The sequence below is a fragment of the Pongo pygmaeus genome, chromosome 5, assembly GCF_028885625.2.
Source record: "Pongo pygmaeus isolate AG05252 chromosome 5, NHGRI_mPonPyg2-v2.0_pri, whole genome shotgun sequence".
Classification (NCBI taxonomy): Eukaryota; Metazoa; Chordata; class Mammalia; order Primates; family Hominidae; genus Pongo; species Pongo pygmaeus.
This window is the reverse complement of record NC_072378.2, coordinates 79,301,255-79,373,343: the sequence shown is the minus strand read 5'-3', so window position 1 is coordinate 79,373,343 and position 72,089 is coordinate 79,301,255. Positions and strand designations below refer to the sequence as shown.

General features: G+C 38.1%; 1 long non-coding RNA gene across 2 annotated transcripts; it reads left to right on the top strand.

Moving 5' to 3' along the window:
• Positions 1 to 23,059: 23,059 nt before the first annotated feature.
• LOC134739654 (uncharacterized) lies at positions 23,060 to 53,042 on the top strand. 2 transcript variants are annotated; one of them, XR_010126523.1, is made up of 4 exons: positions 23,060 to 23,365; positions 49,276 to 49,398; positions 50,554 to 51,908; positions 52,702 to 53,042. It is a non-coding gene; the product is annotated as an uncharacterized LOC134739654 (long non-coding RNA). The 2 variants fall into 2 exon arrangements; XR_010126522.1 differs by lacking the exon at positions 23,060 to 23,365 and adding an exon at positions 45,050 to 45,077.
• The last annotated feature ends 19,047 nt before the right edge of the window (positions 53,043 to 72,089 follow it).

Below are 72,089 nucleotides of genomic sequence, written 5' to 3'. Positions count from 1 at the left end.
GAGAAAAGACAAGAAAGTTAAATGTTACACTCTAGTGGAGCTGATACATATTCCCTCTCCCAAATCATACATTGACTCCCAAAATAAAAAATACTACAGCCTATTCAGTTTTAATTTGTGTATTGAGATTTTCAATTAAAAGGTATTATGGTCAGAAATCATTGAGAAGAATGCACGTTCATTAAATATATTCATTATAAGTAAATAAGTCTTAGGAAGGCCGAGCATTTCTTCTACAGCCAAAGACTTGTTCTTGATTAAAGTGTAGGTAAAATATACATGCAGGCTGACATTTTGATTCATTAAGATTCCTTTGCTTGGTTTTGGAAGTTTCAGAGAGTAAAGTTTGTTACCATTGACAACATAGTATTTTCAGTAAAAGGAACTAGAAAGCAATGAAAAATCAGAAGCGAGGGGGCTTAGAGAGACGTATACCCTCTAAATATACACAAATTTCTACCCTATATTTATTTTCAAAAGAAATAAATTTTAAGTAATGCTAATTTAACCAATGGGGAAAAACTTTCAAAAAATATACATTCTCCGTTACAAACTAGAAGGTAAATATTAAAATACAATTGTAAGCCAGTAAGTTTGCTTACACGGATGAGTCATTATCCCTTTGAAACACAAAGCATCAAATAAGGTCTTATAAAAAGATCAGTCTGTGATCTTTTTAATTTGTATGTTCTGGTAAATTCCTAAATCTTGAGTTTCAGCCTTTAAATCAAGGTATACCCATGTTTCTTAATCCAAATTAAGAAAAAGAAAAAGAACTGTAAGCAAACTGGTCTATGCAAATGAGATTTGTGATAGCTGAGTTCTAATCCTGTTCCATCTGATTCTGAACATTTTGTTCTAGACAAATTACATCACATTTGGTATGAAAGTCTTTAATTTTAGCAAATATGTCAACTATCAAGCAAAATTTATGGCAAAGTTTTGAACTAGCACACAATTCAAAACTGTACAAAAACTGCTACAACCTGGTCCCACCACTTCCCAGCCTCAGTCATACACTTATATGCTTAAGGTACTGGTCTATTACTCTGTAAGAAATGGTGACAGCTAACTGTAGTGCCCTCTGGCTGCATCTGTGCTTATCTTCTCTGAATTACAGTTTCATTTTATTTTCATTTCATTGGCAGCCTAGTTTCTGCTCTTCATCTGATGGGCCAAATCTCAGATTCTGTAGAAAGTCCTTTGCATTAAACATGGTTATTAAAGAGGTAGTATCTGCTGGACTTACGATAATGGGTGTTTGAGATTGTTTCTTCTGGTTTAGGGGAAGTCCTGCTTGGGAAACTGATCTCAGTACTGGCTATCCTGTAGGGGTCTATGTTTTATAGGCAGATGCACCCTCTATTAGAGATTTCTGTGCCCTACCAAGCTAAGTGCTGCAGTGTCAAGTTTCAAGCCTTGTTTCTTTTCCTTTGAATCTACCCTGGTCATGTCTGTTGTGTTCAGCTGGGATAGGTTTTTTGGTACCATATAATATGGGATCCATTTCAGTCAGTGACTGTACATGTATATACCCTTCTTCTCTGGTCCTTGCAGACTGAAAAACTGCAAAAATATTCTTGGAAATATTTTACTGTGCTTCTGATTCCCCACATATACTGTCTCTGCTCACAATATCTTGGGTCATATCTATCTCAGCATCCATAAAGCTCCTTTATTTCAGGTCAGTTATATAATCATCTAAATTAGTCTTTTAAAATTTTTTTTAATTTTTAATTTTTGTAGGTGTATATATTTTTGAGGTACATGAGATATTTTGGTATGGGCATGCAATGTGAAATAAGCACATTATGGAAAATTGGGTATCCACCCCAGCAAGCATTTATCCTTTGTGTTAAATGTACAATTAAATTATTATTGACCATAGTCCTGCTGTTTTGCTATCAAGTACTATATCTTATCTATTCTTTCTATTGTTTTTAACCCATTAACCATCCTCACCTCCCTCCCACTCCATGACTACCCTTCTCATCTTCTGGCAACCATCCTTCTATTCTCTATCTCCATGAGTTCAATTGTTTTAATTTTTACATCCCACAAATAAGTAAGAACATGCAATGGTTGTCTTTCTGTGCCTGTCTTATTTCACTTAACATAATGACCTCTAGTTCAATCTATGTTGTTGCAAATGGCAGAATCTCATTCTTTTTTGTGGCTGAATAGTACTCCATTGTGGATAAGTACCACATTTTCTTTATAGGTTCATCTGTTGATGGACACTTAGGTTGCTTCAAAATCTTGGCTGCTGTGAACAGTGCTGCAACAATTATGGGAGTGCAGATATCTCTTTGATATAATGATTTCATTTCTTTTGGGTATATATACAGCAGTGGGATTGCCAGATGGTATGGTAGCTCTATTTTTAGTTTTTTTTTGAGGAAGTTCCAAACTATTCTCTATTGTGGTTGTACTAATTTGTATGACCAACAGTGTATGAGAGTTCCTATTTCTCCACATACTCACCAGCATTTATTATTGCTTGACTTTTGGATAAAATCCATTTTAACTGGGCTGAAATGACATCACATTGTAGTTTTGATTTGCATTTATCTGATGATCAGTGATGTTGAACACCTTTTTATATGCCTGTTTGACATTTATATGTCTTCTTTTAAGAAATGTGTATTAAATTCTTTTGCTTATTTTTTGATCAGATTATGAGATTTTTCTCTGTAGAGTTTGAGCTTCTTATATATTCTGGTTATTAATCCTTGCCATATGGGTAGTTTGCAAGTATTTTCCTCCATTCTGCGGGTTGTCTCTTCACTTTGTTGATTGTTTCATTTCTTGTGCAGAAGGCTTTTTAACTTGATGTGACCCCATCTGTCCATTTTTGCTTTGGTTGCCAGTGCTTGTGGGGTATTGCTCAAGAAATTTTTGCCCAGGGCAATGCCCTGGAGAGTTTCCCAAATGTTTTCCTATAGTAGTTTCACAGTTTGAGGACTTAGGTTTAAGTCTTTAATCCATTTTTATTTGATTTTTGTACATGGCAAGAGATACGGGTCTAGTTTCTTTCTTCTGCATATGGATATCTTCTAGTCTCCCCAGTGATATGGTTTGGCTCTGTGTCCCCACCCAAATCTCATGTCAAATTGTAATTATCAGTGTTGGAGGAGGGGCCTGATGGGAGGTGATTGAATCATGGGGGCAGACTTACCCCTTGCTATTCTTGTGATAGTGAATTCTCACAAGGTCTTGTTGTTTAAGTGTGTAGCACTTTCCTCTTTTCTCTCTCTTCCTCCTTCTCTGGCCAGGTAAGATGTGTCTTCTTCCCACTCACCTTCCACCATGATTGTAAGTTTCCTGAGGCCTCCCCAACCATGATTTCTGGACAGCCTGTGGAACTGTAAGTCAATTAAAGCTCTTTGCTTTATAAAATACCCAGTCTCAGGTAGTTCTGTATAGCAATACAAAAACTGACTAATACACCCAGCACTGTTTATTGAAAAGACTGTATTTATTGAAGAAATTGGGGTCAAGTTTCATTCTTCTGCAGAGATATTTAGTTTTCCCAATTTGTTGAAGAGACTGTATTTCCCCAATGTATGTTCTTGGTACCTTTGTCAAAAATGAGTTCACTGTAGGTGTATGGATTTGTTTCTGGGTTCTGTATACTGTTGCATTGTTCTATGTGTCTGTTTTTATGCCAGTACCATGCTGTTTTGGTGACTATAGCTCTGTGGTGTAACTTGAAGTCAGGTAATATAATTCCCTCAGTTTTGCTCTTTTTGCTCAGGATAGTTTTGAGTGTTCTGGGTCTTTGTAATTCTATATAAATTTTAGAATTATTTTTTCTATTTCCATGAAGAATGTCATTGGCATTTAAATAGATTGCATTAAATCTGTAGATTGCTTTGTATAGTATGAACTTTTAAAAATATTCATTCTTCCAATCCATGAACATGGAGTCTCTTTCTATTTTTTGTGTCTTCTTTAATTTCTTGAGTCAATTTCTTATAGTTATCATCATAGAGATCTTTCACTTTTTTGGTTTAGTTAATTCGTAGGTATTTTATTTTATTTGTAGCTATTGTAAATGGGATTACATTTTTGATTTATTTTTCAGATTGTTCACTGTCGGCATATAGAAATGTTACTGATTTTTGTGTGTTGATTTTGTATGATGCAACTTGACTGAATTTGCTTATCAGTTCTAATAGTTTTTTGGTAGGGAGTCTAGATTTTTCCGAACATAAGAGCATGTCATTTGCAAACAAGGATAATTTGCCTTATTCCTTTCCAATTTCGATGTCCTGTATTTCTTTCTCTTATCAGATTGCTAGGACTTCCAGTAGTACGTTGAAAACAGTGGTGAAAGTGGGCATTCTTTTCATGTTCCAGATCTTAGAGGAAAGGCTTTCAGTTTTTCACTATTCAGTATGATACTTGCTGTGGGTCTACCATATACGGCTTTTATTATGTTGAGGTATGTTCCTTCTATACTCAGTTTTTGAGGGTTTTGATTATTATGGGATGCTGAACTTTATCAAATGTTTTTCAGCATCAGTTGAAACAATAATGTGGATTTTATTCTGTAATACATCATTCTGTTGATATGATGTATTATGTTGATTGATTTGTATATGTTGAACCATGCTTGAATGCCTGGTATAAATTCCACTTGGTCATGATGAATGATCTTAATGTATTGTTTAATTCAGTTTGCTAGTATTTTGTTGAGGATTTTTGCGTCAATATTCCTTGGAGATATTGGCCTGTAGTTTTCTTTTTTTAATGTGTCTTTGTCTGGTTTTGGTATCGGAGAAATATTGGCCTATAGAATGAGCTTGGAATTATTCCCTTTTTCTCTATTTTTCAGAAGAGTTTGAGTGGGATTAGTATTAGTTTTTCTTTAAATGTTTAGTAGAATTCAGCAGTGAAGCCATCAGGCCCTGGGCTTTTCCTTACTGGGAGACTTTTCATTATGGTTTCAATCTTGTTACTGGTATGGTCAGGTTTTATATTTCTTCATGGTTCAATCTTCGTATATTTTATGTGTCTAGGGATTTATCCATTTCCTCTAGATTTTCCAATTTATTGGCCTACAGTTGCTCATATTAGCCACTAATGATCCTTTGAATTTCTCTGGTATCAGTTGTAATGTCTCCTTTTTCATCTCTGATTTTATTTATTTGGGTCTTTTCCCTTTATTTCTTCATTGGTCTGGTTTAAGGTTGACAACTTTATCTTTTTAAAAATAACACATTTTTGTTTCACTGATTGTTTGTATTTTATTCTACTGATTCGGGGTTCAACCTGTTCTTGCTTTTCTAGTTCTTTAAGATGCATTGTTTGGAATTTATTTATGTTTTTTCTCTTTTTTATTTGATGTTTTTTCTCTTTTTTGATATAGGCAGTTATAGCTGTAAATTTCCCTCTTTGTCTCTTCCTATAGTACTCCTTTCACTATATCCCATAGGTTTTGGTATGTTGTGTTTCCATTATCATTTGTTTCAAGAATTTTTTTCAATTTCCTTTTTAATTTCTTCATTGACTCACTGGTCACTCAGGAGCACGTTGTTTAATTTCCATGTGTTTGTATAGTTTCCAAAATTCCTCGTTAGTTATTTCTAGTTTTATTCCATGTGGTCAGAGAAAACGCTTGATATTATTTCAAATTTTTTGAATGTTTTAACATTTGTTTTCTGACCTAATACATGGCCTATCATTGAGAATTATCCATGAGCTGGGGAGAAGAATGTGTATTCTGCAGCCTTTGGATAAAATGTTATGTAAATATCTATAAGGTCCATTTATTCTATAGTGCAGATTAAGTCCAGTGTTTCTTTGTTACTTTTCTGTCTGGGATATCTGACCAATGCTGAAAATGGAGTGTTGAAGTCTCCAGCTATTATTGTGTTGGAGGTCTATTTCTCTAACTCTAATAATATTTGCTTTATATATCTGAGTGTTCCAGTGTTGGGGGCATATATACTTACAATCATTATATCCTCTTGATCGACCCTTTTATCATTATATAATAACCTTCCTTGTCTCTTCTTACAGTTTTTGTCTTGAAATCTGTTTTGTCTGATATACTGTAGTACAGCTACTCCTCTTCTTTTTTGGTTTCCATTGGCATAGAATATCATTTTTCATCCCTTCATTTTCAGTCTCTGTGTATTTTTATAAGGAAAAATGTGTTTCTTGTCAGCAACAGATCTTGGGGGTCCTGTTTTTTCATCCATTCAGCCACTCTGTTTTTTTATTGAAGGGTTTAGTCCATTTACATTCAATGTTTTTATTGATAAGTAAGGACTTACTTCTGCCACTTTGTTATTTGTTTTCTGGTTGTTTTGTGGTCTTCTCTTCCTTCTTTTCATCCTGTCTTCCTTTTAGTGAAGGTAATTTTCTCTGGTGGTATAATTTCTTACTTTTTATATTTTGTGTATTTGTTGTATGTTTTTCAATTTGAAGTTACTGTGGGGATTGCAAATACTATCTTATGACCCATTATTTTAAGTTGATGACAAGTTAACATTGATTCTGCAAATAAACACACAAAAGGAAAACTAATAACTTTAACTTAGTCCCCCTACTTTTTAGCTTTTTGTTGTTTATGTCTTATTTTACTGTTTATGTCTTGAAAGGAGGTGGTTATTATTTTTGATTGGTTCATCATTTAGTCTTTCTACTGAAGTCAAGAGTAGTTTGCACACCACCATTACAGTGTTATACTATCTTATGTTTTCCCTGTGCTTACTATGACCAGTGAATTTTGTACCTTCAAATGATTTCTTTTTGCTTATTAACATCCTTTTCTTTCAGACTGAAGAACTCTCTTTAGCATTTCTTGTAGGACATGTCTGATATTGATGAAATCCCTCAGCTTTTGTTTGTCTTGGAAGGTCTTTATTTCTCCCTCATGCTTGAAGGGTATTTATACTGAATATACTGTTCTAGGGGGATTTTTTTTCCTTCAGAACTTCAAATATGTCATGCCAGTCTCTCCTGGCTCTTTTTAGATTTCCACTGAAAAGTCTCCAGCCAGAGGTATTAGAGCTCTATTGTGTTTTATGTGTTCATTTTCTCTTGCTGCTTTTTGGAGCCTTTTTTTATCCTTGACCTTTGGGAGTCTGAGTAGTAGATGCCTTGATAGTCTTCTTTTGGGTTAACTCTGCTTGGCATTTTATAATTTTCTTGTACTTGAATGTTGACATCTTTCTCTAGCTTTGGAAATTCTCTGATATTATTCTTTTGAATAAACTTTCCATCCGTATCTCTTTTTCTACCTCTTTAAGGCCAATAACTCTTAGATTTGCCTTTTTGAGGCTATTTTCTAGATATTGTAGGCATGCTTCATTATTTTTTATTCTTTTTTATTTTGTCTCCTCTGACTGTATTTTCAAAAACAGCCTGTATTCAAACTCACTAATTCTTTCTTCTGCTTGATCAATTCTGCTATTAAGCGACTTTGATGTATTCCTCAGCATGTCAGTTGCATTTTTCAACTCCAGAATTTCTGCTTGATTCTTTTTCATTATTTCAATTTCTGTTAAATTTATCGGATAGAATTCTGAATTCCTTCTTTGTGTTATCTTAAATTTATTTGAGTTTCCTCAAAACAGCTATTTTGAATTCTCTGTCTGAAAGGTCATAGATCTCTGTTTCTGAAGAATTGGTCCTTAGTGCCTCATTTAGTTCATTTGGTGAGGTCATGTTTCCTGGATGGTGTTGATGCTTATTGATGTTCATCAGTGTCTCAGCATTGAAGAGTTAGGTATGTACTACAGTCTTCACAGTCTGGGCTTGTTTGTACCTGTCCTCAGGAAGGCTTTCCAGGTATTTGAGGCACTTGGGCCCATGCCAAATGGTGTTGTGGTTTTTGCAGACTTGTAGTCTTCTCTCCTCTTTCCATAAGTAGAGGAGCCTCTCCCTGTGGTCACCACCAGCACTGGTCCACAGAGGGGCTCTGTCAGGCTGCCACCAATGTTCACTTAAAGCCCATGGGCTCTTCTGTTAGCTCATGGTGATGCCTTGGTGGTCTTGCACAAAATTCAGAGGAATTCTCTGAATTACCAGGCAGAGGCTCTTGTTCTTTTCCCTTACTTTCTCCCAAAGAAATGGAATCTGTCTCTGTGCTCAGCCACCTGGAACTAGGGATGTGGTGATGCAAGCACCTCTGTGGCTACCACTGGGACCTGAAGCCAGCATAGCACTGGGTCTGATCCAGGGCCCTTCCCTTCATGCCAGTGAGTTTCTCCAGACCCTGGACATGTCCAGGGGGCCAAGGATTAGAGTGAAAAACCTTAGCAATTTACCTGATATTCTATTCTACTGCAGCTAATCTGGCACTCAAACCACAACACAAAGTCCCTCCTGCTCTTCTTTCCCCTTTCCACAGACAGAGTACATATTTGTTGAATGAACAGCTAAATGGGAAAAGTGGAACTTAAGACAAATGTCTTTGTTTCCCTGTTTTTTCCCAAGGTCAGTTTTGCCAAGGGTAAGGACAAATCAGTATACAAATAATGTGGGCATCCATGACCAGAAATACAGAGCAATTTTAACTCAAGTCCTGTGGCATCTCTTTGTGGCTCCTTATTGACAGTGGAAATAAAATTTCATAATGGTCTGCCCAATGAAACTTAAAACTCAGTTCTACCTGAATTATTTTCCCCCAGTGTTTCTGTGTAAACCATCCAGCTCTGATCACAGCAGAAGTTCTGCAGATAACTTACTGAAATGGCATGTGTGTCCAACCTGGGTCAGTGCAGGAACATCAATATCATATTTGCTAAATTATATTGCTAATGAGGACATTTCCAGGAAGTTTCATTGACAGCCCTCTCATTTACATCCCAAGATGCATGCACAATTCCAATAGACCTTGAGACATGCTTGAGAAATCAGTCCATAAATCATTCTTCTAATGAGCAAAGAAAATATATCACATCTTATATTCACCACATGTCATAGCAAATAAAGGGGTATGTTTATTATTTACTTACTTTGGTTACATCAGCTTTTTAAGTCATTGTGGTTAAATTATAAAACTCTATTAAATGTCTTAGACTGTCTTCTATGCAGAGTAGAGAAACTTGTAGTGGGAATTAGAGCACTTAGGTTTGTTTTTATCACACATGTACACATGTGGAAGCAGTTTACATGCCATCTGCCCCTTGTTATAGTAGAGAATACTGCAATTGAAATTTTCCACAAAAAATACATTTTCAGGAAACAACAATGATAATCTTCTCCTTTACAGGAAAGAAAATGGACAACTTAAAATATATAGAGAAGGGGTTAGGAACAGTGGCTCATGCCTGTAATCCCAGCACTTTGGGAGCCAAGACAGAAGTATTACTGGAGGCCAGGAGTTCAAGACCAACCTGGGCAACATGGAGAGACCATGTCTCTACAAAAAAAAAAAAAAAAAATTAAATTAGCGGAACACAGTGGCGCATGCCTATGGTCCTAGCTCCTCAAGAGGCTGAGGCAGGAAGATTGCTTGAGCCCAAGAGTTTGAGGTTTCATTAAGCTATGATTGTGCCACTGCATTCCAGCCAGGGTAACAGAATGAGGCTCTGTCTCTAAATAAATAAATAAATATAAATAAATGAAATATGTATGTATAGAAGACATATTTGTGGAACAAAATCTGGCTTTCTACAAATGAATGTATAGAATGAGGGAGTTTCTTTAAACTCTGAATTTTTTTCTTTTTTGTACTTCCAAGTTGCTTACATTCCTTCATATGTTCATTTCACAAATATTTATTGAGCATCTACTAAGTTTTATGCACTTTCTAAGTAGAGTTAGGGATATGCAATGTAGCTGATAGACATGAATGTAAACATGCATTGCTCTTATAATTAAGTTAAAAGAATATAATCTCTCTGATCAAAATAATCTTGGCTTCTATAAAAGTTTGAGGAGAAAAACAGGGGAAGGAATTTTTGAAATTTCAAGAAAAACTTGTAAACCAGAAACTCAAATGAATGGAAGTCAGATTGCATCTACGTGGACATAGAAGAATTGGATTGACAGAAGTTCAGAAAATACTTGAAACTTTTGAAAGTAGTCTCTGATACTCCTAATATTATTATTTTAGTTCTTTGTTTCTTTAAAATTCTCTTCCATGAAGTTTTATAAACCTAGTGGCCTCCCCTTCATTAATTCACAGGCCCTCTGGAGGCCAAAGCAGGGACTGGCAACCTTGTGTGGTGAGGCTGGAACACTCAGGCCTTCTAGAGGAAATGCTCACTGCACATTTCTGGAAGCAGTTTGGCAATATGCACTCTTCATTTCACATGATTATTGTGGAAAAATTTTCCTCAGATCTGGCTTTAGAAAAAATTGAAGAAGAAACTGATAATGGAGCCCCAGATCCATCCTTCCTTCCCTCCCCTCCTTCCTTCCTTCCTTCCTTCCTTCCTTCCTTCCTTCCTCCCCCCCTTCCTCTCTCTCTCTCTCTCTCCCCCCTCTCCCTCTCTTCCTTTTTTGAAGCAGGATCTTTCTGTGTCACCCAGGCTGGAGTGCAGTGGTGCGATCACAGCTCACTGCAGCCTCTACTTCCCAGGCTGAAGCAATCCTCCCACCTCACCCTCCCAAATTGCTGAGATTACAGGCATCAGTGACCACACCCAGTCCCAGATTCCCTTTCTATACCTTTCCCCCTTCTTAAAGAGCCTCCTTCACCTCTAGTTGCTAGTGCCTCATGTTCTCTGTCCACAGACAGACTAATCTTAGGAGAGTCATTCACACCATAGTTCACATGGGGGATGCATCTTTTCCTTTTTCCATTGGCATTTGCACTAGGCAAGGGTCAACCTCTCAAACAAGAGGAATCACTTCTAAATTTCTTATTTTATCGTCTGAGAGTTGGAGATGTGGAGTGACTTTCAGCTCTGACATTCTGTGGTTCTAAATGTGTAGCATCATGTTTGGCCACATTTTACTAGGTATTATGGGGTTGTGGGGGGAGCAGAGAAAAGCAGGAGGGTAAAACTCTTTGTGGAAGAGCCTTCTATCAGTTAGGGCGATTTTTCTTACAAGTAACAAAGAAAAACTAACTGTAGTTTAGCCAAGAATGTTACTTACTTACTCACATAACAGCAACTCTAGATGTGGGCATTTTTGGGTGAGGGTCAGTAGCTCAGCACTGCCAGGTCACCTGGTCTGTCTCTGTGACAGGCTTCTCTTCCCATCGTGATTTCCTGAAGGTCTGCTGAAGCGCCAAGCATCAGATTCTCACATAACAGTGTTCAGGAAAAGAAAGGAAAGGCAAAAGGCTGGACTCATGGGCCTTTCCTGCTTTGTCTGGGAGGAAATTCTTTCCCAGAGCCCTCAGCAAACTGCTTACATCGCATTGTCCTGAACTTGGTCAATTCTGCCATCTCTAGCAGTAAGGAGTTGACGGAGACCAACCATGATTTACCCTCTAGGGTTGGACACATTGAGACTTGAGAAAAGTGGAGGTTTTGCTAGCAAGGGAAAGCCAATAGCATCCTGCCACAACCTTGAAACCACATCACTTAAGTAGCTTCTCTGAATAGGTCTACAACCAGGCTTGAAAATGGATGAGGTCAAGCTAGGTACAGTGGCTCGCGTCTGCAGTCCCAGCACTTTGGGGGGCTGAGGTGGGAGGTCACTTGAGCTGAGGAGTTCAACACCAGGCTAGACAACATAGTGAGGCTCCATCTTTTAAAAGAAAGTAGCCAGGCATGGTGGTGTGCACCTGTAGTCCCAGCTACTCAGGAGGCTGATGTCGGAGAATCACTTGAGCCCAGGAGGTTGAGGTTACAGTGAGCTGTGATTGTGCCACTACACTCCAGCCTGGGCAACAGAGAAAGACCCTGTCTCAAAAGAAAAAAGAAAGAAAGAAAATGTTTGAGGTCAAACACCTGGACTCATTCAGATCCCCTCTACCTTTCAGGTCCTGCCTTGCAACTGTTTGAGTTAAGAAGGGAAGAGGGTGTATGAAGAGAATAGATGATGATGTTCTAAGTTGAAAGAGGAAACTGGATGGTGTAGCACTATGTCCAACTTTCCTATTCTCATAATTTGTCTTATATTTTTATACTTTAACTTAAGTGTATTCTGCTGAACATCTTCACTTACATCTACAAATTGATAGAAAAAGTAATATAATTTCTGGTTAGGCTATTCTCTCATGGAAGTGGTCTGCAGATGATTGTATTCGGTTTTATTTATTAATTCAAAATCTCCACTTATCAAATATTAGCAAGCTAAGAAAACAAATAATTTGATCTGAGGCTTCTTTCATTGTATGCAGGATAATGGTGTTTTTTTGTTTTTTTGTTTGTTTTTTGTTTGTTTGTTTTTTGAGACAGAGTTTCACTCTTGTTGCCCAGGCTGGAGTGCAATGTGCAATCTCAGCTCACTGCAACCTCCGCCTCCCGAGTTTAAGGGATTCTCCTGCCTCAGCCTCCTGAGTAGCTGGGATTACAGGCACCCGCCACCATGCCCAGCTAATTTTTTGTATTCTTAGTACAGACGGGGTTTCACCATGTTGGCCAGGCTAATCTTGAACTCCTGACTTCAGGTGATCCACCTGCCTTGGCCTCCCAAAGTGCTGGGATTACAGGTGTGAACCTAGCAGCGGGCTAATGTTTTAAACATTATGCAAATATTTCATTTGTAATTTTAGTGTTTTAAATAGTTTTTTTTTCTTATTTTCTTTTTTTGTTTATGTTTTTTAGAGACTGGGTCTTACTCTGTTCAGGCTGGAATGCAGTGGTGCAATTATGGCTTACTGAGGCCTTTAAACTCCTGGCTCAAGAAATTCTCCTGCCTCAGCCTCCTGAGTAGCTAGGACCACAGGTGCATTCTACCATGCTTGACTAATTTTTTAAAAAACTTTGTAGAGACAGGGTCTTGTTGCATTGCCTAGCCTGATATTGGTAATTTTAAAATTGCTGTTTTCCCAGACTAGCCTTAGAGTAAGATCAAAATTCTCAGACTTCATAAGGGGTAAGCAAAACTTTTGTATGAGGGCTGATGCAGGAAAAAAATAAGAATGTTTAAATGACACATTTTAAAAATCAAAATAAAAATAGTTTTATTGATTCCAAAGTAGAAAAAAGTCTCTATTTTTAGGATATATAGGCCTGTTGCATTCAATGGAGGAAAGAGAGTTTTAAAATTTTCATTTCTTTTTTAGCCATTAAAATGTTGATATCTTGGCACTTTTGAAAAGAAGCAAATTTAGATGCAAATTAATGATTTATCTTTTATAGTTGAGTAGAATTTTACAGTTCATGAAATTTGTTCATGTGGATTACCTTATGTTATCTTTCCATTAATGTGTCAAAAAATTACTGTTATTCTGATTTACAGATGAAGAAATAGGTTCAAAAAGAATAAAATCACTTGCCTAAGAAGACAGAATGTTAGCTATAAAGTTAGGGCTAAAATTAGATTGGTGTATGCACTGTAACACTTACTAGTGCCTAATCTGTGTCAAGCACCATTATGACACTGGAAATAATAAAAATCAGACCTAACAGTTATTGAAGAGTGGGTGCCAGGCACTGTCTTAAATATTTCACTTAATCCCCTCAACAAACCTATGAAATAGGAACTATTAAAATTCTCATTTTACAGGTGTAGAAACTGAAGTCTATAGAGTTGCATAAGGTCATACTTCTAGATATGGGGAATTACTGGCTCTTAATCATTTAACAAGCACATGTCTCTCTCATTTAATCATTTAACCCAAGCCACACCTGGGTTGTAGTTAGTCCCTCTCTGATTGAGCTGCTCATGAGTTTCATCTGTGCAAGGTGGAGCCACATTGGGAAGCACTGGCTGCAATAATTCATGGTTGCCTTTTCCATTGCTCTGCATTTTTTCATGACTCTTAAGTTGCTGTGATGGAATTCAAGGGGGGGGTGCTAAACAACAAAAACACTCATCTGCTAGAAGAGCAAGGTTGCTGCTAGTCTCAGGTGCCACTGAAATCAGAAACTTCAGTGCTGACTAAATTCTGATCTCTTGCTTTTCCTTTTTTGTTTATGTTGGTTTCATTTTTTTCTCATTACACATGGCTTTTTTTCAAAACTGTAGGAAACTCAGTCACCAGTAGCTCATGCATTCATCTTCATCATTTTGGCTTTCACCAGTTAGAGATGGTCCGACTCTCTTGGTCTAGTTGGAAACAGTTATACAAAAGGGTGGCTTATATAAGAAGCCACCACTGGGTCAATCTAATGTAGTTAAGGAGATACATCATGTAAGACTATGTAAGAGCTGACATGTATAATTGTGCAATTTGTGCACTTCTCAAAGATGCCCAGCAGGAGGGCATGTGAAGATTGAAACCAAGCACGTTGTCTGCTCACCACACCATGCAGCATGGAGTAGGGATTTTCCCAAAGGAAGGGATTCCCTTTGCCTCTTTCTGACACTGGGTTTTCCAAGCTGGGCACTCATGGAGCTGAGCCATTTTTTCACATCGATTAAGCTAGTGGTAGCCGTGTGTAAAATATGACAGCTTCTGAGGAAATCATATATTTTTAGATTGAGGAAGAAAAGGGAAGTATTCATTTCAGAAGAAGGAGAAATACTCACCAGAACACTGAGAGGGAACTTAAGCTATTGGCTGTGCTTTAAGTTGCCTAGAAGTATTGATGCTCTCTCTTTAGAAAACCATAAAATATTTTGAACAGTTTCACAATCAAGTTATGAAGAAAAAGATAAATAGAGGCTGTATGGTGTGAGTAACAACCACTGCCACAGCAAGGTCTAAGCAGCACCTTGGAGAGCAGCTTGCTACTTTCCCTGGCGTGCACCATCACTGTGGGTGACTCAGGTCTCTTGCACTGGAGTTCAAAAACAATTTCATAATTTTTATGGAAAAATAGTCTGACATTTAATAGAGATGCCTGTTATTTTCCACTATCAAAGTGCCACTGAAAACATCTCAGCTTACATTAAAATGATACATTTAGCACCTGGCTTGTGGAGCTGTAAAGACATTAAAACAAACAAACAAACAAACAAAAAAAACTTAACTGATTTCTCATAGGTCAAAGTAAGTTTTCTCTGGAATACAGTTATGCTACCTCTACCCAGCAGGCCTGGCATATCCTCCAAAGCTGTGGCTGTGTGGAACTGGTGACACTCAACATGTCTAAAGATGGGTGGAAAGAGGCAGACTCAGGGACTTGACCTGCTGGCCCCATTTCAATACAGTCCATCCAGCACACAAGTCAAGATGTAAAGTCCCCAGTGTAGTTATTCTGGGACAACCAGTTGCCTTCTTCCCTGGGACACACATAAAAATCTTCAGACTGTGAACTTTGCAAACTTCATCAGGCAGAATGCAGTGAGGGGGGAAATCTGATATTTCAAAGGCTGGAACAACAAATTCACTGTTTCATGTTGCTGCAGTATCTTCCCAAGCTTAAGAAGTTTTTGAATTTTAGACTCTCTGTGGGTGGGTTCCACTTTCCTTCCCTCCTCATTGATCCTTGTTCCTTTCCTGCAGTTGCCTTTCTTTGATGGCCCCAATTGATGTGTGTGATTTAACCTCTTTCTACTCTTCTGCTTCCTCTTTCCTGGAGGTTTCTCTTTGTTCAGTGAAATAGGTCCTAGAGAAATGAGCAACACTGGAGACTCAGAGGAGCAGAAAAGTGGTAACAAAGCCATTCAGGGCGAGGATGGGCACTTTTCGTAGTCAGTCTTCTCCCTCTCTCCTTTATTTCTCTTCTTTCATTATTTTCTTCTTATATGTCACTCATCATCCGTTCTTCACTTCTTCTTTTGTCTCCCTCTCCTCATCTTCCCTACCTATGACTAAGCCCTCCTTACAGAATTTCTCTTGTCAAGAATGCTAATAGTGTGTTCAGTTCATTTTAAATTTGGTGATAGTTTATTGAATTGAAACAATGTACTCTTCAGTAAGGGACTCAAGGGACTTCATGGGAAATGTGTGGTGTGTAAAGGAATCAACAGACTGTACACGAACATCCTAACTGCCTTGCCTTTCCCCATGTGTGAAACTTGTTTTTGGTAAGTAGAAGTCGCTTGTATCACTCCTGGGTGGAAGTTTTAAGGGCCAGTGCAGGAGCTGATGATAACAAGGCTGACAGAATGACATTTTTCCTGTTGAGAAACCTTTGTGGAAAATTGCACCATGAAACTGCAGCTCGAAACTCACCGAAATCAAAAAGATATGTCAGTAATAGAATATTTCTGGTCCTCAGCATCTTAGTTTTACTTATGTTTCAGGCAGAAAAGAGGGATGCCAAATCAATTACAGTGCTGCCCTGTAAACTCTTCTTCCTACTCCCTGTTCTCTGACATAGAGCTGGGCCTGCTGGTTCTTTGCCGGTAACCTCCGGGGATAGGGACACTGCTGTCTCCTTTACTGGTGTGTTAGAAGCAAGGGCAAGTCTTTCCCTGATTTCCTGCAGCACAGCAGAAACCAAGCTGTACTTCAAAGTAGACTTTATTGAAGATTTGAGGAAAATGGAAGAGAAATGCAACACTGAGAACACTTTACAGTTATTGGCTAGGCACAAGCCTGTCGCCTGGCTCTCTCCCTCTCTCCTGCCCAGATGGAGACTTTCTCCCCAAATACCCTCCATCCCTTACATTCATCCCAATGTCAGAAATGCTCTAGAAATCTGCCTGCCTTAGACCTCTGGCCCCAAAGAGAAGGAAAATGTTCTCTCTCCCAAGTTTTCTATAAAATCCTTATTTCTTATTCCAGGCCTGATCATTTCCCAGGATGACTGATTCTGGGATCAACTACTCCTTTAGAATAAACTGCATCTTCATCTTCATGTACCATGATCTTACCCTATGGCTCCAACAAGACAATCACGTAACTGTACCAGAAAGTGGAAAATAGGCTCTGCTCTGGCAACAAACACTCCAACAACAAAATTGTCAAAAGCAATCAACACAAACATTCATTTCTCATTTATGTGAAGCCCGATCTACACTGAGTAGTCCTACCACATTACGTACATACACCATCTGGTAGCCTCTGGGACAGCTATGGCAGGAAAAGGAAATTCAGAGGGTTGAGGGGAGTATGGTGGCCTACATCACTTCCACCCAGATAGCCAGAACTGAGCCTCAGGGGTGCAGCCAACCCCAGGGGAGCCTGGGAAGCCAACACTCTCTATGAGTCCAACAGGAAGAAGTGCATTAGTAAACGCATAGCAGCATCTTTGCCACAGTACCTTTCCCAAGGTTTTAGGTAATCAATCAACAATTACACCCAAGTGAGGGATATTAACAGTCCAGCCCAGATGGAGTTGTACCAAGCTCAGCCTCAACACTTTTCTGATTCTTCTTATCAAGGCCTTTAAAAAAGTTCTAGAATGTTATCTCATCCAGGATCACCTTTTTACTTTAATACTGTAGAAACATAGGTCAAAATGGAGGCTCTTGAACCAAAGAGTAGTTCAGTCACTTCTCATGTAGAGTACACTAAGTGGCATCAGGAAATGAGTGAAATATAAAATATATTGGATGAAAAACATGTCTCTACAGGTACCCAAGAGAGAAAAATCTGTAGAGAATTTGAAATATTTATTCTCAAATTGTAAGAAAAACTTACTATATCCCATCAAAAAGTAGATAATATAAGAAGTCACTGGCCTAAAACTCCTAGAGCACAATTTGAGGGAACATAAAAGAATGCAGTAACTAATGGAATAACTCTGCTAGTGAATTAGGAACTGCAGAAAATATGGTAGAAATGATCTCTTTTCTCAAGGGCAGAAATTTTAAAAATAATGTCTCAAGGATAGCTTCTTGTTCAGAAGGGTCTTTTACGTAGTCTGTGTACTGTATTCAAGAATTTTTTTCGTGGTGTTTCTATAGTATTTATTTTTTAGAATGACTTGAAATTTATTAATTCCAGACCTTTCCTTCTTCCTTGCCTGGCAAAATCCTGTTCCTTTGTCAGTTTCTCTGTGAAGTTTCCTCTCATTCTGGGAAGGGTGAATACTTCGATTCTGGGTAATTCTGTTGCATTATTCTCCACACCTGTTTCACAAGATTTTTTACCTTAATATATTGTGATTTGTCTTTTTTATGTCTTTAGATAGTAGTAAGACCTTCCCAAGGACAGGAGGTAGGTATTTTCATGTGTCTATCCCAGTGACTAGCACAGTACTTGGCACATAGGAGCCATGTGATCTATGTCAACTGCATGGATGAGTGGCATCTAAAGGTACCATTATTTCCCCCACCATACTTGGTCATATGTGTGTGTTTCGTGTGTTGTGGGGGTATGAATTATATCTGTGTAGCATCACATATGAAGGGATGTATCTAAAATTATATTGAATCTATCAAAATAGTTCACTGATTAAAATATAGAAAAGGTTTGAGAACTATTTATATACTCAATTCCACCACAAGAAGAAAGTCTGAGGTTCTTATTTGCCAAATAAAACTTGTCATACTCCACAGTGGTAACCCATATTTACCTCTGAGCCATTTCTTTCATAGTTAAAATCAGAAAATTAAAAAACTTTTTTTTTTTTTCTTAAAGGCATGTGAGACACTGTTGTAACCTCAGGTGGGTAGTTTATAATACTTTTAGTGTGAAATGAAGAAAATTATTGAAATTTTTTCTCAGTATAAACTTTTAAGCCCACATGATAAATCAGCATTTACAACAAATTTCTTCATGTGAGTTCTGGTCTTCTGATTTACCTTATATTTTCTGAGATGTAAGCATGATAAACCTTGCTGAAAAACAAAAAGAGAGAGTGGTAGATTTTAATTGAATTATCACAGAACTGCATTGCTACATTTTCCCATTTATTGTAGGCAATGGTATTTTGTTATTTGTCAACCCTCCCTGCAAATTTTTTTTTTTCTTTCTGTAAGTCAAAAAAGTCTTCTTCAGGGCATTTAGGATAAGTTGTAATAACATATGTAATAAATAATTCTCTTCTATCAATGTACACAGTGAATATTATTAATGGGAAACTTTTTGCATGGTCCCTGAAAATAGCCAATAACTCAACTTGTCAGCATTTTGATAACTACAGGCTTCAATTCAGCATGAAGAAATATAGGATTCTATTTAGCAGTTTCAAAAGCAATGAATACAGACGATGAACTCTCTCCTTTCAAGCAAAGAGATGCAAATTATTATACCTAGACACTTATTTCTAATAATGTCATTTCAATTTCCTTCTCAGTTACCTGATATTACAAGTATTTGTCTAGGTGTTGGATCAGAATTTAATCACTATTTCAGAGTTCCAGGCCTAGTCTGAAGCACCAGCTGAAAATCTTATCAGCAAATGAGTGACAGTGTTTCTCATCCTTTCCCTATACTATCTTATCTCCTTTCTTTTCTACCTTTCAAGTTTATTTCTAAACATCCCAGAAATAGCTCTTTGAATGAAAATTAATCATGAAATCAAGATAGTTGTTACCTGGGCACAGCTTTTGTCTTGATCCTCCTTCCATCTTTACTCACTTCAAGACACAGATTACACCTCCTTATTTTTTAATACACTTCCTTCCTCTTTGCCCGGACACCCTCAGTCTGGTTGAACGAAAAGGAACAGATGTCCTCAGATAGCCTAGCATCAAGCTGTTCCCAGGAAGAACTGCACAGTGGCCAACTGAAATGGGCAAACTACCAATACCAGGATGCTCATCTCACTAGTAAGGCCATTCCTCAGACTGCAAAGCCTCCTGGCTCTCATTGTCTTGCCATTGGTAGGTGCCACCTGTTCCTCTCAACTTCATCCAGCTGCAGAGGTATGGAAATCTTTCTCCTAGAGTATAACCCATCCTTCTCCAAAGCATGTTAAGAGTTGAAGGACCATGTACATTTTAATGGTTTCTTTCTATAAGATTCCCCAACCTATTTTAGCTGGCACAAAATGTCGTGTTGTTTATGGTGTTAGTGTCACACCTGCCTCAACACTTAAGTTTGTCTTCTCCATTTTCCCATGCACCTGTGCTTCCCTCCTGTGTCAATCTGCACTGTACTCATCCATTACTCCTGGAGTGGGCTATTAGGTATAGGCTCCCCAAGGGCAGGTACCGCATTGTATACTTCACTGTACCCAGCGTGCTCAACAAACACTGTTGAATGAATGCTTGAATAGTCAAAAAGCACCAACAGCAAAATGAGAGAAATGTTAACTTGGGTACTTCTTTTATACTCATAGATTTCTCACATCTACTTTTTAATGGGATTTTATTTTGCCTGTAAAATCAACTCTGATGTAAAGACCAGAACTATTCTTGAAGATGGTATGTTGTAGCTAGCTCCAGTGATGTCCTAGCAAATGTTTATTGATATAGCTGATTTCATGCTATCAGCATGTTGTCATCGAGCATTGAAAAGAGATGTTCAGTAGTACATCATTCAATAGTATTTTCATCAGATAGCTACAATATGAGAAAATTACCTCAAGAATATAGATAACAGTAAAATGTAGCAAAAATAAGAAGTGAAGGAATACAAGTATTTATGACATTTGTTTTTAATATTTTAATTGTAAATTTAATATATTTTTAAATAATAGATGTATGTAAAAATTGGCTTACAAAATTCCTGAGAATTTCATCATTTCCTCTTATTACACTGTAGGAGTTGACTTCAGCACACCACTCGATAAGACTATTCCAATCTGCCTTCAGTACCCAAACCTTCCCCCTCTAGCCTAGATCCCATGCAGGACCACTTTAACCAGTTCTTTGCTAGCATTCTCCACCACAAATATGTGCTGTTTAATTAAAACAACTAGTTGTTTTGGTTAATAGCAGAGAAGTACAAAAGTTTGTAAGAAAAGGGAGTGAGATCAGAAAGAAGGTTGGGACATTCTTTGACACTCTAAAACCTTACTACATATCTTGAGTTGCAGGTGAATAGCCTGCTTCAACTAAATATTTTGTATTTGGTACCATAGGCCACTTCTGTGCCTCACTACCTCCACAATCCAACTTGATTTCTGTCCCTCATTTTCTGTCTAACTGTATTTTCTGTCATGTGTGCCTCCTTTTCAACCTTCTCAATTGCAGAAACCTTTCAAATTACACTTCATTCCAAAATTGTCTCTTGACTTTGGATGAAAGGTGATGATTCCACCAATATTGCCCCACCATACAACACCAAATTTGCTCTTGTTTTTTTAAACCACACCAAAATACTTCCATGGTACCTTGATTTTGTGGCTATATTATAAATGTATTGAATATTTTCATCGCCCTTTTCTATACATGCTTCAGACTGTCTGCTCTTCATGGGAAGTGCTTAGGAATCAGATCACGGGGTTTTTTTGTTTTGTTTTGTTTGCATCTCACTCAGTAAAGAATCATGCCCAGAATCATGTCTTTTCATAGACTTCAGAATGGTAATTTTCTTTCTTTTTTTAACTTCTATTTTAAGTTCAGGGGTACATGTGCAGGTTTGTTACATAGGTAAACTTGTATCATGAAGGTTTGTTGTACAGATTATTTTGTCACCCAGGTAATAAACCTAATCCTCTTCCTCCTCCACCCTCCACCCTCTTGTAGACCCCAATGTGTGTTGTTCCCCTCTATGTGTCATGTGTTCTCATCATTTAGCTCCCACGTATAAGTGAGAACATGAGGTATTTGATTTTCTGTTCGTGCATTAGTTTGCTAAGTATAATGGCCTCCAGCTCCATCCGTGTCCCTGCAAAGGACATGATCTCATTCTTTTTTATGGCTGCATAGTATTCCATGGTGTGTATGTACCACACTATATTTAGCCAGTCTATCATTGATGGGCATTTAGGCTGATTCCATGTCTTTGCTATTGTGAATGGTGCTGCAGTGTACATACATGTGCATGTGTCTTTTTAATAGAATAATTTATATTCATTTGGGTATATACCCGGTAATGGGATTGCTGGGTCGAATGTTATTTCTATCTTGGGTCTTTGAGGAATTGCCACACTGTCTTTCACAATGGGTGAACTAATTTACACTTCAACCAACAGAGTATACAGTATTCCCTTTTCTCCACAACTTTGTCAGCATCTGTTATTTTTTTACTTTTTGTGTAGTCATCCTTACTCATATGAGATGGTATCTCATTGTGGTTTTGATTTGCATTTCTCTAACGATCAGTGATGTTGAGCTTTTTTTCATATGATTGTTGGCTGTATCTATATCTTCTTTTGAGAACTGGCTGTTCATGTCCTTTGCCCACTTTTTAATGTTTTTTTTTCTTGTAAATTTGTTTAAGTTCCTTATAAATGCTGGATAAAAATGGTAATTTTCATGATGAATTAATTGATAGATGTAGATTCGTGCATGTGAGCAGCAACACATGAAATGGTGACTCTATCTTAGAGTATGAGTCCTCTATAAAAAGCAAGTAATGATGATGATGATAATGCTTTCAAACTTCTGGCACTGTTCCTGTGTCTTAGCACATTATTCATGCATGGTAACCTATACAGAAATTGTGCCAAGACACACACTCAAAAATCCGCAATCATCATGTCTTTCCCTTATATATCTTCTAAGTTATGGATACATGGCACATAAACAAATTCCAGCTATTTTGTGCATTAAGAGTAATGAAGCCGTTTTACAGTTGCCTCATCCTTAAAAACAGAAACAACCATTAGATTTTATTTCTAAATGTTTAATTCATTGCCACACTCATCATCATCTGGGCTACAGATGGCAGATATACTTTCAAAAATTCTATTTCTAAGTAAACAGCATTTCCTTGAACAGCCCTGAAGGGAGAACATACATTATTTACATTCCTCTCAGTTCTCTGCATTTTGCCCAAGTTTACAAGCATATTTGGGATGAGACTGATATCACTGTAAAGCAAGTGTGTGCTCTCAAATCTGGTTAAGGAAAAAAACCCAACTAGAATAGAGGAAAATCCCTTTCCAAGAGATTCTTTTGGTTAGATTGCTTTATTTTTTTAAGTTTGCACATAGCTTACTCAGTCTTTTTTAAAGACACACTTATCATTTACATTCCTATTTTCTCTGCTCATAAATTCCTGGCCAAATGTAGTTCACTTAATTAACAGCTCTCTAAATAGATTGAGTTTTCTGCCTTAGGGGATGAGACACCGGAAGGCAGAAACTCCTGCATTGTCTGGCAAAGCTCCAGAAGTGCCTAATCACATGCATGAACTGAAGAAATATGACAGACCCAAATGCAGATGACAGGAGCAGAGACGGAGGCCACTGGGCACGGGAGAGATTTGGGATGGAGAGCTGGTGGGCCTTTCTCTGTTTTCCACATCTGAAAGGCTGACTTTAGGCACAGTATTTATGAACTTTAGCAATATGCACGAATCAAATGAGCTGAAAAATCAGACCGGGCAGATAAAAGTAAAATCATCTTACTGAAATTCCTGGAAACAACAGTTTCAGCCATTTGACATGTAAGTATATATCCTTTGGGCATTGAAGTATGAAACATATAAAGAAAACTTTAAAAGAAAAATAAAATACTTAAAATGAAGATAATGGAAATCATCAAATTAATGAATTTACTAGACTTACAGTAATTTATACCTTTCTACAACACGAATATTAGTTATATTTCTGAGCTTTGCTACTAGCAACACTGATAGCTGGGCTGCAAGATAACTGGGGCAAAGGTTGTTCTGGGATCCTATTGAATTGGCTGGCTACGTGCTTTTAAAAAGCAATCACGTATTTCATACAGCTGAGATTAAAGTGGGACAGCAATATTTCGAACTTGAAACATTTGTGACAATTACAGACTTTGATCACATTTTATGTCCTTCTTTATATATACATATATATGTAAACTTTTTATTTTAATATATATAGTTTGTATTTTTGTTTTGATGTGGGATCTTACTCTGCCTCCCAGGCTGGAGTGCTGTGGTACAATCATGGCTCACTGCAGCCTCCACCTCCTGGGCTCAAGTGACCCCAGGAGGATCCCAGGAGCCTCCCAAGTAACTGGGACTATGGGTGTGAGCCACCACACCTGTCTAATTTTTTGACTTTTTTTTTTTTGTAGAGACAGGGTCTCACTGTGTTGCTCAGGCTGTCTTGAACCCTTGGGCTCAAGCAATTCTCCCACCTCAGCCTTCCAAAGTGTTGGGATTATAGGCGTGAGCCATCATACCCAGCTCTTTATATATATTTTTACTCCTAGGCTGATCTGATACTTGACCAACAAGGATCAACTGAAGGAAAAAATATATATATATATGTTTCTAAAGATAGATTGCACCACCTGAATTTTACCTGCAATAAACTGTTAAATGTTGTTATATTATTAACTTTTTTCAAAAAAAGCAACCCAGTTAGAGAGCTCAAGCCCTGCTTCTGACTTAGGGAATACTGGTAACCTGATTTCATGTATTCAATAACAATTAATTATTAAACACCTGCCCTGGGACAAACATAATGCTAGGTCATGTGTTACCAGCTAAAACAACAAACATGAAACTTTGAATGGGAATGGAAAAAGGGTGTAAAGATACAAATTACACTTTGCAGTTTTTCAAAGATCCGATTGTGGCTGAGCAATCCCGGCCCAAGAGCAGAGGCTGGAAACTAGAACCACCGGTTCTTTTGTTTCACCTGCCAGTTGTTTTCTTTTTGAATTAATTAAATATTTTATTTTATTTTATGTTGGTTTTTTGAGACAGGGTCTCTCTCTGTCACTCTGTTCCCAAGTCTGGAGTGAAGTGATGCGATCTCAGCTCACTGCAACCTCCACCTCCTGGGGTCAAGTGATTCTCCTGTCTCAGTTTCCTGAGTAGCTGGGCGCCACCACGCCAGGCTAATTTTTTTGTATTGTTAGTAGAGACATGGTTTCGCCATGTTGGCTGGGTTGGTCTTAAACTCCTGGCCTCAAGTGATCTGCTTGCCTCGGCCTTCCAAAGTGCTAGGATTACACGCATGAGCTACCACGCACTACCTGACTTAAATATTTTTAAATTAGGAGATTATGTACAAAAAAATCCATATTTCTATATTCTCTTGAAAAATCAGACAATTTGGGCCAGTATTTCTTCAGGGCCACAACCCACTGCCTCTCAGTAGTGACCTTTAAATGGGTCTTGAGTTCTTCAATTTAAGAGTTTCCCAGTTTCCTCAGTCTCAAAATGAATGCCTGGTGTGATTATACACAAGGACTTCACTCATTTATCCTACTTGCCTGGCCAGAGAGGCATTTGGGATGCTTGTCTTAGAATGCCTGTCTCCTCTACTAAAGGAGATGCCTGTCTCCTCTACTAAAATGTGTGTGACCTAGAGCAAATCACATACCCTTTCTGTGCCTCTGTTTACCTCAGTCTCTAAAATGGGGATAATAGTATAGCTCATAGTGTTGATGTGAAGATTAAACAACTCTGGCAAAATAACTGCTACATAATATGTGCTATAAATGTGTGAGCCATTGTAATTAATTTATTATTAATACCTATATCATAATCCTATAATTACATAATTAAGAATTGACACAATTATTAAATTGTGTAAACTATTAATTCTCTGATAGTTATATATTATCAGCAGGAATATGTCAAGAGTAATCAATAAACTGTAATTAACTGTGATATATCTTGCTGGTGGTTTGTAGAAGCAGATTTACTGTGAAACTAATTAAACTTCAGAGCTCTTTACTTTCATGGACCATTTCCAAGGGCCTGAGAAGGAACCCAGAAATGTGTTTACTTAATCATATATTTTTGTAAAATACACCAAAGTAAGATATTTTCACTAGCTGAGACAATTGTCTCTTTCCACTGCAATTCTTTCTTTGTCATACTTGCTCTTGGGTGTCAGAGGCTTTAGAATAAATAGCATGGGTTTGGGGTGATACCAACAAAGAGAGTTGATCTGGGAAAGCATTTATTTTTTGCTTAATAGGGCATATAAAGCTCATGGTCATTTTTGGCATTGTTATTTATTGTTAGTTGTCTAGGTATAGGAATGACTTTCAAGAATACCACTACTGTTCATGGTGCTGATGCATCCAACATGAAACATGAAGTATATAGGTCCAGAGATTATGTTTCAATGTGAACATGCAGTATCTACCTAGCCCTGGAACTATGCGGGTTGTTCAGGAAAACAAAGCTTGGGATGTGTAGATCTGGAGGTAGTCTGCTGAAATTTCTTCCAATTATCAGATACGAATAATTGGAGGATTTGGTTTTCCACAATGCTTATCAAAATGGACGTTCTAACAGGGATAAACTAAATAATTTAGAATACACCATTTTAAATACTCTACATTTTTTCCTTTTTTGATAGGAGTCATGCAAGAGAGGATTTATAAGAATGCTTATGTTTATAGAGAAAAACTAGCAGCACCACATGCATCTAGAATGGCTGTGCATGAAGTTTTATGCATCCCATTATATGAGATCATATACTAGCCTGAATGCATCTCATCCCAACAGTAGTTTCAGATGAAAAAGCATACAATATTGACACTGATATAGCAAAACCAACTGATACAGCAAAACTGCACATGAATTGCCCCAAAGGTAGTAAACTGGCCTGAATAAAAGAATATTCCCGTGATAAAAATCCCTACAGTTATCCATGAACAAGTCAATGTATGTACCATAGGAGTAATTTGATTACTAGTTTATGTAGCCCTATACAACGTAGGAGCATTTTTAAAATTTATTTGAATTGCGCTTTTGTGAACCTTATATTCAGATTAATTTTGTATGTTTTCCCAAAATTATTGGAATTATTGAAATCTAAATAAGATGGAGGGAAGTATCCTACCAAAAGCTAAAAACCTATTCTGAAGAAAGAAGACTTGCAGTAGCTTCAAAATCTCAAACATCTGTTGTTGTATCACAAGGAAACTGAAATCTTTCACGGGCAAAGTCATGAGATAAAGAAAAAGGATCAAAATAGCCAAAAAAAAAAAAAAGGTAATAAAAATTACAACTGAAAAGGTAAATGTTTTTATGAGAATTAGAACACTTTCAAAAGGAAAACAAAAAAAAGAAGGTAAAGGAAAGCAAAAGGGAAAAATTTTAAGTTCAGTAGAACACGCCAGATGGTCAGCAGCAGCTCCACTTTGATGAATACTTGATTTTGTTAAGTACGATGTTTTCTTTCATTATGTTCAGTTACAGAAGGCAATAATTTTATTCAAAATTGTTAAATGAATGATAGCTTTTTCAAAATTGTGATCCCAATAGTATGTGCAGAGAACTAAAGCGAATGTACAATAAACAAAAAATGAATTACAAACAGATATGAAAAAATTGTAAATGGTTAGATTATGATGAGATCTCAACTAGCCTAGACGAACACTAAATATTGTATTAATTGTAAACTGCTTTCAATGAGACAGACACAGCTTACATAAGATGAGTGTTCAGCCTGAAAGGCTCTATTTGGGAATTTCTTAGTCGCAAAGACTACACAGAGTACAAGGAAGCTGTGCTTACTTGTATTACAGTCATCCCTTGGTATCCATGGGGTGTTCACTCCAGGACTCCCTATGGATACCAAAATCCATGGATGCTCAAGTCCCCATATAAAATGGCATAATATTTACATATAGCCAATGTACATCCTCTGGTATAATTCATATCATCCCTAGATTACTTATAATATTTAATGCCGTGTAAATACTGTGCAAATAGTTGTTATGCTGTGTTTAGCAAATAATGACAAGAAAAAATGTTTGTATGTGTTCAATGCAGACAAAACTACCTTTTTTATTTTTAAAATACATTTGATCTGTAGTTGGTTGAATCCACTGATAGAGAACTCATAGATAAGAAGGACCAACTATATATGTAAGACAAACACACTGGATCAGTGTCTTAAAGAACAAAGGCAATTCAGTATTATCTCTGTAGTGCTAAAAGATATTTACAGTTGTTAAGTTTTAAGTGAAAAATTTTTACCCTTCAGAGTTATGATGAACAGTGTGGTTTTTAAACGGCATAAATGTTATAGGAATCATCTAATTATGGAAGTTAATCCCTTGTTGTACAAAGACTTGGAAAAATGTGAAAGTGAAAAAACAAATGTGACTTACTTCCCAAAACACTTTACAAAAAAATAATTGAAATAATGAGTGAGTATGTGCAAAATGAAGTGGTAAAATAAACATCATATACTATTCCACTAATATGGATTCTACACTGGATGTGACACACTGAACACTTGGTAATGGTGCAAAATTGTTACCAAAAAATTATGAGTCATTTAAAAATTTTTCCAAAAAAAAATGATTTGTTAATTTCTTCAACCAATGAGACATGTTCTGGGCAATTGTAACCTGCCATGGGAAAACATTTGCCATTGGTTGTGTGATAACATAGCAGTTGTGAGAGATGAGGACTATGTGAACTCTTTAAAAACATGAATATATTAACGTGTTGCTTCTTTCCTTCATTTCATCAGATTAAAAATTGCTTCTCAGGATGAGAAGTCATTAATTACTTTGTTATTTTGCAACAGTTTTTTTAAAATAGGATTTAACTTTTAGAGCAGCTTTAGGCTCACAGCAAAATTGAACTGAAGATACATATTTCCCACATCCCCGCTCCCCTACACCTGCGTAGCCTTCCCTGTTATCAACATTCCCCAACAGAGTGACACATTTGTTACAATTGATGAATCTGCATTAAGAAGTCATTATCACCTGGAGTCCACAGTTTTTACAGGGTTCATTCTTGGTACTGTACCGTCTGTCGGTTTGGATAAACTTATAACAGGTACCCACCATTATATTGTCATACAGAATAGTTTCAGTGCCCTAAGAATCCTCTGTGCTCTGCCTATTCATCCCCTCCTCTCCTCAGTCTTTTCCAACCACTGACTGATGTTTTTACTGTCTCCGAAGTTTTTCTTTTTCCAGAGTGTCGTATAATTGGAATCATGTAGTATGTAACGTTTTCAGATTGTCTTCTTTCACTTAGTAATACGCATTTAAGATTACTTCATGTCTTTTCATATCTTGATAGCTCATTTCTCTTTGTCACTGAATAATATTCAGTTGTCTACATGTACCACAGTTTATCCATTCACCTACTGAAGAACATCTTGGTTGCTTCCAAATTTTGGCATTTATTAATAAAGCTGCTGTAGACATTCACATTCACATTCGGATTTTTGTGTGGACCTAAGTTTTCAACTCCCTTGGGTAAATATCAAGAAGTGTGATCACTAGATTATACAGTTAGTGTATTGTTTAGTTTTGTAAGAAACTGACAAACTGACCTCTGTAGTGTCTGTACCAGTCTTCATTCCTGTAAGCAATGAATGAGAGTTCCAGTTGTTCTACTTCCTTGTCAGCATTTCGTATTGTCAATGTTCTAGATTTTGGCCATTATAATAGGTATTTCATTGTTGTTTTAATTTGCATTTCCCTGATGACATATGATATGAAGCAGATTTTCATGTTTATTTGCTGTATATATTTGGTTAGGTGTCTATTAAGGTCTTTGACCCATTTTTTAATGAAGATGTTCATTTTCTTATTCGTGAGTTTTAAAAGTTCTTTGTATATTTTGGATATCAGTTTTTAGTCAGATACACCTTTACAAATAATTTCTCCCAGTCTGGGGCTTGTGTTCTCATTCTTTTGACAGTGTCTTTTGCAGAGCAGAAGTTATTTAATTTTTACAAAGTTTGGCTTATCAATTCTTTCTTTCATGGATTGTGCCTTTGGTGTTGTATCTAAAAAGTCTATTAGGTTGGTGCAAAAATAAGTGTGGTTTTTGCCATTAAAAGTAATGGCAAAAACCACAATTACTTTTACACCAACCTAGATATTTATTTTATACTTCGTGTTTTACATTTAGGTCTATGATCCATTTTGAGTTGATTTTTTTTTTTTTTGTGAAGGTTGTGAGATCTGAATCTATGTTCAACTTTTTACATGTGGATGTTCACTCATTTGTTGAAGACTATCTCCATCATATTGCCTTTGCTTGTTTGTGAAAGACCAGTTTATTATATTACTGTTGGTCTCTTTTTGGGCTTTCTATTATGTTCCACTGATGTATTTGTCTATTTTTTTTTTTTTTTTTTTTACCAATACTATGCTTGATTACAGCTTTATAGTAAATATTGACATGGGGTATTATCAGTCCTCCCACTTTGATTTTCTTCAATATTTTGTTGAATATTCTGGATCTTTTCCTTTTCCATATAAACTCTAAAAATGATTTGTTTATAGCCATAAGATAACTTACCGGGATTTTGATTTGGATTATTTGTATCTAAAGGTCAGGTTGGGAAGAACAAACATTTTGAAAAAATTGATCCTATCCATGAATACAAAATATCTCTTCATTTGTTTAGTTCTTCTTTGATTTCTTAATCAGAGCTTTGTAGTTTTTCTTGTATAAATCTTATGAATTTTTATTAGGTTTATACCTGAGTATTTCATTTTTCAGCATGTTAATATAAGTGGTAGTATGTTTTTAATTTCAAATTCTACCTGTTTGTTGTTGGGAAAACAACTGACTTTCGTATAACAACCTCATATCCTGAAAACTTGCTATATTTACTTGTTAGTTTTTTTGTTGATTTCTTTCAGATTTTCTACACAGACAAAGATGTCATCTGTGGATAAAGACAGCTTGATATCTTCCTTCCCAGTCTGTATACTTTTGTGTTTTTTTTGTTTCTGTTTGTTTGGTTGGTTTTTTTAATTGAGACAGAGTCTCACTCTGTCACCCAGGCTGGAGTGCAGTGGCACGATCTCAGCTCACTACAAGCTCCGCCTCCCAGGTTCATGCCATTCTCCTGCCTCAGCCTCCTGAGTAGCTGGGACTACAGGTGCCTGCCACCACACCCAGCTAATTTTTTTTTTTTTTTTTTTGTATTTTTAGTAGAGACAGGGTTTCACCATTTTAGCCAGGATGGTCTCAATCTCCTGACCTCATGATCCACCCATCTTGGCCCCCCAAAGTGCTGGGATTACAGGCATGAGCCACCGCACCCAGCCCCCAGTCTGTATAGTTTTTATTTCCTTTTCTTGTCTTATTGCATTAGCTAGTGCATCCATTATGATGTTAAAAAGAAATGGTGAGAGGGGACATGCTTGCCTTCTTCCTGACGTTAGCACTAAAGCTTCTAGTTTTACAATATTAAATATGATGTTAGATTTTGTAGATGTTCTTTATTAAGTTGAGAAAGTTTCTCTCTATTCCTAGTTTGCTGAGATGTAATACATTTCTAATGTGTCTTAGTTTTTAAATTTAACTTTAGCTATATTTTTCTTTGATGGCCATTCAAATCTAGATGGCAATATATTACCCTCAACTCCCTCCTGGGTGAGAAACTTGAAGCTATACTAGAGAAATTAAAAGCCAGGAAACAGTTTAGTTTTATTCTTAGTAAAATAAAAAGAATAAGAAACTTTCATATAGTCTTGTAAATAGTAGACTGCATAAAGCATGTGATAATCACGTAAAAAGCGTTTGCATTCTATAATTATAGTTACTGACTTTATATCTTTTTTCTGATCATTAATAAATGAAAAAAAATTAGAAAGTAGTGAATAGAAGAAAATTTTTAAAATCATTCAGAATTAACCACCCAAGAATAACCAAGTTTACCATTTTGATGTATTTCCTTTGATTTAAAAAAAATGCATGCTGCTTGCAAATTTATCACAAGTATATTAAATTTCACATATAATAAATTTTGTAACATTCTGTTTTAGTCTGAATTTTTATAGTTAAAATGAAAACAAAACTTTTCCCAAATAGCTTCTAAAACATTATTTTTAGTGAGAGTTTAATATCTTATCACATGATTGTTTCAAATTTTATTTTTAAAATGATTTGAAAAAATTTAAAAATTTCTCTATTATTGTATTTTGTTTTTTTCTATTATATAATGTTGTGATAAACATCCTGAGACACACACACACTAACTTATTTAATCTTATATTCAGTTATTATCTTAGCATAGATTACTAAAAGTGGAATCACTAGACCAAGAGATAAAAAATATTTAGGGTTGTTTATACATGTTGTCAAAGTCAATGGAGCCTAAAATGACTGAATAGTTAAAATTTGATTACTGTGAATTTTTTATACCCAAGGTACAGTTCCTAGGGTAAAGGGATAAATTAAAATTTAGGAGAGAGTAAATATATGTAACATGATGGCAACATACTACAACGTATGAGTCAGCCAAGAAAATGTGATTGAAGATTTCAGAGACCTTTGGGCTGCAGCCAGAGTGAGATTTCTTACGTGTTCTATACTAGGCTGTTCTATTCCCAGGTGGCCTCCCAGCCCCTCATTTGTCTTCACATGTTTATAAATGGAAACACTGGCTTTGCTCTACAGTTTCTATGATGTGTGGCCCTTTGCATAGCAGTAGCTATTTGAATGACAAACAGATATCACATGCTGAAGAAACTGAAGGTTTTAAATCCTGAATTTTAGGTGTGTTTTAAACAGCAAGCTTCGGAAAAAATAAAGGAAACAAAAGCCCATTCTTCTTTTTATCACCACAATCACAAATCAACTCTTCCTCACTGTATCTGGCAATGTTTTGCAGCATATTAAGCCTTTGGGGTGTAGAATAATGGTTTAGTTTGATTAATGAATAGAATTAGTTTAGGAAAAGATCAAGGTTGAAGGCATTGTTTATTACTAGATATATTTTGTTATGTAAACGGAAATGCAAATGAACTTTATGTTCCATATACCTGGGGTGCTGTGGAATCATTAATCATAGCTGTCTTCCCTACAGCTATGATTTCCAGCAAGTGCTAGCACTCCAGGTCTGCATAGCCCCCCCCGCAAAAAAAAAACATCTCATAGATAAAAAGAACATCATTCTCAACTCATGCTGATGATAAAATTTTTCCAACATATTTTCATTTAGTCTCCTAGGAAAGATCTTTTTCCAATTGTTTAGTGCAATGTTCTTTATTGCTAGCTACTAGGCTTCTGTCTTAGTTTAATGAATGAAGAAGTTGGAAGATAAGTAATTTTTCACATAAGGAACAGCCTAGAAGCATATATGAATGGAAGCAATTTAGACCATATCCTTTCTTGTGATTTAGAGTAAAGCCTGGAAGACCCGGGTTGCTGTCTCTACAGCTGCTTCATGTTTTTCTCTTGATTATTTCTTAGATGAAGGAATCAATAAACTCGAATGGAATTCAAACGGAATAAATCTTACTGCCTGAATCACTCAATTCAGAATAGCCTCCTGAGGATTTCACATTAAATGGTAGCCTTTTGTTCTATAAAAGAAAGTTAATTAACCTGTCTTGCAGCTTCTCAACAAATGTCTAATGTGTTCCCTGAATGTGCCTTATACAGAAGTAAAAATGGTTTGCCAGTTCCCAAGTTCGTGGAGTTCAGTAAAACTCTCCATAACCTTATATTTTTTAAATATACATTTGCCTTGAACAATCTTTTTAACCATTTCTTCAGGACCTTTTTTATCCTTTCTTCACTTTTTCTAGGCCGAAGATGATTGATGACTCTTCAAGTATAAAAAGGCATTGCTTATCACATCAATAGGGACCATACATAGCAAATCTGTTGGTTCTTTGCTGGTTTTGCTGGGGTTAAAATATCCTGGTCTTAATGAAGTAAGTGGTATTATTGTCCTAGTATTTGAAGTCTGAACAGAGATATTTTCTCTTTACGGTAATTCTAAATTTCAAATTAAAAATAAAATACAAGAAAGTTTAAAACTAAAATGAAATGAAAAGAAAAAAGTTTTAGAGATCAATCTTATTTTTTCTTTTCTTTCTTTTTGTTTTGAGACAGAGTTGTCTCAAAAAAAGAGTTGTCTTTTCGCCCAGGCTGGAGAGCAGGAGAGCAATGGTGCAATCTCGGCTCACTGCAACCTCTGCCTCCTGGACTCAAGTGATTCTCCTGCCTCAGCCTAGAAGAAACATTGGTCAATGCAGACAGACATTTATAAAAGTTTATAAACATTTTCCCAAACAAAGCTGAAAATCTAGTACAAACACCGTCTTCCTAAGAGTTGTCTTCTGCCTGACTGAGATTTTGGTTGGGTACTGCTACTTACTGCTTCCCCAGGACAATCACTTACCTTAGTTTCAGAAAGTTTAGTAACCACAGGCTAGGTATAAGGAGTACTGGGGCTCCTAATGAGTGCACGTGTCTCCTCTTCTCCCTCCAGCACCGCAGAAGTCATGCCAGTTACTAATGTTCATCACTGAACTAGTAAATCCTGGACGGTGAGCACAAATACTTCCAATTGACAGACTTATTTCTATGGCTACAGTCCTTTTCCCAAAGGGTTGGAAAATGAGTGTGAAGATATAATTAAATCCAATGTTATGTAGTCTTTTACCCTTGATCCTGGATCCTAGATAAAGCCTGGGACTGTGGGAGCAAGAAAGGGCAGTGTTGGTGCCCTACAGCTTGAAGCTGTGTGATTACTTTTGCTTTCTCTGGCCTTATGACTACTTCAAGATGGTACCAGGTACTGCCAGGTGGACCCTCAAAGTTGCACATGGTATCTGTGTTTGAAGGCTGTCTAAATAGCCAGTCTCTTATCTTCTGCAGTCACTCAGAATTCTGACTCAGAGGCCTGCTGAGTCAGAATTGTCTCTGGGATATCCACTGGACAAAACCAGTCCTAAAGGGGAAAACAAATGCAACATACAGAGACCATTAAAGAGAAAAACAAAAACAGAGAGCACATATATGAACAAATGGTAGCAGAGAGATAAAAATCCATGGGCAAGAACTGATTGGTTTACAACTCTTAGATGATCTTTTTATAAATAAAGAATGAGAGAAAGATAGCCCATGCTTATTTTTTAAAAACTTGAAATGAACCCAGAGGATCTTAAAGTTTATTAACACATTGACACTAAAGTTTACATATTAATGCATTTATAATTAATGTAAAAATGAGGGCTTAGTATTAACTAGGAATTTTTTTTAATGTTCCACGTGAGGCTCAACTGAGTTTCAAACAGATGCCAAAATATGTGCCATTTCCTTATTAAAAATAACATTGTTTCGCCTATTGACACCATTCATACAACTGATGAAGACCATTTGTTACTGGGTATGTTCTGGGTACTGAGATATTGTATAATTTAGTGCAGGTATTTATCTTCATGCCATATGAATCTAGACCATTTTCTCTATATCTGCTTATTATTTTATTCCTTTCCATTAATATCATGAATTATGATATATGCTAAGAAGTTTAACTACTCCCAGTATTTCCCTGTTACTTGGCAATCTGGTAGTCTCCTTCCTCTGTTTGCCAGAGGTAAGGTACACCAGGAAGACAAGCTTATTTTGATGTTCAGCAGTGGAAAGATGTATTTTCTGCATGAAAATTGCAACTCGCTTCTAACCAAGAAGAGTTTTTGTATTATCTGCAGAGTTGCTCATGTTGTCATTAACTATTAGAAAATGCCATTTATTGATGGTGACTTGTTGCATTTCATTCAGATTTTGTAAAACTTAAAGAAACATCAATTATTTGAGATGTCAAATGATAAAAATGTAGCTTTGTATACAAAAATAAGTGTGAATGCTTTCTAGGCTTCAACAATAAAATCCATTCTAAGTGTGAATGCTTTCTAGGCTTGAACAATAAAATCCATTCAATTGGTTGGGTACAGGGACTCATGCCTGTAATCCCAGTACTTTGGGAGGCCATGCTGAGTGGATCACTGGGCCCAGGAGCTGGAGGTCAGCCTGGGAAACATAGTGAGACTCTATCTTTGAAAAAATACAAAAATTATCCAGGCATGGTGGTGAGCACCTGTAGTCCCAGCTACTCAGGAGGGTGAGGTGGGAAGATCACCTGAACCCAGGGAGGTTGAGGCTGCAGTCAGTCATGACCATGCCACTGCACTCCAGCCTGGGTGACAGAGTAAGACCCCCTCTCAAAAAACCCCCGAAACTGTTAAATTATAGTAATCATAATTAATGATAGTTTTTTATTATATAGTGTAATAATTGTTGTAGAAATGTAGAAAATTCAGAACAGTACAAAGCAAAAATTACCTTTAATGTCATAGCCGAGGTCTGCAACTTCAAATATTGTAGGCTTGCCTTATTATATTTGTGACATTTATATATAACTTTTTAAAAATTGTGATCATACTGTGCATATGATTTTATAGATTCATTGTAGAGTCAACATCTTCCCATATTAAATATTCATCTAAAATATGATTATGAATAGTTATATAACAACTGAGCATGTGTTTGTACCATTATTTAATAATCTCCTACTAATACTTCCAAGGAATAAATAAAAAATATGAACTATTTTATATCTCATTCTAAGAAAATGTTTTACATAATTATGTGGGTTAGGAGTATAGTGATATATTAATATTTGGGTTATGTTTAGTTTTAATTCTTAATATATTAAGTATCAAAATAACTATCTCTATATCTGTGTGATTTCTTTGTTTCAGCATACTACACTAATATTTTTATGATTCGCCAGAATTTGTTCCAAGTACTATTAATTTTACTGTGGAGTTGGTGTTTTTTCTTTTATAAAAATATATTTTTTCTCTTTTATATATTATCCATAGTATAATATATAGTATATTAGATTATATTTTTCTTATGTATGTGTATTGTGTGTGTTTATATATGTCTACATAATACACACATACACACACACACACGTGTATTTCCTGAGGAGGATAGGCATGAGAGTAGTTAAGCAACACTTTAAATGTTTGTTTTGTTGATTTTTCTGTTTGTTGATGTTTTGTTTTTGTCTTTTCATAATGAAGAGAATCTGCCATTTGAAGGTTGTCAGATACATTTCTGCCTTCATTAGGATGGAGACCTCTGTCACTTTGATACAGGTGTCTTCCTTTGGGAAATTCAGTGGAGTGGTGTCCCTTTGATAATATAAACACAGTTAATTCTTGTTACTTGTGGTAGCTATGTTTTCTAAAGTCACCACAAACACTGAATTACCAAATACCGAACCATTGCTTCTAGGAGAAATACAGGATTAGATCCCTGAGAGTCTGGTCAAAACATTTTTGCAAAGTGACCAATACATGCTGTTCTTTTATGTGTGTTTCTGTTTAAAGACAACTTATTTAATATATATTGATTCAGTAACATTGAACTCATAGTCAATAGCATTATGTCTCACGCCTGAAGTTTATCCAACATTTTTTTCTCCATAAGCTACATCATAGTCTTCTTGCGCTCAACAATGCTAGACAGAACTTCATCACTGTGCTTGAGGGGCATTATAAACAGCAAAATCACCAAGAAAAGGCACAAAAATGAAAAAATGTGGCACTAAATAGAATGCAAAAAGGACACTTATTTTCAGTATAAGAACTGAAACAAGAAGGCACAGTACTGCCTTGTTTGTTCTCAGCTGAAACATGTGACTCACTTGTTTGCTGCTCTGGGCATATCCGTGAATGACTGAGAAAGCTCCAGGAGTACTGATTTTGGGGTTACAAATAAATGTTATCAAGTAGAAAATTCACAAATATGAAATCTGGGAACAATGAGGATTGATTGTATTAGGAAAGAAGGTTCCCACTGACGTATGGAAAGGGTTCGGTAAACTCCTCTGCGGTCTTACCCTTTAAATCTGCCTTTTCTAGTACTTCTTAGGATGCAGATCTAGTAATTAGAAAATTTGTGCATATGTACAAATTTCTTTGGCACAAAGAATTTTCTGGTTATAAAAGGATGGAGAAGTCCTTATTCTTTCCTTATTGTGGTGGAATATTATTCAACTTTATCTTATGGATGGCTAATGATTCCAATTGAGCTTATCTGGCAGGAAATTTGAGTGGGGCTCCTGAAGAATTCACCACAGGGTTTTCTGAACTACGAATCTGTGCTCAATAGGGAACTCCTTGTTTGACATGGAAGAGGAGTCAGTTTTGAATAGAGTAGTTGAGTCTGGCCTTGCAACTGCAGGACCAGCTTAAACCTATGAACCATTGTTTAAGTTGTTACAGCTGGCACAGAGCCAAGACTGAAAGTCATGTAGCCCTGGCACGTGGAATGAGAGACAGCTTTAACCTTCTAGTTGTTACCACCACCAGCATGGCAGATTAGCTATACTGGAATCATCTGGGACTAGTTAGAGATGCTATAAAAGCTTACCCCACCTCTAGAGCAGGAGAAAGATTTGAGTTTTGGCTCCTGTCTCCTTGCCAGTCAACTTGCAATACAGCTTTTTTTTTTTTTCTTTTTCCAAAAGCCAGTGCCATATTATTGGCTTCCATGTGTTGGCCAGTGAGGCCATTGCTCGGTGACAGCCTTTCTGATCTAGCCACCATAGTGTGGAGGCATCCATTGAGAATGATGACCATGGGAATGTAAGCAAGCTATGAGCCATAGCTGTGGCACCCAAGGTCATGGCATGATTTTTTCTAGAGTATAGCATTTAAGGGATGGAATTGTTCTTCCTAAGTTAGCTATTATAATCTTTGAAGACTTAAAAGCAGCAGAATTCACTGAAGTCTCCTGGTATCCTTCTTGAATCACTGGCCAAGATTTCCTGCTTCTGCCCAAACAGCTTTTGGAGTACTCCTGAGGCTTGGTGCTGGTAACATCCATGGTAACTGTTGCAGATTTCTTTTCTCTTTTGGGAGGTGGGAGTTGTTTTCAGCAGAATCCATCAATTTTCTCAGATTTTTGTGTGATCTTACCTCCCCTTTCTCTGCTCAAACTTTAACTGCTTGACTGCCTGGAACATAACCTCGGGTCCATGTCTTCGTGATCTCTTTCTCTCCAGTGATTTGGATCTAGGACTCTCAACTAGATCGAAACGGACTGATCTCTTCTCTTGAGTTCCCATCTCCGTATAAAACTGCTTACTATGCATCTTGGCTTAAATAAGGTATTTAAAACCAAAACTATCCAAATAAAACTTTATTTCTACAATCTCCACTCACTCTTGTTTCTTTCCCTATGTTTCTTATCTTAGTAAAAGGCATCACCATTCATCCAACTGCTCAAAACCAGAAAAATTGGGAGTTATCCTTGTTTCCTTTCTTTACTTCATGCATTGTTTCCAAATCCTCAGTAAGTTCTGTCATCCTGTGAAATGCGCCCAGAAGTATCCATTTCTCTCTATCCCTACTGCTAGTATTTTTTTTTATTTTTTTATTTTTTTATTTTATTTTTGAGACAGAGTTTCGCTGTGTCACCCAGGCTGGAGTGCAGTGGCCCCATCTCTGCTCACTGCAAGCTCTGCCTCCTGGGTTCACGCCATTCTCCTGCCTCAGCCTCCCCAGTAGCTGGGACTACAGGCGCCTGCCACCGCGCCAGGCTAATTTTTTTTTTTTTTTTGTATTTTTAGTAGAGACGGGGTTTCACCGTGTTAGCTAGGATGATCTCGATCTCCTGACCTCGTGATCCGCCCGCCTCGGCCTCCCGAAGTGCTGGGATTACAGGCGAGAGTCACTGCGCCCGGCCCCCACTGCTAGTATCTTAATCCCAACCACCATGATTTCTTGCCAGGGTGATCTCACTTGCCTCCTACTGGCTATCCTGCTTTCACTCCCTTTTGCCTCCTTCTACCAGGTACACAAAAATGATTTTTAAAATTTTGGGTCATATTACTCCTGTTTCACTCTCTCCCTTTTTTTAAGAGACGGGTGTCTCACTCTGTCACCCCGGCTGGAGGGCAGTGGTGCAATTACAGCTCACTACAGCCTTAAACTCCTGGGCTCAAGGGATCCTTCTACCTCAGCCTTTTGAATAGTCGAGAGCACAGGCATGTGCTACCATGCCCTACTTTTTTTTTTTTTTTTTTTTTTGGTAGAGACAGGGTCTCCCTATGTTGCCCAGGCTGGCCTTGAACTCCTGGCCTCAAGCAATCCTCCTGCCTTGGCCTGCTGGAATTATAAGCATAAGCCGTGGTCCCGGCTTTGGTTAAACTCTTCTAATAGATCAAATAAATTATTTAAATGCTGCTTTCTCAGCAAGGTATTTTCTCATCACCTTTTCTAATGTTGCATGCCCCCTTCAGCACTGTTTATCACACTATCACTTGATCCTCTTTATCAGCTCACTTCCATCAGTACGATCTTGTGTATTCTTGTTTATTTGTATATTGACTATTTCCTCCACTACAACATACATGTAGTGTGCATGCCTTTTTTTGTTCAGTAGAATATCACAATGCCTTAGCATAAGTCTGAGAAGGTAGTCGCTTTTAAACAGACAATTGCGAATTAGTGAAAGAAAATCTTTTAAGGAGTCTAATACGCAGAAAAAGAGCTCAGAGCAAAGCTGTTCTGGTTTTACGGGAAGAATGGAGGGAGCGGTTAGTTGTTGTAATGGTAGACAGACCCTCACTTGAACCTTTCTTCCGGTTCCTCCTGAGGCTTCTCAGAGAACAACTTGAAAATCTGGAGCACTGTAGGGAGGGGAGAAGCCAGCAAGACAGAACTGCCTTGGTCAATAATCTTTAAAACAGTTTTAAAACATCACTGTGATAAATCTGTTGTATTGGTTAGGGTTCTCTAGAGGGACAGAACTAATGGAATAGAAATATATACAAAGGAGAGTTTATTAAGTGTTAACTCACATGATCACAAGGTCCCACCATAGGCCGTCTGCAGGCTGAGGAGCAAGGATAGCCAGTCCGATTTCTACAACTGAAGAACCTGGAGTCTGATGTTCAAGGGCAGGAAGCAGCCACCACAAGAGAAAGATGTAGGCTGCAAGGCTAGGCCAGTCTCTCTTCAAATTTTTCTGTCTTTTTATACTCTAGCTGAGCTGGCAGCTGACTAGATTGTGCTCACCCAGATTAAGGGTGGGTCTGCCTTTCCCAGCCCACAGACTGGAATATTAATCTCCTCTGGCAACACCCTCACAGACACACCCAGGAGCAATACTTTGTATCCTTCAATCCAATCAAGTTGACACTTAGTATTAAGCATCACATTAGTAAAAATAGTAGCCAGGGTCTATTCATGGTTTTATGCATTGCTTGCAAAATGTCTTTCTCTCATTGACATGGCAGCCTCAAATAGTAACAAGCAAAAAACTAAAAACTTCCTTTGCTGAGCCGAAACATCTTTGGTAGATAGTTTTGTGATAGGCATTTGAATGTTGCTTGGGAGGGCTATCAGCCAGGCCACTAGCAAACAAATCCTCAAGCCAGCTAGGAAAGTCTCTAAAAGTGGGTAGGCAATAACATTGGGAAAACAAATTGTAAGCGTGGTACTGTTTTCTGGCATCAAGTTATTTATTTTGTCACTGAAACAGTAAACAGTTAACTTCCCCAGAAGTTGTCTGGTTTAGAAAATTGCATATAATAAATTTCTTATTCTGAACATTAAGAAAGCAATAAATAATTTTAAGAAATTATTTTTTCCCATTATCCAAAAATACATAACAAACATTTTCTTTAAAAATATTTATTTGTAGGGCTACCTTTCCCAAAATATTCATACGTTTTGACCTTGCCTTGAATAAATGCATGATATTCTCAAGGGAATATATCTCATTTGACAAAGCCCACCACACTCCTCCAACCATAATGACACGTGAATCTTGGACAGATGGCTAGACTCTCTCACGAGCTCCAAAGCTCTATTCAATTCTTGCCTTAATGAAAGAATAATTGCTTTAGACTGTGACCTTCCTGATTGCTCTAGTGGAGATGATACTTAGGATGAGAAATCAAATATTTTTCAAGGCATTTGGTTTTTTTATGTGGAACCAAATTTTAATTATTTTAAAATTATATTTAAATATTTTGAAATAATATTTTCACTTAAGTATTACAACTCCAAGAATAGGACAACAGGTTTTGGAAAACAGACCTGTGCCTTGTAAGCATAGGCACAATGCAAATGTTGATTTGTTGACAGCTGAAAGTAGGAAAAAGGAAGGAACCGAAAAAGGACCAACCCTTGGTATTAGTCAGGACTTTTTAGTACAAATTCAGAAACCTCATATTACACTAACATTTATTATTATAAAGGCATTTATTGGCTCATAACTGAAACACCCAGCAGTACAGCTGGCTTCAAACACAACTGGAATTGGGGGCACAAGGGATGTCACCAGGTTCAGTTTCTCTCTATCTCAGCTTTTCTTGCTCTGTGGTGACTTGATTCCCAGCTCCGCTTTGCAGAGCTTAGACAGCTTCCAGGCTCACACTGTTTTTACCACTATCTGTGTGAGTGGAAAATAGCACCTACCTCTTCCTCGACTGTATTAGCGAAAGTGTCAGTGGGTCTTACTGGCTTTCTCTGAGCCAGTCACTGCAGCCTGAGGAATATCACAGATCAGAAAGGACTGCTAAGAGCTAGGAGAGTCCAGCCGTATGTAGATCAAAGTTACAGGACAGGGACTCAGGTACAGGGAAGAAGATCCAGTTCCTGCCCCACTGATAGAGGCAGCCTGAATTTGGGCAAGTTTCTTCATCTCTCTCAGCTTCATTTCTTCTTGGATAAAAATTCCTAGTTTATAATGTTTAGAGGATTAAATGAAATAAATAAAGCACCTAACAGAATAGTAGACTCTCAATACATTTTAAAGATGATTTAATTTTTATTCTATTTCTTTTCTGGCCTTTGAGTCCAGTCACTGCATAAGCATCAATGACCACTGTTGCCACTAGGTGGCAATCATGTGATGGAAGGTAATGGCCTGGCTCTCTGGCCAGTGAAAAATTAAGAATTGGCTGAAACCTGACAATTGGCAGTGAGAGGAAAGCGTGGGGGACTGTGAGTCCAATTCCTGCTGCACTGAAACCACGCTGTGTGACCTTGATCAAGGTCTGAATTGATCTATAGCCTGGATTTCCTCAAGTAAAACTTGGAGGCCAATTCAGTCTTCATTTGTCTATAAAATCTTTTGAATCTGTAAAAAGGGAATCTTAGATTAATAACTGTGACTGTAATCTCAAAAGCCAAAAACTGTTCAACAGTGTTGATTGTTAATATATACAGTTTAAAAATATGATTGTATGAAGCATAATCCATTCATTTATTGCTAAGTTTTAGCTACCCCAGGGATCCAGAAAGAGTTCATGCAATTTTGTAAGGTGACTAATGGGCCCGCAGAGATGCTGTCAAGTTATACACAGCTCAGAAAATCATCCTCTGAGGCATGCAAGTCAGAAAACTCACTATTAAAAAAAGTCACACTGAGCAGCTTCAAAAGTATTTTTCTGCCATGTAATTATGTTTTAATGTTAGGTTCTTAAAATCACTTGGAAAAGAAGCAGCAGCTTAAAAAATTTCAGGTCTGAAATGTGTTAGAAGTATCTGGAGCAGCAGGAGGATGAATCAGGAAGTGACATTTAATTGGGTTTAAGAACAAAAATGATGACTCTCCACTTTTGCATGAATCAAGCCTTTATAACAAAGTTGAAATAAGATGATGTGATAAAAATTAGCATTTATCTGATATAATAGATTGGGGCGATATTGTATTTTCTTAACATGAAATTCTTTAGTATAAGGAAGTTATGTGCTGGTTCCATCTTGATTAGTATAAAAATCCTTGTAAAAGGAGAACCAATTGAAATTCCAGGGGTGTCCACACATTTCTTCATTCCATGGAGATGTGGAACAGCCTAGTCTAAATACTTGACCTTTATTTCTCAGCACGCTCTTTTTTTTAGGATAAAGCCTCCTGAATTCTTAAACCTGGAAGGTAGGGGTGAGGATTTGTTGGTGAGGTGTGGCTCAAATGAGTTCCGGTTTTCTTCATCCTTTATAAATCTCAACTTTGCTTTACACAGTGCCTTATCAGAGGGGAGACATCACTAAGGTATATATGTGGGGTTTTTTTATTTGTTATTTTTTTGCTGCTATAGAGGTATCTGAAAGAATGACGACTGTTTTGCTTTTACCTCTCTATTTTTCCCTTCTCTATTTAAAGGAGGTAGCCAGAACCTTTGCCCTCTGGGTGGTTTGTTGTGAGGTCAGAGCAAAAAGCCCAGGTTCCTTTAAGGCTTAAGATGCAGCATGCTGGGCTGTGCCCCCAGTTTCTGATCCAGCAAGTCTGGGATGTAGTTCAAGAATCAAGAATTGGCCTATATATATAAACTTTAAGTTCTGGGATACATGTGCAGAACGTGCAGGTTTGTTACATAGGTATACACATGCCATGGTGGTTTGCTGCACCCATCAACCGTCATCTACATTAGGTATTTCTCCTTCTAACTGTAACTGTCTCTTTAATACCGATGCTGCAAGCCGGGACCCACATGCTGAGAACTCCTGCATTAAGGTAACTGCTCCTCCTGGCCACCTGGAAACCTACCTCCCTTGCCTGAAACCTGAGCTCACTGAGAGGGCTGGCACGGGCGGGAATGGGTCAATGAGTTTGTCCAGGGAACATGGAAGCTTTTGAAATGGGAGGAAGGGACATTCCCAAAGCCCCTTTCTTGGCACTGTCCCTAGTCAGGCTGCTACTCAGGTGAGAATACGGCTTGAAGGGAAGCAGCTTGGTGCAGAACTGGGAGAGCCAGCCGCCTCAGTTGGAGCCTCGGAATGAAGATTCAGAGCACCCTGGACCCACTGAGAGACTTGCTCATTTTCTGGGCACCAAATAATCCTCCCAATTTTTAGGTAAACCCAGGGAGGAGGAGAGGAAACGAATAATGAAGATTGAATTTCTTGCAATTCAGTGACGTAGGGGATGGCAGCCATATTGAATTTGATTTGAAGAAAATAGGTATTTCCTGCCTACCCAACTTTTAGTAAATGCCACACCAACTACATGAATTTCTGGATTAAAACATACAATCTAAATATATTAATATTTGTGGCCTTAATACAAGTTCTACCCTTGCCGTGGCCCTGTGTTCCCTTGGCAGGGAGGGGCAGAGCTTATAAACTGAGCTGTGCAAATCTCACCCTGTTCAACTATGTCTTGCTGAGCAGGCACATGGGGGCTGAAACCTAATCAGGCTGCGAGAAAAGGGTGACGTTTGCTAATTTTCTAATGTACCCACATAACTCCCGCATAATCTGACACCATATGAATATATTACACTTAAGGCATTTTCTCATTGACTTCTACGTGGTTTCTACTTTTCATTGCTATAACAAATATCCTAATACGTTTCTCCTGCACTTGTGGATTTTTTTTGAATTAGATACCTGAAATTTTGACTTGATTTTTTTTTTTCTTACAGAAATTCTGTCAATGGGACATGCATGTGAGTTTAGAAGCAATTCTTTCTTTAATATGCAGAGGCTTCTGGGAGTGCTCAGGCCATCAACCAAAGGTGTTCATTAGCCCATACAAACTGCTTTCCTCAATTTCTAGATGAGATATACGGTTATGAGAAAATGGAAGAAAAATTACAGGAGAACAAGTGGGGAATTGCTAAGATATGTACATTTGCAGTGAGGAGAGGAGTTGGGGGCTTGGGGGCAGGGGTGAAATGCCTAGCCACTTAAATGACATAAGGCACTGATTTCCTGAGTGTTGAGTAAAGGGATGTTAGAAGATAGAAAATTGCCAAGGATTAGTTTGTAACTCAAAATTATAGCTCAGTCCAATCCCATTTCCCACTAAGACAGAGAGGGAAACATCTTTTTTCTCCCTCTTCTTTCCCCTCTCCCACAGGGGTAGCTGACTCTTCCCTGTTCCAGGCCCCAGGGCTCAGGCTGACTTGTGTTAAGCTTCCATCTGGGTTAAACAGATTTCGGGAAGATCACGTGGAAACTTAAATGCCATTGCAGCATCGTTTCTATAAGAAATGAGTTTCTCTTCGCAAACAATTATTTGCTTTCGGTACACAACCACTTATCATAAGGAGGGAGCCTGTCTGTGCTTATAAAGCTTAAATTTGAAGGACTCCAGTTATCTTAATTTAAAATTAAAATAGCCTAATTTGAGAAGAAACCATGTTCTTAAATTTCTAAGAGATGTTCCAATATGTACTCAACTGCAATTTCTGTGTTGGGTGGTTTGCTGTCATTTTAAAAGTGAGACTGGAACACTATAATATGTCCTGTCTTCTTTTTGCCTGTTGAACAAGGCGAGCTAGGGCAGCTTCTCAAAAGGCTCAAGAGGCACAGTCAGTGATCTCAGGCCACCCTGGATGGCGGGAGGCCACGAGAGGGTGCTTGCACTACCAGCTGCAGGGAATTGTTAAATTCCTGACCTAGTTTTTGAAACTATTCAAGGAGAAAGCAGGGACACAAATACTAGCTCTAGCCTCGTTCAATGAGACCACGTTCCTGTTTTCATTTCGCTTTAGCCGCATTTGTTCGAGCAGCAGGTGAAGCGCCTTTCAAAAGACTGTCATCTCCAAGGGAAGTCATCTGTTTTACATTAATTGTCCATTAGTCTCCAAGCCTCCATCCATTAAAGTCCTCAGCCACTCATTACATATATTGTGCAGCAGTCCTGCTGTCAGCTTTTCAATGCAGAGCTGTTTTTCTGCTTCTGACTTAATTGCTCTAAGTGCCTGTTCCTTTGAGAGAGCCTAGAGCATACCAATTAATGCTAACTTGTTTTCCTTGCTAGGTTGAACAGATAAGACATGGTGAGGCCAGTTCAGCTGCTATTTACTCGAATTTATTAGAGACCCTTCTGCCTTAAGCTCACACAGTGGGTAGTTTACATCAGTACTGCCCTGTTTGCCTGATGACTCCTGGATATGTTTTGAATGGACTTAATTTTCTATAGTGAAAATGCTCCATAAATTTACAATCTATCCATGTTATTTTGATGAGGAGTTTAAATTCCATTTGCTCCTGATTAGTTTAAACATGTAATTTTTTAAATGCATGTGGCATTCTAAACAACAGCTTGGATGAAATTGACTTTGTTGATGGAAAAATCAAGCTTTCATCCTTTCAAATGACAGCTCGAGGGGTGGCCGTACAATAATTTAATTACCTTAGCTTCCTTAATTACAGCCAACTCACCTACCTTTAGCTCCATTCCCGTTTTCCTTAATAAACACAAATAAATGGAGGAAAAACGAAAATTAAGAAAACCAATCTTAGAATAGCTTTTATAAATTTTTGATAGGCATAGAGGCAAATACAAATATGTGAGACTCAGAGAAACATATTAACCCTTTGAACTCTAAAAGAACTAGAAAAACCACAATTTTGTTTTTCTCCTTTTTAAAATTGTGCCATAGTCCCACTTGTTAATACTAAATTTTATATTTTATTAATATTAAAAATATCCAATCAATATAAATTCCTGTCAAGATATGGTAATATATCTATAAACTCAGATTCTGAGTAATGACTTGATATTAATTGAATTTATTGCAGGTTTTTAAATCTTTACTACAGTTTAATTCCATCCTATAACTAAGTTTGTTAACAAATGGCCCTGTTAATATATAGTTAAGTACCTGTATATTGATTTGCTTAATTACATCTAAACAACACCAAAAAATAAAAACCACACAGATGCATCCAGACTGATTTAAATTGCAGGATATCATGAAAATTAAAGACAGACTTCTGTGTCTTATTTCCTGAGGATTGTTGGGGAAATATGCACTTTTGGCATAAGCAAACTACTTAGAACAAAAATAGCAACCATTCTGGGAAACATTTACATTAGGTGAAATCTGTTTCTGAGGCTGTCTGCCTTCCACTCAAGAGCTCCCTGACCTGGCAGCGTCCCCTCTCCTCTCTATTCTCTCCCCTTCCTCAGCTGGAGGCCAGTCCTGTATCTCATATCACATGGCCCTGGTCAGTAACAAGGCATTATTAGCAAAGACAGCTATTTAGAGGTAGGGTTTTGAACTCTCTGAGGATTATCATTTTCTTCATGTTCACTATCTTCATCCTCATCTTCAATCAACATTTTTGAGAGCAGACTGTGTACAGAGCATGGAGAGCCACTGAAGTTGTTCCCCTCTCCCCAAAATAGTAACCTTTGTCTTCTAGATGAGTGAGCTCCTCTGATAAATTCTACAAGTATTGTTTCTGCTTCATGGGCATGGAGAGTGGCCTCCTCCATCTTTACAGAAGGAAATTATCACCCCCAAGTTAGACTAGTTTATTCCTAGAAAATTCCTTCAATACCCCCTCATCTGTAGGATATCCATTTAAAAATCCTATCAGCTTTTTTCTCAACAGTTTTCAGGAAGAGAGCTTTGGAAAATACTAAAATATCAGTCTAACAAATTCAAAGACATATATTAGGGCCTTTAAAACCTCATACACTTCCCCTTGGCCTCCAAGATAATGCTCCTTAATCCTAATTAGCTTTTACAGCATGATTAGTGTTTGCCAATGATGATTAGAGGTGCCAAATTCACCACGCCAATTAGTACCAGAATTGTACGATCCTGGTGCAGCTTTATTTTGATTCTGATTCACCTTTTACATCATCTTTGTCATTGCTTCATTTGTCCAAGGTAGCAATGCTTCTATATTTCTGTGTTCTCATTTTGACTGTAGTGTTTTGATTGAGAGTCTGGAATGTTGTTCACACAAGGGGAATCTTGCCCAAAAGAATATCACTTCTAAGGTCTTCACTCAGGAGTTCGGTCATGTACTTGTGCTAATGCCTTTGTATTAAAACCCTTTGTATTAAAACCGTTCTGGTTATGGTTGAATCTGTTCCCCACCTCTGACAGATACACCATAGGGTGACCCCTAATGAGTCATGCTCTTAATACCCTTGCCATGAATGTGGGTGGAAATCATAACTTGCTTTTAACCATAAGATACAACAAAAGTAGGGAAATACCACTCCTGTAATTATATTTATGGCAAAGTCGAAGGGACTTTTTTCAGGTATAATTAAGATCCCTAATCAAGTGACTTTTAGTTAAACAAAAGAGCATTTACCCTCAGTGGGCCTGGCCAAATCAGTGAGCCTTTTAAAAGAGGGTCCAGGCCTTGCCTGAAGTTCGAGACCTGAAGCAGCAAAGACTCTTATTTCTGTTGCTGGCTTTGAAGAAGCAAGCTGCCATTAATTCTACAGTCATAAAGACATGAATTCTGCCAACAACCTGCAGGAGCTTAGAAGCAGATCCTAGCATTTCCATTGCATCCTCCAGATGAGAATGCAATCCACCTTGATTTCAGCCTTGTGAGACCCTGAGCAGAGAACCCAGTTATGACATGGCCAGATTCCTGACCCACAAAAGCTGTGAGATAACAAATGGGTATGGTTTTTAGGCTATCAAATGTGTGAACATTTATTAAGCAGCAATGGGAAATTAATGCACCACTCTTGCAATAAAGATACTTTGTTTTATTATCCAGTATCCCATATATCATTTTTAAATAAGTAGATCATTATACATGAACTCCACACAAGGGCTTCTTATACTTTGTTGTTAGAAAACTTACCCAAGTCACATCTCAGGCTCTAGAGATCACTTACCATCTAACCCTTATGTTTCCTATCGACTTTACTGTTAGATAAACTAGAAGATTTGGTGCCCAGCATGAAGAATAGTTCAAGTACCTGTGTGTCCCGAATTTATTCCTTCCAGTGAGTTCTTGGTCTCGCTGACTTCAGGAATGAAGCCTTGGACCCTCGTGGTGAGTGTTACAGTTCTTAAAGATGGTGTATCTGGAGTTTGTTCCTTCAGATGTTCAGATGTGTCTGGAGTTTCTTCCTTCTGGTGGGTTCATGGTCTCGCTGACTTCAGGAGTGAAGTCTCAGACCTTTGCAGTGAGTGCTATAGCTCTTAAAGGTAGTGCAAACCCAAAGAGTGAGCAGCAGCAAGATTTATCGGAAAGAGCAAAAGAACAAACCCTCCACATCATGCAAGGGGACCAGAGCGGGTTACCTCTGCTGACTTGGGTGGCCAGCTTTTATTCCCTTATTTGGCCCCGCCCATGTTCTGCTGATTGGTCCATTTTACAGAGTGCTGATTGGTCAATTTTGCAGAGTGCTGATTGGTCCATTTTGCAGAGTGCTGATTGGTCCATTTTACAGAGTGCTGATTGGTGCATTTACAATCCTTTAGCTAGACATGGAGTGCTGATTGGTGCGTTTTTACAGAGTGCTGACTGGTGCATTTACAATCCTTTAGCTAGATACAGAGCACTGACTGGTGCATTTTTACAGAGTGCTGATTGGTGCATTTACAATCCTGTAGATAGACAGAAAAGTTCTCCAAGTCCCCATTCGACCCAGGAAGTCCAGCTGGCGTCACCTCTCACCTGGACACATCTGTCCTTTTGCTACCTTTATATCAGTGGTTCTTTAACATTTTGGTCTCAGGGTTTCTTTACATCAAAAATAATTGAGGACCCAAAGAAACTGTGTTTATTTGAGTAATGTTTACCATCTACTACATTAGAAATTAAAATGGGACTATTTTAAATCATGAGAATGCACAGGCACACATTCCGTTAGCAGTCAATAACATCGTCACTCAGCATGGGAAAACCCACGGGTTGCTTGTGAAAGAGTGAAAGAAAAACATGAGGTAACATCATAGTATTATTACAAATTGACCTTGCAGATCTGAAAGGGTCTTGGGAACCCCTAGAAATCACACTTTGACACCACATCTTGAAAACCATTGCTTTATGTTTTTAGCATTTTTTTGTTTTATATTGCATTAAATTTTATTAAGCCAACTTACATAAGTTTATGAAATATATGAGGTAAACTTTTTTTAAAAAATGAAAAAGGCAAAATACTAGCTATGTAATTGTGCTGTTTATTCCCCACCTGCCCCACAGATGTGTGCTCACCCTTCTCTGCTCAGCTCTGTGCCTGGGAGGCTGACCTCTACAGACTGCATCACCAGGCTTCCGCCCTCTGGCTTCCAGATGGATTTGGCCAATGGGCAGCACCAGTGGGAAAGGAGAGGACAGGAGGAGAGACAGGCTGAGGTCATGTATTTATCCCCTTCTTCCCTACCCCATGGCAGTTCTGACAGGCAGCCCCTCCGTTTCTCCAGCTCTCAGCTAAGCTCCACTAACAAGCTTCCTTCTCTTTCCCCTTTAGGGTTGGGGTGGCAAGAGCCACCACCTGGGTGTCTCACTATATCTTGTTGGCTTCCCTAATCCTGCCTACATTAATCATTTTTTTAAATTTCAAACTCTGTTGATGCTTCCATTTGTTTCCCGAGGAATCCTGGCTAATGGAGCAAGCTTGGACACATTCCTTCATTCCACAGGTCCTCAGTTTATTTAGCTGTAAAATGAAGGGCCTGAGCAGCCTTTCCCAAAGTGGATTCTGCACATCAGTCTCACCATATTCCATTTTGTATTCTGTGGTCAAATATGTTTGAGAAACACTGAATATAATGTCCCCTTTTGGAGAGCCACAATTTGTGGCACCGTATCAACAACTCTGAGAGGTCCTGAAGTAGATGCACCTGTTTTACCCTGTTTAGCTCAGCATTTCCCAAATATAGTTAACAATGGAACCACTGTTTTTTGCTTGTTTGCTTTTGCAGAAAACCCTAATAACACATAAAAAACACCAGATCAAGTTGGGCCATGTATGGCATTGTGTTATTCTGTGGAAAGGTATTCATTGCATATTTTTGAATATTTTCTGGTGGCCCCTCAATCCTGAAGTCTCAAATTTCCCACCCGTGTGGCTCAGCTTGCTCTAGGCACAACAATGGAATTCTATTTCTCTGACCTCAGTCCAATGTTGAGCTTCTCTTCTGACCGTGACTTTGTCGTGGTAAAGAAGTATCCCTCTAATTAAAATCAGGATTGAAAATAGAATTCCAGGAATAGCTGAATGCACAATACACATTTACATACAGCACAATTGCATCCAAGCCCCATGGAGTGTGGTGGTGCAAAGTAAGGTGTGAATCCCACTGAAACTTTCTGAAAGTGTGTGGTTGTCATGAACAACACTGACAAATCTGAGGCCCTCCTTGCTTCCTGTTACAATAAGTAACTACCTTTTCTTCTTTCTCTTTTGGAGACAGATTGGAGTGCAGTGGCACGATCTCAGCTCACCGTAGCCTTGACCTCCCAGGCTCAAGAGATCCTCTCACCTCAGCCTCCTGAGTAGCTGGGACTACAGGCACAAACCAAATGCCCAGAAAATTTTTTTCTTGTGAGAGCTGGTGGGTAGAGCCTGGGTCTCTCACTATATTGCCTGGGCTGGTCTTGAACTCCTGGGCTCAAATAATCCTCCTGCCTTGGCCTCCCAAAATGCTGAGATTCTAGGCGTAAGCCACTGTGCCCAGCCAGTAACTACCATTTTGATCTGATCATTTCTAGGGAAATATATATCCCCTCCTGATTTTCTATTGTCAAAGCCCCAGTGTCAGGCACTCATCCCTTTCCAATGTGGCACAAAGCAGGGGGCTTACCCCACTTCCAGGGCTGAATCCTGGCTGAACTAAGCCCATTTGTATGGCCCCATTCTCTTTCCAATAATAGGTTTGGGGTGGGCTTGTGACTCATTTCTAGCCAGTGGGACATGCAAGAGAGGTGGAATGCTGGGAGTTTAGAGGGAGAGTTTTCTCTGTTTCTGAAAATACAAACACCAGAAACCATGCTCCCTTTTTGGCACCCAATGTTATTTTGTTTCTAGATGTGTTACTTAGGAATGTGGCAGCTGTCTTGCCTCCACAGGGAGGACAGCGTCAAAATAGAACTGATGCCGAGGACAACAGAGGAGAGGACGAGACAAACCTGGGTGGATGGCATCATGGGGCCTCTGATTGTTCCTGCATCCATTCCATGTGGTTTAAGCCAGTTGAGTCAGCATTTTCTGTCTTGAATCCCAAATCTTTCTAAATGATAGGTGTACCTTTTAATGGAACTATTCATGGCCTCAAATTCTTCCCAGATACACCCTGTGAGTGTCCAGGAAGCAGCAGAAAATTAAACACTACATTTCTTCATTCACAGGCCTCCCTCCTCCTGTGCCCCTGACATACAGTGACAGTGCTGCCCTGCAGGATGGCGTATCAGAGAGCTCAGGATGGATGCAGTCAAGGACGACAGCCCATGTCAAAAAGGCTGCCTTGCTGAACATTTGCCCAGCAGAAGATTTTAGAAAGAAAGGAAACATCTTAGTGATTTTCTTGCCTCCAGAAGATTCCCTGATCCAATCTTTCCTTGGCACAAACTTTAGTTATTGTGTTTACATATACATTTTATATATGCATGGTCATTATTGTATCTCTTTTATTTGGGGACTTTATCTTGATGTGTGTTATACCTAATACACTGCAATATAAATTATGTAATTATGTGCTTTTTTTTTGAGATGGAGTCTCATTCTGTCACCCATGCTGGAGTGCAGTGGTGTGATCTCGGCTCAGTGCAACCTCCACCTTCTGGGTTCAAGTGATTCTCCTGCTTCTGCCTCTCAAGTAGCTGGGACTACAGGCACCTGCCACCACACCCAGCTAATTTTTTTTTTTTTTTTTAAGTAGAGATGGGGCTTCACCATGTTGGCCAGGCTGCTTTCGAACTCCTGACATCAGGTGATCCACCCACCTCAGCCTCACAAAGTCCTGGATTACAGGCATGAGCCACCACACCCGCCCTGTGCTTTCAGTAAGTACTTTCTCACTGCTTACTGACTGATACCCCTAGCTTTTGTATTATGAGGAAAAAGAGGCATAAGAGAATGAATCCCTGGCCCCAGTATCAGTCAGGATTTAATCAGAAAACAGAAGTCATGCTAGATTTTTGATGAGTTGGAGAGAGTTGAAAGAGGAATTAAGGCTTGCACAACCATTAGAAGGGCTGGGTAAGGAAAGGTCAGAAGGTTGCTTTTAGGGCATCCGAAGTGCAGAGATCTCAAGAGAAATTGGGGCTTCTGTTGTGATCAAGTTGCCCATAGCAGGTGCTTCTCAGGAGGACCCTGAGAAGCTGAGGCTCTGAGTAACCGCCTGTAGCTGGCACTAAAGAAAAATGGCTTCTCCTTTTCTGCCTCAGACGTTTCACGGGGGTGCCTCTCACTGGACAAATGTAACCTGGAGGCACATAGGAAAAGAACTGGGTAATGAGGTTTCTGGTTTTCCTCCAAGACAGAGAAGAATGGAGGGCTGGGGAGCATAAGTCACAATGAAGTTGAGCTATCAACAGCCCACCCAGAAACCTAACCTCCCATATATTAATGAAAAATAAAAAAAGCAGACAGCAATTGATAAACAAATGTATTTAAGTTATACCAAGGGCAAGATTGCTCTGTCAAAAAGCATTTGATAATCAGTTAATTGGTGAGTGTCTGCTATGCAGAATTAGAGGCAGTTTTTTTTTGTTTTTGTTTTTGTTTTTTTTAGATTATTTCTTGCTCAAAACTCACTCAGGTTCCTGGGCTATAATACTTCAGCCAGATAGAGCAGCTTTGATCTCACTGGCAGTTTGTTTAGAAGCCTGAGATCTGGAGTGGCTTTCTAAAATCTTCAGCTCTAAAAACCAATACAGTTTACTAAAAATCTATACATTTGCTTGCAATAGTCTCAAGTACATAGTAAAATGACAGAAATGATTTCAACCAAGAAATTAACCATTTTCTTCCTCTTGATTTAAGAAGGGAGAAATAGCTTTGGAGGGAAGTGGCAATATTTCTAAATTTACACACAAATTCACACCAACAGTATGCTCCTAATGGTTGCCACATTTAGAGCTAACCTGGTTTTCTGAGATTGATCTGGGATGGAGGGAGAAAGAACAGCTAACTGACCGGAAGCTAAACGCCACAAGGCAAAGCCTTTTTGTTAGAAGCTGAAGATTATCATATTTCCAGGAGAGGCTGGATGCTTTGGTTAAGAGAGACCTAGTTATGAATCCAGCCTTCTAAAGACCTCCAGCGAGAACTCTGCAAGTCTCCTCAGGGCAGGGGTTCTGGGAGTTTCTAGGTTCTTGCAATTCCTGCAAGAAAACACATCAACACACACACAAAAGCACTGGGAATTCAGATTCCCAGAGAAGCACATTTGGGTACATCCCTCAAGGTTAAGATTTGCTGGAAACTTTGATAAGATATTTGGATGTGGAGAAGACCGGGGAAGTGTTAAGTAACGGAATATGAAGTTGGGAGTCAATTATTCATAATTTTCCCTGTTGCTCTCACCCATTAGCATCAATAATTGAAAAAGGACCATCTGTGTGTGTATGGGGAAGGCAGTAGGCTTAGAGGCTGCTAATAACAATTTAGTAAATGAGGTCAAAAATGGGGCTCTGCAGACAACAAGCTTGACTGGGTACAGCCAGGCCACCTCAAAGCTGAGGCTTTAACCATCACGGCCTGCCATCTGCAGCACGTGACTCACTGCATCTTTAAGCAAGACTTTGCCCAAATAAGTACCTTCCACTTTGGTTCTATATTGTTGCCACCAGTGTAACTACTCTGCTGCCTTTCCTAGGGGTGGGGACAAGCTACCTCCTTGAGTTTGAGGCTTGAGCCTACCTTTGTACCTGTGGTCCCTAAGAGGTGCTGTCCTTCTCATTTAGCTCATACAAAGCGACTCAGGCATCCTGCAGCATCCCTGTACAGGTATCTGGCCCAGTCCACACTGCTAATTGCACCCATTGTCCTCAAAGTCCATCTGTTTACTTAAGCATGTTGGTGCCCATGCTCAATGTGCAAGGTAATACAGATTGATATGGACTCTTTGGGATTTTTAGTTAAGTGGTTTCTGCTTGTGACATTCTTTCTTTTTTTTTCTTTTTTTTGAGACGGAGTCTCTGTTGCCAGGCTGGAGTGCAGTGGCACGATCTCAGCTAGGCTCACTGCAACCTCCGCCTCCCGGGTTCAAGCAATTCTCCTGCCTCAGCCTCCCACGTAGCTGGGATTACAGGCGCATGCCACCATGCCCAGCTAGTTTTTTTGTATTTTTTTTTTCAGTAGAGATGGGGTTTCACTATATTGGTCAGGCTGGTCGCGAACTCCTGACCTTGTGATCAGCCCGCCTCGGCCTCCCAAAGTGCTGGGATTACAGGCCTGAGCCACCACGCCTGACCTGCTTGTGACATTATTTTCTGTCTTTTAAATAGAAATAGAAGTATACAAAAGCATATACCTCAGTGCTTCAGGGAGAAAAGTGTGTTAGATAAATAGACTACCTGTAAGGAAGACTTAGTATAATGACAAGCGTGACTGCTTGGTATATTCAGAATTTTGATGTGTGATAAATAATGTGTGTCATTCTTTGAAATATAAACGTTAGAGCTTCTTATGTTAAAAGAAGCCATCCTAACCAAATAATACTCTAGGCTTTCAGTGTACCTATAAACATGTTCATCTGGTGGGAATTAAGAGATATGCCAAAAAACAGATTTGCATTTGAGCAAAAGAATAGCAATACATTAACTGCTATATTATAGAGTTTGTAAAAATTGCTATAGTGATTATCAGTGCTTCATGGTGTCATTATTGGCTTCACTATTAAAGATATTGCTGTGAAAATGAAAATTCATAAATATGAATTTTTGTGTTATATTTTATTTTCTATTTTCACATCTGGCAATTGGTACATGTTGTGTGCCCTGCAGAGCTATTAAGTCCTGGGGTTATTGATTAAGGCCCCAAATGAGTGACAAATCTTAGAGCATAAAGACTGTTTCGACCAGGTGCAGTGGCTCACGCCTGTAATCCCAGCACTTTGGGAGGCGGAGGCAGGCAGATCACCTGAGGTCTGGAGTTCAAGACCAGCCTGCCCAACATGGAGAAACCCCGTCTCTACTAAAAATACAAAATTAGCCAGGCATGGTGGTGCATGCCTATAATCCCAGCTACTCAGGAGGGCTGAGGCAGGAGAATCGCTTGAATCCGGGAGGTGGAGGTTGCAGTGAGCCAAGATCGCACCATTGCACACCAGCTTGGGCAACAAGAGCAAAACTCCATCTCAAAAAAAAAAAAAAAAATACTGTTTCGTAAACATGGAACACTCTTGTAACTCCATCCTACTCATTCAAATACAGGCCATCACCCATGAAAATAAAAAGAAAATAAAAGGTGAATAGCACAGTGCAAAGACAATTGGGCTATGTGTGAAGCAACTCTGCACACCTATAAGCATCATTTCTGTGTGCTTAGGATAATGCAAAAGGCATTGATCAAAGTAAAATGATCATAAGAAAACGTAGGCTACGTGTCTGCTCAGCTCCCTCAGTAACCACTCAGAAATCAGCCTTTCATTCTGGAATCCTGGCTGCCATTTACAGAGTGCTCTTGCCACTATATTCCAGGTGCTATGCTGAGTGCTTTGCCTGAGGTGCTTAGGGGACCCTTGCATCACCTGGGTAGTGGTTAAAGCGAACTCAGGTGGTCTTGGCTTCAATACTGGCCCCACCAAGTGCTCCTGTGTGATATTATGCATATTATGCACTATCTGCTCTTCAGTTTTCCTCACTTGTAAAAGGGGAATGATAATACCTCAGGAATTAATACATGTAAAAGGGTTAGTGCAATGCTTAACACATGGTAAACATTCATCATATTAAATACCATCACCACTTTTATCTATGAACCATCCCTGCCTGCAAGAACTTATAATTTACTTGAAGAAAGAAACCCCATGAATCAGTCTGAGAACAATTAAGACTTACTACAGACCACCCAAACTGGAAGACTTAACGGAAAAAAAGAGAGAGAAATGAGAGCTTGAGCTGTTTATAATCATCTTCGTGGAAAGAATAGGATTTGACTTGAGCTTTAGAGAATGAAAGGAAGATGAAGAGACAGAAAAGAGGAGGAAGGGTGTTCTGATAGGGTGAAGAAGAGGCCAAGGCCTACTGATAGCAATGACTGTGTTGAGGGCAGGGGAAGGAGGCAAAATCAGCCAATGAGGGGTAAGTAAGGATGAATAATACCCAAGGATATAAAGAAACAGAAACGAGGGTACAATACCTAGCCAGCCACCAGCCTCCTCCTGAGAGTTTCCAAAAGGATGCTATGGTTCTTAAAGTGTGGTCCCAGACCAGCAGTATTGACATCATCTGGAAATTTGTTGGAAATAAAAATTCTCAGGCTCTTCCCCAGATCCACTAAAACAGAAACTCTGGGGGGTGGGGCCTTGCGGGTGATTCTGATACACAACAAAATCTGCAGACCACTGGTGTAGTGAGTTACAAGAAGACCCATCTTCCCACTTTATCCTTCCTGCCCAGGCAGGTGCTCCCTCCCATTGGCAGCCCCAGTGCAGGCTGCTTGGGGTCCACTCCTCAGGCATGTTTCCTTTGGCCTGAAAGAAAATTTCCAAAGGATGAGCAGCGAAGATGGAGAACAGGTCCCTCCTCACATCTTGGGTGACTTTCAAATATCCCATCCTGGTGTCTCCCACTGACGTGTGGGAGGGAGTTAGACCGTCTGGCATCTTGTAGAGTGGATCTTGGATAATGGAGAGTTGGATGAAGAATTTGGGCTGATGGCTGGTACACAGCAGTTAGTAAGCACTTCCTTTTATTTCATGGGTCTATTTAGGAAACTTTATTATGGACAATATTGAAGTGATTTAGATTTTTCCAGAATAGAAAGAAGCTGTAATATAGTCCTCAACTCAGTCTAATCCATTTAAGAAATTGTTACTCCTGTGATGGTTTTCTGAAATAATTTATTTCCAACAGCCTCATAAAGATCCATGCATTATCACTGGTTGATACGGCTTTTTAGTCTTTCTTAAGTGCTGGGCTCGTGCAGGTGGCCATTTGGAGACAGAGTGTGCTATTTGCTGTTAAGAGCAAACAAATGGCCCTTTGATATAAAAAGGAGCATTTGTGAGAGGTAGAGAAGGTCACATGACTTCCCTCAGGAAGGATCTCTGACATCTCGTCTAAGTGCTTTTGCACATTTAATCTGAAAATGTATAATAGGGATGAAACCGGTAAATTACATTTGCTGGCCTCCTTCATTTACCTTATCTAATTATTTGATTGGTGCTTAAAACTCAGAGACAAGTCTAAATTATTCAAGAGTCTACTGCTTCTGAAATAATTCCAGAGTGTGTTAAATTGCGTTTTTTTGTTCTGACACATAAAATAAGTCTCATCTTAGACATAGTTGCCTTTCAGAGGGTTGGAGCAGGGGAGCAAGAGGACAGAGAATTAGGCAGTGGTATTTAGATCTTAAATTCTCATTTTCATCTATTGTGTAAGGGAGGAAAATTAGTTTTTTAGGTGTACCTGCAAATCATTCATCCAAAAGCCTAGAGGGAGTCACAGGCATCCTGTGTTATTTGGCCAGCAGTTATCCATTTCTGCAGCATCAGAAATCTATACACATTGACAAACAAGAAATTAAAGCAGTGATGTGAAACAGACCTCTAAAACACCTCTCTTTCAATTTAAAATTCATTGCCTAATGGATGAGGTAGAATGGGAAGTTGCCATTTGCTAGTTAATAAAAATTCCTGATTAATGTCATGTAAAGTGAAGCTCATTAGCTGGGATATATTTTTCTTTTCAGAGCTGAGATGACAAGGAAGGGGAGAAAAAGAAGACAAAGCCTTCTGAATGGAGCGTTGTTCACTTACGTTTGTCAGATCCAGTCAAGCGCTCAGTCTTGTCATGTTGTTCTTGGCACTGATAGTCTTATATAATAATGAGGATAATTTTTGCTTTATTCACTTGACATAATCCTGGTCCAGAACCTCATCAACCACTCAAAGATTACTGCAACAGTCAACAAATCCATCAACCAGCCATTGGTCTCGCCTTGTTCCCATTTCACGAAGCCTACACTTCCTTGGTTAGTTTTCCTAGTAATTTCAGGGGCTGCCTATTTCCCTGAATATGTATGGTTTATGCATGAATATGTATGTAACATTTATATATATGGCATACAAACTCTCCATAATGACTTTTGATGATCCCCACAAGAAAGCCTCTTTCTATATCACCAAACCTCAACTACGTTGCTGCTCCTTAACTTAGCTGTGTACAGTTTATCAGAATTATACGGTGCTCATCTCTTATTGTGCCTCCTTTGCCCCACCTCACAGCCTATGAATGAGCCAAACCAGAAGACTGGAGGTCCAAACAGAACTTCTTTCTAGTCCATGCATGCATGAGGTGCCCTCACTGTTGTCTTTCTTAGTGTGTACCAATGTCAGGCTGAAAAATACCTACTTCTCTTTTACAACTTTGCTCAGGCATGTTTCCTTTTAGCCTCCTAAATTTATGGCTGGGGCACCCGTAACAAAAGACACATTAACAAGAAAACCCGGTAACAGAAGACACAATAACAAGAGAAGTCCATATAAATGTATTTGGTTAATCTAAGTTTTACATGGTGCAGGAGTATTCATAAGGAAATGACCTGAAAAAAAACAGTTAAATCCTAGTGTTTTTGATAGTAGTTTTGATGAAGAGTGAACAGTTGTGGAGAAATATGATAGGGCAAAGAGTATGTGGTGAGTGTAGTAAGCTAGAAGAAACTTAGCAAGGCCTGTGTGCTCAGATTCTTCACTGTGTCCCTTTGTCTTTTGAGATAAGAATGCTGCTTCCCTCTGATTATAGGGAGGGCACCTCTTATGTGGGAGCCTTGTGACCTACTTCAGAGGAAAAGGGCAGGGGAAGGTCAGAGAGATCTTCCTGCTTCTGCTGTTTTCTCAACTTCCTTTAGCTTAAAATATTCAATATGCCAAGGTGCCATATTTTCTAGTAGTATGTCCTGAACCTTATCAGACATCACCTCTTCTAAGTGTCTTTCCAAGTCCCTAGGCTCAGGAGCTGCTTTGGGTTTTGTCCCCATGGGCCTACAGCTCTGAAGGCACCCATCACACTTTTTTTGCAACTAATTTGTTTGTGTGTTTACAATCCCCTCTAATATGTAAGTTCACTGAGAACTGCAGCCGTGTCTTACGTTCATTTCCAAGGCCTGGCCAGTTTCTAGAACGTGGTAGATTCTTATAAATATCTGGCAAACTAAAATGGATAGAGGGTCCTGCCAGATCAGATGGGAAACATTTAGGAAAAGAGATACCTTTCAGGCCCTGGCAACACAGGCCATCACCACTGCATTAAAAATGGTCTTGGTCAAGCAGCAAAGTGACTGTGGGAAAGGGGATTTGAAGGAGTCCAGAAGATGACATCTAGATTAAATTAGCCTGGAATCTTAGAGCTTCAGGTTTGAGTTTCAAAGGATAAAACAGGTCTCTGCTCAAAGTTACCTCCTCTGAGAAACATTCTTCCCCACTGACCTCTCAAAATATGAGTCCCTCCCCCTCCCTCAAACCCCTTGTCTTGCTTTGTCTTCATCATTCTCATCGAAGTCTGGCCATGTATTATGCATCATTTCTCTACTGTCTGGTCCCCACTGGAATGTAAGATCCACAATGGCAAGAAATGTGTTGAATTCACAGAATCTATGACAGCACTAGGTACATGATAGACCTTCAATAATATTTGCTGAAAAAATAAATATTTTTTCCAGGAATCAACAAATCCAGTTTCTGCTTGTCCATAATATTCATTATGTAATATGCTTGTTTTCTTGGGGAGCTTGAGCTAATGGTAAGAAATGAAATAGAACCAAAAACAACTGTAAAAGTTAAGCAGCCTGAGCCATGAAGGGAAGGGGTCATCCTTGAAGGCGTATTCATCCTCAGCCAATCACTGTTACTTCTAACACTGACCCTAAGTCAAGACATAGCTTGTGTTCTTTTCTCCTCATTTATCTTTCAGTCCTATATTTATTGAACTACTCAATGAATCTATCTTGGGCACCTACCATATGTCAGATGATGCTGGGTATACTGAAGATACATATATTTGATTCAACAACACTTCTTCCTTTAGGCCACACATTTACAAAACATGAAGTGATAGGTGCTCTGATAAAGCTTCCATAAAGAATGAAGGGAATACAGCTGTGGGATCATTTATTCTTTCTAGACAGGAAGGAGGTGCCAGAAAATATTTCACAGGGAGGTAATCTTTAGACAGTCTTAAGGATGAGCAGAAATTCTCCTAATAAATGTTGCTGTCTTCCATCTCCACCCCATCTTTACCATATTCCCTTGAGTCTTGACTATGACCCTAATTACCCCTCCCAGAATTAACCTTAGTGAACCCTGCAATCCTACTTCTTGCATCACCGTAGATGACGCTATAACCTTGTAGATGACTTGTATTGACCTTCCTGCCTCAGTTTTCCAGGGCATCTATCGTAACCTCAATGCCTTAGTTTCCTCACTTGAAAAATGAGAATTTTAAACTTTCTAGCTCTAGAAATCCTTTAATGATGACCGATAGAAAAAGTATTAGCAAAAATATGCAAAGTGAAATCACCAGTTATCCTGAAAGTTATGCTATCCTGAAAATTTATTCATCCAGAAAAACTTGTTCTACCCAATAATGCTTGATCACTGAGGTATTGCTGTGATGATGGTCCTCAGTATTATCTTTGTTGCTGGCAAAATTAAACTCTTGAGTATACTCCTTCCATAGAATGAGCCAGGAAGTTTTTTTTTTTTTTTTTTTTTTTTGTAAAAGCCCAGAGAATCTTCTGGCACACACTGTGAGTCTGAGATATCAGATAGTGGCTGCAGAATGCCCTCTAGATTTCCAAAATGCAGAGCCTTGGACAATCTCTAGTTACTTGGTGAAATGCAGGAAATTATGCAAAACTTAAGCTATTACTAAGGTTTTGTTTTTCCTTATGATTCTGTTAATTGTACACGTAAATGGCACAGTTCCTTGGGATCTATCACATTTCAATTCTGGAGGTTGTTTTAACATGTCTAACTCTAGCACACCCTGAAAGGAAAATAATGGTCTGCTAATTACATCAGGCTGCTCTGATCCAGCCATGGGCCATCTATAGAGAAATCTAAATGAATGTTTAGTGCCACTTACTGGGTAAGTATAAACGAAAGAGAGCTTCCATTAGGTTCCTGGTGTACCAAGGGCTTCACTGTGAAGAAGGCTGCTCCTAGTGAACTGTTAATGCTCCATAAATATCATTACCAATTATAATGAAATGTTGCCTGGGGCCTACTCCGAAATCCAGGGTACTCTGGCATTGTGACTTTCTCCAAAAACTTAGGACACATGACCAAATGACCAAGACCTTCTATTATCATGTGATGGTGCTTTTTATCTTCCTAAATTTAATTTTTCTTCTCCAGGCAAAGTGACATAAGTATAAACAAGTAATTACTGATTTGACAACTGTTCTAGTCAAAGCAGACTTTTCACGTGTTTTCTTGTCCCATTAGAAATTAAAATTTGCTATCCCTTTCAATTAAATCTGGGACCAGCAATATGTTTCTGGGACTAAATTTAGTTATTAAACAGAAAAATATGCTATTACATAACTGAGAAAATTGCATTGTTTTATAAAGTTTGGTGTTTAAGAATTAAAAATTAAGAGTGCTAATAAAATCATAATATTGGACTTTAATGAAAATATGCATTCCTATTGTTTTAAAGAAGTATTCAATTTTTCTTCAAACACATTTTTAAGCTACAATTTGATATATACATTTTTTACTTGTCAAATGAGCAAAGATCTAAAAGTATGATAACACACTTTATTGCAGAAAGTGTTGGGGAGACAGGTGCTCTTCAACTGGCTGTGGGATGTAAATGCATAGTCTCTCTGTATGGCAATTTGGCAAAAAATTTCAAAATTAAAAACCTACATAGCATTAGGTGGGGGCTGAGCAAAGTAGGCCTCAGCATATGGCCTGAGGGAGATAGAAAAGCCTGAGAAACAAGAAGGGGGACCACACAAAAAAGTGACCAGGCACGGGTGTTAGAGCACAAGCAGTAGGAAGGGTGACCAAGTGGTTGGATGGTAGTAACAGCTGTCCACTGCAGGGCATCAGAGTGGGATGAGGAGGACATTCACATAGCATAGGGCAGTTTGGCACAGAGTGTCAGAGCCCATGTAAGGTGAGGAAGGCGTGTGTGGGGTTGGGAGTAGCTCAGAACCAGGCATCAAAACCCTGGAAGTTCCAGTGGACAGTGTCAGAGACCTAATGAAGTGAGGAGGGTGTTCATGCATACAGGGTTGGAAGAGGGTAGCAGCAGCGTATGGAGAATGGTAGCATGCAGGGCGTTTGATCGAATTAGTAAATATATTTAGGATAACATGAGACAGTATTCTCACTGTTGGAGAATGGAGTTACAGACATGAAAAGGGAGAAGACTAGAATGAACCTCATGGTGTTGGATTGGAATTGGGGATATTAATATGAACTCATGGTTTTTAGTATGCAGAAATAGTTGTAGACATAAGTATGATGTAAAGTATATACGTGTATGCACGTACGTGTGTGTGTGTGTGTGTAAGTTTGCTAGCTTGGTTGACTGAGAAGGCTGAGGAACAGAAACACCTCAAATATCAATGAGCACACTTCATGCCCAAATTACTTTTATGCACTAAAAGGAACCAAAGACCCTAGGGTAAATGGGTGATATCAGGGCAGAGGCAGGAAAAGCAAAAGCCAAACCTGAACGTCTCGTTATGTGAGAAAACCAGGAAGTGCTCAAAGAATGATGTGCATACGTCCAAAATCAAAGCCAGCCTGAATGGGCTCTCATTGACCAAGTCTGGGATAATTTGAGCATCAAAATAAGTAATGATACTAATGGATTATAGCCTATTGAATAAACTAAGAATTCATTAATTCATAATAATATAAATGAAAGAACGAATAAATGAATGAATCAAAAGAGCGAAGAGGAATGGGATAGATACATGGTTTCAAAATACCTTCCTACAAAATTCTTATTAATTATCAGGGGCAAAAGAGTCAGTTTACAGTATAGAAGACTCATCAATCCCCTAATTAAGCAAAGTTAACACCCTCGTTAATAGGACAAGTTGACATCATGCATGATGTGATAGGATGTAAAGAGAAGACTGCAGTGAGGCCTCTGTAATGTTGTAAAAGTGCTAACCATGAGGAAACCTCAGACTAACCCCAACTGGGAGACATTCTACCAAATAACTGACCTGTAATCTTCAAAGCATCAAGGTCATAGAAGTCAAGGAAAGCCTGAGGTCCTCTTCCAGAGTAAACAAAACTAAAGAGAAAACTAAATGCAACATGTGATTCTGGACTGGCTCCTTTTGCTGTAAAGGATGTTTGGGACAATTGGTGACATTTGTATAGAATCTAAGATAAATAATGTATCAGCGTTAATTTCCTGATTTTGATGGCTGTATTTGTGGTCATATAGAAGAATGTCCTTGTTCATAGGAAATATACAATAAAGTATTTGGAGGCTGAGGCATCATGTCAGCAATTCACGTTCATACAGTTCAGGGAAAAAATTCTTTGCACTATTCTTGCAGCTTTTCTCTAAGTTTGAGGTTGTTTCAAAATGAAAAGCTAAAAAAATGCACATACAAATTCCTCTTTTATAAGGAAGTTACATATGAAGGTTTCTTCCTACAGACATATACTTCCATTTGTGCAAAATATTGTATGTACCTTAATATTTATTGATGCATTGCAGCAAAAGATAGTACACAGTAAGAGCTCAATAAATGGAAGCTTGTTATTATTACTGCTACCATTCTTCATTACACAGCACCCAGTGAGATTACAGAGGTTGGCTGGGATGAGGAGGGCATCTTTGTGGGGTGGAGGCAGCTTGGCTTGAGCAGGGTGGGGTGGCCTAGAACAAGATGTCAAATGGTTGTCAAAATCAAATGTACAGATAGGTAATTTCCTCTTTGCCTACTAGTCTATTAGCTTCACTGTATACTTAACTTAGAATATATACATATGTGTATAGAGAGAGAGAGGTTTCAAAAGTTAGTCTTGAAGCTCATTTTGAAGGGAATTGAAGACATCTAGTATTAGTGGTTTCCAAACCTGGCTTCATGTAACAATCATCTTGGAAGCTTTAAAAAAATACCCATTCCTGGGGCCTCACACTCAGATATTCTGATTTAATCAGTCTAAAGTGGAGTCTAGTCATCAGCATTTTAGAAAGTTCCCCAGGGTTCTAGGTACAGCCATGGTTGAGATTCACCTTCTGTTACCTTGCCAGTGAAAGGTGCATATCCAGCCTTAAGGATCCTAGAAATGGGCTCTTGAGGTGGCTAAATGAGTACTTCTCAGACATTACTTATTTAAACTTCAATTTCATGAATTTTTACCAATCTATGTGCCATCTGCACTATTATTAAATATTTTAACTGATCCTGTTTTATTTAAGTTTATTATAAAAAAAGTTAAAGAATAAATTATAGCTCTATATGCAAAATCAAGATTGCTTGCCATAAAAGAAGTTAAGGTAAAACAAATACCAAAATTTCTCTGAAATGTTACATTTTTTGAATTTAATAATTATATAAAATATTTTTTATGAAAAACAATAAAATAAGAATAAGTCTAGTTTATTGACATAAAAAGGAATATCTGAAATTCAGCTTCTTCAATGAGATTAAAACTATGATCAGTCAATAATAAAAGACACCATTTGGTTGGATTTCCCTTAGTTGAAGGAGAAAATTAAGTTCTAGGCCAGAGAGATGATATGATTGAACTTTTCGTTTCACTATTAGCAAGGTCAGCGAAATTCTACTAACATGTTGTATAAAACTGGAAAGGGCATAGAGGCTTAGTTGAGAATATTCAATCAAAATGTTGTATGGGGCTTTTGTTCAATGAAATGTGGTTTCAGGAAGTAACAGGAAATGAGTTCCAGGAACTAATGAACCAGGAACCAGAAAAATAAATTGCAGTTATTGGTTCAGTTGCTGCGCGTGGGTTACCCACCCAACCTTCCTCTTTGCTTCACTCCCACCCCTACCCGCGAGTCTCAGCTACCTCCACTTAAAATCAGCAGTGTATGCCAACAGTCTAGAAAACTCTAACCAGATCTGTTAACCTGTTCTGCCAAGAGTCTAGAAAACTCTAACCAGATAGTTCTCTGTTAACCTGTTCTGCCAACAGTCTAGAAAACTCTAACCAGATAATTATCTGTTAACCTGTTCTTACGTGACGGTGCACAATTCAAACATCTCTCTACCTCTTTCTTCTTTTTCCCTGGCTTTTCAGAACATACTATTTTCTGGAATTGGAAAACATTCCTTGACCCCAGTTTCTAAAAAGACAGCTATCCCCAGGCAATATTTTAAACTAGTATAGTTTTTCTCCTCCTCTCTCTATTATAGATATTTGTCTTTCCTTTGGTCCATTTTGCAACTCTGCCCCTGTACTTAGGGGCTGAAGGTCTCTCTCAGTAATTGAGGCTACTCTCACCTCATCAGCCTCAGGATGGAAGCATCCTAGGTCCCTGGACCACTACGTGGAGAAGAGCTGCCTAGACAGCCACCTCGCCCAAAGTGACCTTAAATTTATACATCAAAGAAAAAAAAAGCTTGAGCCACTAAGATGTCAGGGTTTGTTTGTAAATATTTTGCAGCCTCTCGCAAGAAATACAAATACTCATGCTTATAAAAGACTGGAATTATAGAAAGAAAAATGTAAACAGTGGCTACACGTCAGGGTAGGCTTACCAGTGATTCACACATTCATTCATTCATTTCAAGAAAGATTTACTGAGCCCACAGAAAACAGCACTGTGAGAGATGCTGAGATTCAATTATGAACATGGTATTGCCTTCACCTTAGAGAAGCTCACAGCCCTTTCACATGTCAGAATAAAATGCAGGTAGGATATTTTTCATATAAAAACTGAAGAAAAAGAAAAGAAAAGAAGCCCTACACACCAAAAGGAGAAAATTCTACATCTGTGGCACGAAGAGCTAGAAATAACTGGGCCCACCCTTGCGTACCTTTGATGATGCATATTTTGTACAACTTAGTTTGTACAAACTAAGATTAAAAATACAGAGGTCCAGGATGTTCTGTCATGATTGGGCAAACTCAGTTGTGAGTATGGTTTATAAAAAGAGATTTCATTAGATTATATAAACATGTCACCTCTGTTTAGGACTAGATGCTTATAATCTTTCTGCTCTATTTGCTGCATGAACATTCATTATTTTAGATCAAAGTAAACAGAGGAAGCCACTCACACTTCCCCAGTGTCTCTCTCATTAAAATTAATTATTTTCCCAGTTCAGTCCTCTTTGTTCACAATCGTGTCCAGTGAGAGAAACACGTCTTAAGAAACCCAATTATGTCTAAGGCAGTTTCAGAATCAGATAAAAGGGTTGGGGGCTGGAGCATAAGAAAGGCCTAGTGGGGAATAACTCCACATTTCCAACAACCTGCCGCATTCAGAATTCTCTTTCTCCCTAGGATTAGTTTTGAAAGCACTTTGACTTAAATATAAACATTTTCCAGTTTTAATTTCTAAAACTGAGAAGAAAGAATTTCATTCAAAATATAATGAAACTATTTTCTGTATCACTTTATAGCACATGAATTTAATTAGTACATCGGTCAATAAAGGAATCACAATTTATTCAGTGAAGTATTTTGGTAATACTGTGCAGCTATGGGTTTCACTTGTTCTATTTAATGAACCTACAAAATACACATAAATGACTCCTTCAAACAGAGGCATTTGATTCTCAGTTCACTGGGGAATGAATATATTGATTATTATCAATGCATAAACCATGGCCAATTAAATGTTTCCGTGGAAATAATCTTGCAGAAAGGACTTTGGACAGCATAGCTTAATGTAATTTATTTTAGTTCTCATTTGCTAATAGAAAACAGGAGCTTTGTGTTCCAAAGACAAAAATAATGTGTTTAAAATTTCAAAGGAGTGGTGACAGTAAAAAATTAGTGCTATCTCTCACTTGTAGAACTCATCTTGATAGAACAGGAAAGAGTCAGCATCACACAAGAATCTAAGGAGACCGAGGAAGGCACTGGAGAGCTGGTGTTGTCTCCAGCTTCCACCTTTCATGCTTGTTAGCGAGGGGCTTACTGGTGCTTTTCATCTATACCTAGAAAACAATAACAATGTTCCTTCCCTAGGATGCAGGCCTAGTATAGTCCCGATGGTGACTGAGGCCTTGGGAAAGGCTCAGGAGGAATCTTCCCCAGGGGAAGGGAGAATGGCCTGGGTCTTGAACTTGACGGATCCTGCCATGCCATGGTCAGGCAGCTGGGCAAGACCTCAGGACACTGGGGGATGAGGGCGGGTAGTTGGGAGGACAGGACTTTCCAATGCTGCTGAAAGCAGAAGCAGTGCAGCATGACTATTAGCAAGTCAAAGCCAGAGAGCTGTTGTTTTTCTTTTTTACTTTTCATGACAAGTATTGCCTCATTTTTGCTATACAATATCATACGTTCATTGTAGAAAATGTAGATTGCCTGGATGAAGCAGAATAAAGAATATCTTAAAACATGTACATTCCTATCACTTCAAAGAAATAATCATTGTTAATATTTGTGAGTCTGTCATTCTAGATTTTTTCTATATATTTCCTACTTTATAAAAGGTATACATTTTGAACATTATTTTTAATTTAATTTTTAAATTCAGGAGTATTTCAACCACATCTTTCTCTATTGCTATGTACACACCTAAATAACTTTTAATCACTGCACGTTGTTCTGTTGTATAGCTATAACCTAATTTATTGAAACTAGACTATTGACATTAGGTTGTTCTCATTTTATTCTATTGTATGCCATCCATCTTAAAAATGCTTGCATTCCTATCTTTGTGCATTTGTTCAGTTCTTTACTTGGGATAAAGCAGAAAATGGGAACTGATATATCAAAAAACGCACAATTTTGTATGCTTTTGATACAAATTGTTGAATTATCCCCTGGGGTTAGCAGCCTCTAAAATGGACCCTAGTGATCCTCCCTCCTGATATTTATGCCCTCAAATGTATGGACGGAGACCTGCTACCAGTCCTGGCAGGGAGCTGGGAAGTAGAGCTTCCTCTAGATGAGCTTTCAGATGACTGCAGCCCTCACCAACTTCTTGACTGCAGCCTTGCAAAAGACCCTAAGCCCAAGGACACAACTAGGCTACACCCAGATTCCTGACCCACAGAACTTGTGAGACAATAAATGTTTCTTGCTTTCACCTGGCATAAACCTCAGTCCTTATAAGACTACCCTAGCTTTATCTCTCCAAAAGACTATCCTAATTTAGAATCACTTCAGTGGTGGACATATGAGTGCACCTTTCCCGCAGACTCAACACTGTGCCTTTTAATCTTTGCCAGACTGTTTGCATGTCTTTTATTATTACCAAAGTATTTGTTTTTTATTGAATCACCCATCCTTAGCCTTTGCCCATTTTCCTATGAGGGATTTGTCTTTTTTCTTACAATCATAAAGAATGCTTTATGTATTAGAGTTATTGCAAACTCCCATTCCACCTCCCTACATACACATACACAAGTTTTCTATATTTCTACTTTTATTTGATATTTTTGTTGCAATCTTTTCCAATCTGATTGGTACAAATAATAGCTCATTTGTTTTCATTTGCATATATTTATTCCACATATTAATGTGGTCAAACTTTTACACAGTAGATTTTGTTCTTCCTGTCTTCAATATTATACTTTTAATCCTTCCTTCCTTCTTAAAATACATTTGTATTCTGTTATATTTTATTCCAGTACTTTTATAATTTATACATTAAAAATCTTAAATATTTCAAGAATTTAATTTGGCATAAAGTGTAATGTTCTATTTTAGCTTTTTCTCATGATAATTAACCAGTTGACCTAATACCATTTATTTAATAATTCTCTTTCCAATCATTTTAAGTACTGAGGAATTATAATCTTTTATACTTCACAGAGCAAATTTGCTATTACTCTTTTCTGTGAAACTTTTCTTAGATATTTTCATATATTTATTCTTATAGATCATTTTTAAGTTATTTTATAATGGCCCCGATACAGAATTAACATCTTATAAGAGTAACTATTCCTTTCCAGGAGTATAGAATTATCTCCATTTATGCAGCCTGTTCTCTACGTACTACAGCTGAATGTTAGGATTTGCTTTATAAAGATCTTGCACATTTCATTTTTATTTCTTTCTCATGATTTTCTGTTGTTTAAGTTATTATTATTGCGGTGGTAGTGGTTGCTCTGTGGATGGATTTTAAGCTCCACGAGGTGAGGATATAGTTGGTTTTGCTCATCATTATATTCCCAGTACCTCGTATTTTCCTTGACTCATAGAAAGCTTGCCATCTACTTCTGGAATGAATATATGAACAAATAAGGGAGAAAGTAGCCAATATTCCATTATGCTTTCTAACAGGCTGTTGATAACATATAGGAAAGCAAAAGGAATAGGAACAATTGCATATATAATACAACTTTGTTGCACATCTAAAGTATCATTAATAAGTCTATGACTTGAGGAAAAAATAATTAAAGCTTACAAAAAAGGAAAAATCAATACAATCCCTATGATATGAAGAGCACTTTCAAATCAGAGAAGATAACACAGGAAAAAGTGGACAAAGGACATTAAAAGGTAATTCATAAAAGAAGAAATGCATATGGGCAATAGTTATATCAGAAGAAAATAAAGATATGCAAAGAGAAACAATATGAGCTAGTATTAAATTGGCACAAAAGTAATTGTGGTTTTCCCCATTAAAAGTAATGGCAAAAACTGCAGTTACTTTTGCACCAACCCAATATTTATACCAATCAGATTGACAAAGATTTTAAAGTTGGATAAAAACTATTATTGTCACAGATAGAGAAACAGGTAGTTTCCTGTGTTCTCAGCAGATAGGGTTTTAAACTGGGATACCACATAAGGAGGGCAATCTAAAAATATATATCAAAATTCAAACTGAGCTAATTAGTTGATGCAGCCATTCCTCTTCCAGTAATTTAATCTTAATTTCATATTCATCTTAATTTAAATCTTTAATCTGAAAATAATTACATAGGAATGTACATTTCAAAGAAATTAATAAAACTGGCCATTAGGGAAACATCTGCTTGGATAAATCATCTTGTATTGTTTTCATGTTAATCTGTGTCATCATGAAGTTTTCCCTCCTTTCTCTTCTATGGCTTTTTCTTCTTCTCTTCACCTATTTCCCCCCTTTCCTTTGGACACAAATAAAATGAATGTTAATTGCAAACACCAGTAAATAGTAATTGAGAAGAGTTAGTTACTATTTGTATGCCCAGAAATGTAAATTCCTTTAATCATGATACTACTGTTAATAATTCATGTTTATGTTTCTGCTTTTTGTAGGAAAATTGAATTTACTGTACTGCTTGTCATTGTAATTTGTGCACATATAAGATCTCTTCATTCAGAACTTAAGCTACAACCCAAGCCATGGAGTGCCTTGGTGGCAGTGTCCAGACTTACACAGAGCAGGCAGGAAGAAACAAACATCCCTGAATCCAAAACAAGCATGAAACCTGTACACATCTCGTGACCTTT